This window comes from Thermobia domestica, unplaced genomic scaffold, assembly GCF_964235325.1.
Source record: "Thermobia domestica unplaced genomic scaffold, izTheDome1.hap1.1 HAP1_SCAFFOLD_1107, whole genome shotgun sequence".
Lineage (NCBI taxonomy): Eukaryota > Metazoa > Arthropoda > Insecta > Zygentoma > Lepismatidae > Thermobia > Thermobia domestica.
In genome coordinates this window covers 1-59,323 of record NW_027656817.1, presented here as the reverse complement: position 1 = coordinate 59,323, position 59,323 = coordinate 1, and the positions used below count along the sequence as shown (strand labels likewise).

Sequence of the window (59,323 nt, the reverse complement as noted above, 5' to 3'; positions counted from 1 at the left end):
GATCACAACCAAAATGCATAAACAATGCCTGCAATAACTTGGAATAAGCTTCATTGCTTACCCTTGCACCCGTAGCATGACATTGTGTTATCACTTCCCATGTAAATAAAACTTCGTTTGGATTTTCATATCCACGTGCTTCCTGCGCCGACAACATGGTACAGATGACAGATTGTCCTTCCATTGTGTGATTGACACACTAAATATGTAATTGCAATATGAATTTTTTGTTTTATACAGTAAATATTTTATACAATGATGTACAGAGAACTTTGATAATTGTTTTCACAGTTTTTTTAAATGATAGGGTTTCGTAAGTAGACTTTTATGATATGATTCACAATGTGTTGACCAAAGATACACTTTTTAAGAATTTTTACACTTACCAATAAGTATAATAATAAAACTTTCCCGAACTTGTTTTGAGTTCACAAAAGATTTAGTTGTAAGTTTACCGACACTACACTTGAAAGTTTGTCGGCAATTGCACTAACACTTGCCGTTAACTACAATGATAAATCTTCCCGTAACTTTTTTCAGTTCAGTATCGATGCACTACCACTTGTCACTCACTAACTATATTTTTAGTTCACCGAAGATATACTTTTAAGTTTATCGGTTAATCCTTTAGCACTTTCCGATAATTGTAATTTACAAAGTGCCGTAATAAAATTGTTTTACACTAATTACAACACGCAAAGTACAAACAGGAAGTGTGTTTACTTTTTATTGATTGTTTATTATCAACACTAATAAATGGAAATTCCAAGAACTCCACACGAAGATTCCCGAAGATTGCCGAAGGTTCCCGAAGTTTTCCGAAGTTTTCCGAACATTGCCGAACCTAACCGAAGATGAACATGAGAGTTTATCCACAAGTCCTGTACATGTTGGTTAATGTACCACACGAATGGTTCCGAAAATTGCCGAACTTAACCGAAGATGGACATAAGAATGTATAAACAATTCGTGTACACGTTTAGTAAATGTAAATTGCAAAAGACTTGTAACTTTAAGATATATTTCAAAGTTTATTATTAGATGTAACTTTATAACAAAATTGGTATTTTAAAATAAATGATTTAACAATAGAGAGTATACCAATGATTGGCTTTACTTTAACAGTAGTAATTCTATAGTGTGCGGCGCGCCTTGCGGCGATGGATTTATAGTTTTAAAATTTAATCTCGTACCCAAACACACTTAGTTTTTGTAATCTCGTACCCAAACGCAGTTAGCTTTGTAATCTCGTACACAGGTGCTTTAACATATTTTAAATTAGTAACAGTAATATTACATAATGTGATATAATTTGTAAATGCACTATTAAAGTTTGCAACACTTCAAATAATTATAGCTACTTGTTTTGTATGCTTTTCCACTGTGTTATTGGCCTTAAAAAAATTCCTTTGTTAGTAGTGCTAAAAATTTGTTTTGTCTACATTGCTACAGGTGTTTAAACTGGTTTAAACCGGTTTAAACTAGTTTATTGTTTTTTTCTTAACAGAACACTCATAGAGTGTGATCGTATTTAAATTGCTGTGCAAGCTCATTATTTATTTAACCTTTCGTAATATTCATTGGATCGTTTGTTACTCAAACTCTATTTATTTAACCTCTCGTAATAAATTACTCGAACACTTCGTGTGAGCATACAAAATATGTTCCGAAAAATACTAAAATGTGTCAGCATACGAAAGATAATTTGAAAATAATTAAAAAAATGAAGTAAACTTAGAATTAATCCCGATAGAAACACAAAGTAACATAGTTACAAATATTTTATTCGTTCGCTTGATTAGCAGCTCAGAGGAATTACATTCCGAAAATATTAAAATTAACAAAACATAAATATAAAAAAGTTATTTTAGCATGACACAAGATGATTAAACTTAAAATTTATTACATGAAGCTCTTTGATTGTTAAATGGAGAAGTAAAATTTAAGTCAGTGTTGCAATTGAATACAGAAACTATCAGTAAAAGTACAAGTTCCCAAAAGTAAAATGTAGAAACAAAACTTAAAACACAATGTTGCAATCTAAATTGGAAAGAAAATTAAAAATACAACTTACAAACAAAATGTAGAAACCGAAAATAAAATTGCAGAAGCAAAATTAATACTACAAGTTTAAAAAAAAATTGAAACTGACATGAAAATACATAAACAAAATTAAAACAACGCTACAATTTAAATTTAAAGTACAAGTTCCCAAAAGTAAAGTGCAGAAACAAAACTTAAAACACAATGTTGCAATCTAAATTGGAAAGAAAATTAAAAATACAACTTACAAACAAAGTGTAGAAACCGAAAATAAAATTGCAGAAGCAAAATTAATACTACAAGTTTAAAAAAAATTGAAACTGACATGAAAATACATAAACAAAATTAAAACAACGCTACAAATTAAATTTAAAGTACAAGTTCCCAAAAGTAAAGTGCAGAAACAAAACTTAAAACACAATGTTGCAATCCAAAATGTAAAAGAAAAAATTAAAAGTACAAGTTTAAAAAATTAAAACATGCAAACTAAAAAATAAAAAATAGAGAAACAAAACTTAAAACACAATGTTGCAATCCAAATTGCAAAAGAAAATTAAAAGTATAACTTTAAAACACAATGTTACATTACAAATTCCAAAACAAAATAAAAATTACAACTAAAGAAATCAAAATGTAAACTGAAAAACTAAAAATGCAGGAATAAAAAAATTTTAAAGTACACAATGTTGCAATCTAAATTGCAAAATGAAAATAACAAGGAGGAAACAAATTTTAAAAAATGCAAAACTGAAAACAAAAAATACAAAATAAGATTAAAACAATGTTGCAATCGAAAATACAGAAAGAAAATAAAAATACAAACATAAAACATATACGAATCATTATGTAGTAGTATAGCACGTAGATCTCACCAACTTTGTCCGCAAATCTCACCAAAGCTGGTGCAAACTCATGTTATTAAAATAATGACGTGCTATACTACTACATAATGTTTCGTATATGTTTTATGTTTGTATTTTTATTTTCTTTCTGTATTTTCGATTGCAACATTGTTTTAATCTTATTTTGTATTTTTTGTTTTCAGTTTTGCATTTTTTAAAATTTGTTTCCTCCTTGTTATTTTCATTTTGCAATTTAGATTGCAACATTGTGTACTTTAAAATTTTTTTATTCCTGCATTTTTAGTTTTTCAGTTTACATTTTGATTTCTTTAGTTGTAATTTTTATTTTGTTTTGGAATTTGTAATGTAACATTGTGTTTTAAAGTTATACTTTTAATTTTCTTTTGCAATTTGGATTGCAACATTGTGTTTTAAGTTTTGTTTCTCTATTTTTTATTTTTTAGTTTGCATGTTTTAATTTTTTAAACTTGTACTTTTAATTTTTTCTTTTACATTTTGGATTGCAACATTGTGTTTTAAGTTTTGTTTCTGCACTTTACTTTTGGGAACTTGTACTTTAAATTTAATTTGTAGCGTTGTTTTAATTTTGTTTATGTATTTTCATGTCAGTTTCAATTTTTTTTAAACTTGTAGTATTAATTTTGCTTCTGCAATTTTATTTTCGGTTTCTACACTTTGTTTGTAAGTTGTATTTTTAATTTTCTTTCCAATTTAGATTGCAACATTGTGTTTTAAGTTTTGTTTCTGCACTTTACTTTTGGGAACTTGTACTTTAAATTTAAATTGTAGCGTTGTTTTAATTTTGTTTATGTATTTTCATGTCAGTTTCAATTTTTTTTTAAAACTTGTAGTATTAATTTTGCTTCTGCAATTTTATTTTCGGTTTCTACATTTTGTTTGTAAGTTGTATTTTTAATTTTCTTTGCAATTTAGATTACAACATTGTGTTTTAAGTTTTGTTTCTACATTTTACTTTTGGGAACTTGTACTTTTACTGATAGTTTCTGTATTCAATTGCAACACTGACTTAAATTTTACTTCTCCATTTAACAATCAAAGAGCTTCATGTAATAAATTTTAAGTTTAATCATCTTGTGTCATGCTAAAATAACTTTTTTATATTTATGTTTTGTTAATTTTAATATTTTCGGAATGTAATTCCTCTGAGCTGCTAATCAAGCGAACGAATAAAATATTTGTAACTATGTTACTTTGTGTTTCTATCGGGATTAATTCTAAGTTTACTTCATTTTTTTAATTATTTTCAAATTATCTTTCGTATGCTGACACATTTTAGTATTTTTCGGAACATATTTTGTATGCTCACACGAAGTGTTCGAGTAATTTATTACGAGAGGTTAAATAAATAAAGAGTTTGAGTAACAAACGATCCAATGAATATTACGAAAGGTTAAATAAATAATGAGCTTGCACAGCAATTTAAATACGATCACACTCTATGAGTGTTCTGTTAAGAAAAAAACAATAAACTAGTTTAAACCGGTTTAAACCAGTTTAAACACCTGTAGCAATGTAGACAAAACAAATTTTTAGCACTACTAACAAAGGAATTTTTTTAAGGCCAATAACACAGTGGAAAAGCATACAAAACAAGTAGCTATAATTATTTGAAGTGTTGCAAACTTTAATAGTGCATTTACAAATTATATCACATTATGTAATATTACTGTTACTAATTTAAAATATGTTAAAGCACCTGTGTACGAGATTACAAAGCTAACTGCGTTTGGGTACGAGATTACAAAAACTAAGTGTGTTTGGGTACGAGATTAAATTTTAAAACTATAAATCCATCGCCGCAAGGCGCGCCGCACACTATAGAATTACTACTGTTAAAGTAAAGCCAATCATTGGTATACTCTCTATTGTTAAATCATTTATTTTAAAATACCAATTTTGTTATAAAGTTACATCTAATAATAAACTTTGAAATATATCTTAAAGTTACAAGTCTTTTGCAATTTACATTTACTAAACGTGTACACGAATTGTTTATACATTCTTATGTCCATCTTCGGTTAAGTTCGGCAATTTTCGGAACCATTCGTGTGGTACATTAACCAACATGTACAGGACTTGTGGATAAACTCTCATGTTCATCTTCGGTTAGGTTCGGCAATGTTCGGAAAACTTCGGAAAACTTCGGGAACCTTCGGCAATCTTCGGGAATCTTCGTGTGGAGTTCTTGGAATTTCCATTTATTAGTGTTGATAATAAACAATCAATAAAAAGTAAACACACTTCCTGTTTGTACTTTGCGTGTTGTAATTAGTGTAAAACAATTTTATTACGGCACTTTGTAAATTACAATTATCGGAAAGTGCTAAAGGATTAACCGATAAACTTAAAAGTATATCTTCGGTGAACTAAAAATATAGTTAGTGAGTGACAAGTGGTAGTGCATCGATACTGAACTGAAAAAAGTTACGGGAAGATTTATCATTGTAGTTAACGGCAAGTGTTAGTGCAATTGCCGACAAACTTTCAAGTGTAGTGTCGGTAAACTTACAACTAAATCTTTTGTGAACTCAAAACAAGTTCGGGAAAGTTTTATTATTATACTTATTGGTAAGTGTAAAAATTCTTAAAAAGTGTATCTTTGGTCAACACATTGTGAATCATATCATAAAAGTCTACTTACGAAACCCTATCATTTAAAAAAACTGTGAAAACAATTATCAAAGTTCTCTGTACATCATTGTATAAAATATTTACTGTATAAAACAAAAAATTCATATTGCAATTACATATTTAGTGTGTCAATCACACAATGGAAGGACAATCTGTCATCTGTACCATGTTGTCGGCGCAGGAAGCACGTGGATATGAAAATCCAAACGAAGTTTTATTTACATGGGAAGTGATAACACAATGTCATGCTACGGGTGCAAGGGTAAGCAATGAAGCTTATTCCAAGTTATTGCAGGCATTGTTTATGCATTTTGGTTGTGATCCTCATGTTGTTTTGAAAAAATGTAAGTCTGCAAAAGATATTATTGATTTATATCATATAGGCTTCTTTCGTCAAGATAATATAAAGAATTTAGCTCGTGAAAAGTTTATGGAACTTGTGTCTGAAGGAAAAGCTAATAGTTTAACTACAAATGATTTTAGCGTTTTCATGGAAAATTTTATAAACTTTCCAAGTCCTAATACTAATAATGTATCACAACCTACCATGTATGGGAGTGGTAAAACAAATGAATATTTTCGCATTGTTAATAGTACAACCAAACATTATACTTATTTTGGACTTACGGGAAAGGAAGTTACAATCGAACGTATGCACACTAGTGGTATAGATGATCCTGAAAAATATATTCAGTTGTTATTTGAATTTGTAAAGGATCATGTTTTAAATGATGCCGATGATGATATGTATGTTGGTATAACAATAGAAAGTTCTGCTTCCACAATTAATAAACCAATATACATTTCGTGGCGTCAAAAGTCAAATTTAAGCTCCGACATTTTATTTCGTAAAATTGAAAATGTTTTAAATAGTAATGAAAATTATTTATTAGGTGATAAAGTAAATTTCAATATTCATATTGTTGATTCACGTAAAGGTCGGGGACGAACAATGGGTTCAGCAAAATATGTTGATCTTGTAACACACATGCATCAATGTACTATTCCTGTACAAAAGGATGTATATTGTCTTCCTAAAAGTATTGTCCTTGGAATGGGTAGGGCTGATCATCGTTATAACTATGTATATCAATTGAAAAATCATCCCGAACGATTGATGAAACAAGCAAAGGATTTGTGTGTCAGTGCTAAAGTTGACATTGAAATCCATGATGGATGTACTATTAATGATGTAAAAAAGTTTCAAAATAAGCTAGCACCTCATTATCAAATTGTTGTTTACGAAAAAAATCGTTTAACTCGAAACTACAATGTAATTTATCCTGGAATACATGCATCCAAGAAAATTTTAATTTTGTATACTGAGGGACACTATGAATTAATTACTAGTATTACAACGTTATTAAACAAGAAAAATTATTGTCATTATTGTTTGGAAGCTTATCATCGTACCGAAAATCATAAGTGTAACTTCAAATGTCCAATGTGCGAAAAGTATCACAATGTTTGTAATAATGATAATAATATTAAACACGAGTGCGTTGATTGTCATAGACTGTTTTCTTCAGAAGAATGTTTTCACAATCATAAAATGATAAATGTTTCCGGAAAGAGTTTATGCGAAACAAAGAAAATTTGTGTCCATTGTGGTACTATGATTGACATGCGTTCACGCAAGTCTGAACATAAATGTGGTGAACGTTATTGTAAAACATGTTACACATATGTAAGCGATGACCATATTTGTTTTGTTCAAACGGCTATAATGCAACATGTAGATACCTTTTTGTACATTATCTTTGATGTAGAAACAATGTTACTTCCTAAAAATGAACAAGGAGAACAAGAACATCACGTAAATTTCGTAAATTGTATTCATGCTTGTTACAAGTGTAAGGACATGAAACTTGATGATACATGCTTTGTATGTGGTGATAAAAATGGATTCCGTTCGTTTGATTTCAATAACATTGAAGAATTTGTTAATCATGTATTAATAACTCGACCAATGTTTAAAAAAATCATTGTGCTTTCCCATAATGGCAGTAATTATGATATGCAATTCTGTGCTAAAACTTTGATCATAAACCATCATTTTACACCTGAAGTAATAATGTCAGGGCAAAAAATTATTGAAATGCGTTTAGGACAAAAGATTTACTTCCGTGACACATATTTGTATATGGGAGTTAAATTATCTAAATTACCTAAGACGTTAGGTCTTTCTGCAAATTTACGAAAGGGAGATTTCCCGTACTTGTTTAATACATTAGAAAACCAGAATTATATAGGCAAAATTCCTGATCTAAAATATTTTGATCCTGATTCAAGGAGCACTGAAGATCGAGAGCAACTTATTATATGGCACAAAGAACGTGCTGCAAGTAATGAGGAATATAATCTCCAAAAGGAAATGATTGAATATTGTCGGAATGATGTTAAAATTTTAGCAGAGGCTGTCATTAAATTTTCAAACTTAATTGAAGACAAAACAAATGGTATCCAATGTTTTATTGTTGCGTCAACTATTGCTAGTTTGGCAATACTAACATATCGTACCTTATATTTACCCAAAGAAATTATTCCCATCATTCCACCTTATGGGTTTGACCATCGTGATCGTCAAAGTCTGAAGGCAATGTATTGGCTGCGATACTTAGAACGTACTACTGGTAATAAAATTCTTCATTCTGGAAATGGCTTGGAAAAACAATTTGGGAGGTATAAGGTTGATGGATTTGAAACTAAAACAAATACAGTTTACGAATTTCATGGATGTTACTATCACGGATGTTTAAACTGTTATCCTACACTACGACACGTGTCCCTAGAATCATCCTCTAAGCAAGGCACATCACTACAAGATCGGTATGAAAACACCACCACAAAAATAGCATTTCTTAAAAAATTAAATCTTAATGTCATTGAAATGTGGGAATGTGAATGGGATCATATGGTAAAAAATGATAAAAAATTACAACAGTTTATTCAAACACAGTGTCATGATCTTGTCAACCATCTGGTACCTAAAGATAGTTTTCATGGTGGGCGTACAGAATGTTTTAATGCCTTATATGAATGTACCAGCGAAGAGTTTGTGGCATATTATGATATTACCAGTCTTTATCCGTGGGTAATGGCACGTAAGCCGTTGCCTATAGGAAAACCTATAATATACAAGGGGCCTGACTTTCCACAAGTGCAAAGTATTCATGGATTAGTGAAATGTAGTATCTTACCTCCCAAAGACTTATATTTTCCAATTTTACCATATACATGTAATGATCGCCTTTTGTTTGGGTTATGTCGTACGTGTATGGAACAAAGTGACAACAATTGTATGCATAATGATTCCGAGCGTGTCCTTACTGGTACATACTGTACTCCTGAACTTCATGTAGCTTTAGATCTCGGATACAAAATTCTACAAATTATTGAAATTTGGGAATTCAAATTATCCGATTCAGAAAATAATCTGTTTAAAGATTATGTCAATTCCTTCTTAAAAATGAAGCAGGAGTCTTCAGGATTTCCTAGCTGGTGCAAAACTAAACAAGATCAAGAAAAATATATTACAAACTATTATGAACATGAATGCATTCAGTTAACGGAAAATAACATTGAATCAAATCCTGGTCTAAGATATATTTCCAAAATATTTCTCAATTCCTTGTATGGAAAATGGGGACAAAGAACAGATTTATCTCAATCTGTAATTGTAGATACTCCAGAAAAATTTTTAAGTTATCTATGGGCACCACAATATGAGGTACAAACTGTATTGCCTATTGGAGAGCGCCATCTCATTGTATCATATAAAAACATTGAAAACAAAAACAAGCCATGGAAATTTTCCAATGTTGTCCTTGCAGCCTTCATCACGTCTTGGGCACGTCTAAAACTTTATGAATTATTGACAGCTATACATCCTGAGCGTGTATTGTACTGCGATACTGATAGTATTATGTTTGTGCAGCAACGTAATGAAAAGCCTCCACTTTCTTTGGGTTCCTATTTAGGTCAGTTAACTAATGAAGTTCCTGATGGTTGGGAAATTGATGCCTTTATAGGCTTAGGGCCAAAAAATTATGCCTATAGAATGAAAGAAGTTCAAACAGGGAAAGTAGATTATGTATTTAAAATTAGAGGAATTACTTTAAATCATCGTACACGACAAGAAATTAACTTTGATCATTTTTATCAACTAGTTCGAGATAAAGCTGACAAAAAACAGTTACACAATCCAGGAAGAATTGTTCGTAAGCCTGGGTTTGTCATCGTATCCAAGTCTGAAACTAAAACACATCAAAAAGTTCAAAATAAAAGACGGCGATTAAATCATAACAGTATTACTGACTATAGAACATTGCCATATGGTTATCAAAGTATTAAGTGCGTGAAATGAATGGTATTCTGTATATATGTAAATAGTAGACTGTCTAAAGGTACTATAATGTCATAACATGGTCATAATATCATCAAATATGTTCATAAGTTTTCCTATCAGTTGGTACTTGTACGTATATATAATGTAAATATGTCAATAAGTTATTAAAAATATTCTAAGTATAGTAAATATCTTATTTAAATATATATGTATATCAATACGCCAATATTGGAAAATAGAATATTGTAGACTATATAAATAGAATAAAGCGTTACAATTTATAATATTATGTTTTATTTCTCCAAACAAATATTGATATCATACGAAGTATCTGTATTCTATATAAGATAAAGAAAGAATACGTATGCTTCATATAAGGTTATTTATACGTGTTTTATGTTCCTACAATAAATGACTCTAAGTTGGAAACCATAATGTTGGCATAATGTCTACTATACAATGAACAAGCATCTTAGAAGTAAGTAAAGGTATCAATATAAGACATTAGAATACTGTAGTCAAAAAAAAATATCTATAAGTAAATGGGTTATAACACAGTGATATCCTTTGTGCTTCAAATACCACTAGAACATCTTTGGCATGCTCACACATTTTAGTATTTTTCGGAACACAGTTCCTCGGAGCTTGCTTAGCAAGTGTTCGAGTAATTTATTACGAGAGGATATATACATTCTAACATGGTATTCAAGGTAATCTATATACATAAGCAATCAAATTATAAGGCTACAATATAATCAGTTCATGTGTTTGCATTCACATAGCATATCATCACAACAACATATACAGCTCTACAATACGATAAAATAAGGCTACCTCAATAAAAAGTCCCAATATATAAACCTACAATAGAAACACTTTAGATGTTTGCATCCATCCTAGTATAGCCCCTAAAGCTACGCAACCAACAACACATGCTTAAAACACTTACATGAAAACAACACATAATATGTCTACAATATGATACATATATTCATGTCTCGATATCAAAAACCGATATACATACATACATATATCTGCCCACTTACAAACTATTCATATATACATACAATTTGTCATTCGTCTAAGCTTCGTACACCATTAGACCCATACAGTATCCAAAAGATGATATTCTATATTAAAATCACATATCAGCTACACATACATGTACCCCACTTACAAAGTAATCACATATACATGCAATTTGTCATTCCTCTAAGCTTCGTACACCCTTAGATCCATACAGTATCCAAAAGATGATATTCTATGCTAAAATCACATATCAGCTACTGAAAATACAATATCAGTACATAAAATACCCCCTCATTAATATTCATTACCATCTCATTAATATTCATTATCATTTCATTAATATTCATAAATAATTAATTCATTACTCTAGTTTTTAAAAGGATAAAATCATTTATGTGAAAATACCTAAAGAAATCTTGTTTGAACACTTCTTCCAAAAAGCACAATAGTGAAAGTTGTCTTGAGTACACAATTCATTCAGTCTTTTTCCTCTTTGCAAGTCAGGTAGGAAGGGCCACCCTTTCTCTCCCCCTCTACGTATGTGGCAAGGTCTTAACAAAATGCGTAACAATTCCCACGCCATTTTAAACTGGTCCTTTGCACACAAAATAAGAGCACACTTCGCCCCTCCAATCTTATGTGCGGTCTCTGAGTATGGGGAAGCAATACATTAACTTTTAAAAAGTGACATTTAACTATCTCATTCTTCAATTCTCTGTCGTTAGAATAATGATTCCTATTTCTTTCTTTTTCACATATTTTTCAGTTTCCATACAGTAGAAATCACAGTCCCCCCAATTAAGCAATGTCCAGAGCACAGTTCGCTCCCCCCAACTCCAGCATTCTGGAACACACACATACAAGCAGGTGTCTATGTTACGTTCGTTACTCTTCACCCATCAAAGGGCTCTCTCACTCCCACCCGCCATTCTAACCTATACCTAACATATAGCTGTGCTTTTAACATTTGTTGTTTATCCAGAGTTTCCCATGTTTCTAAATACATGAAACTAACTTATTTGACATGTCTTTCTCACCTCCCATGGTTAAAGCATTGTGCAACATCCATATCTCACATTAAATTGACACTTTCTTATTTCCTTAATTGACACAATGATGAAATTACGAGACAGCTCCAAAAGAAACATCTGCTACGATTACAATGGTGTTTGTCGGCAATCCAATGAACAAAGACCTCACACGTTGGATAGATCCAGCCCCTTGACTACTTTTTTATCCTTTTGTTTTCTGCCTTTCTCCTTTAGTTACGTCACCTTAGAACATCCCATTCTTTTATTATAGGTGCCTTCTTTCTTTAGAATTAGTTTCTTGAATACCAAGACCAACTGCGTTCAAGATTAACAAAAAAGACTTGTGTGGACATGCTTTGAAGCTTCTTCAGTTATTTCTGGGCACTTGAGGGATGAATAAGCAAGGAAGAAACAAGTTTCTTAAAGGCTTGGGGAAAAACGGTAAGTAATCAGCATAAATTGTATAAATTAATATAAAATTGTATTAAAATATATGATAAAACATTCAAGAGGAAATTTGCATCCATTTTCGTGAGATTTTGGGAACATGGGTAAATTTTTTGGTACAAAATGGCGGATTTTACCCTCATTTTCGTGAGATTTTGGGAACATGGATAAATTTTGGTAGAAAATGGCGGATTTTAGGGCGTTTTTCGTGAGATTTTGGGAACATGGGTAAATTTTGGTACAAAATGGCGGATTTTAGGGCGTTTTTCGTGAGATTTTCGGAACAAGTTCGTGAGAAGTACGTGCTATACTACTGTACACTACCAAGACTACTAATAAAAGTAATGCCATTTTTATAATTACTACTACCCCTACTACTACTACAAGCATTCTATAATACTACTACAGGAAATAAAAACAACAACAAAAATAACAATTACTAGTACTATAAAAACTACTGCTACACTGGGCAATTGTTTTTAGAGGACTTGAGTTTTGAGGAGGGAAGAGATTATTAGTTTTGGGGGGAGTGCGCCATCAGCTTTGGGGGGGATGGGCACCCCTGCTTACTTTTGTGTATGCACACGTATACATGTACGTAACTGGCAAGCCGACTGCTCGCAGGGATTCATACACACATGAATGAAGACGATAGTATTTCCTTAGATGTATTCCTATTTATTAAACATGCATATATGTGGATACGGAGTGAAATGAGATATATATATATATTAACAACACACACAATTTTCACTTTGCAGAGCTTAAACTTTTGAACAGAAAAAGTTGCGCTGACGCAATTAAATAAACGAAATGGTGAAAATTAAAACATTCAGCATTGTATAGTAAACGTAGATATGCGCACACTGTATAAGAACACTAGAAACGTAGCCCTTCAATTTGGTATCACTTGCACTATAAACTTATGATTCGCACTGAGATGAGACTTTCACTGCGTAATTATAACAAGGGGAATGGGGAGATGCTGGAAGCACTAATTGTGATGAAGTTTCTTGACTTCAAAGAAATGCTACATTCTCGAAAGAGGATTCATCACTTTTTAGCTTCACACAAGGTAAAATTCTTTTTACATATTTAAGTACTCCTGATTATTCGTTCCTTCTTCCTACGACGACTTCGGCTCACTCTCGCTTCTACTAACGCTTGGGAACAATCCCTTCGCTATACCTAGGGTTGGCAGTGCGTTGTACAAAATAATACAGAAATGCCAAAATTTTCTGCATTAATACACAATGCAAATATGACGACGGTATATTGGAGAACACTCGCAACATTTGTTTCGGTCCCGCGGGAGCGAAACTTGGAAGTGATAGTAAAAAAAAGTGTTGCAGTCTGAACTAGTAGATTCTTTCCATGACTATTAGATTTTTATACACTATTATTATACATAAAACGGTTCAGTGGAAAGGAGCGAACGTTGGTAATTGTGTGAATGAGTCATTTCACCTACGACTCCTACAAGCCATGAACACTGTTCTCACGGTAGGAAGGATGACGTAATATGAGTACATGGGAACATGACAAACGACGAAAATTCGTTCACACACAATATCAACTTCAGGTCCAAAAGTATTCCCAATCTTAATAAATGTTGTTATGAAGAAAATATATATGGAACAGTCATGGTAACGAAAACTATAAGTTGGTAACTATTTTTAGGGGAAGAAAAAATGAGTCTGCTGCTACGGAGGACTTTGTCCAGACGATAAGCGTTGTATTGAAAAACAACAAGTTCTTTGTTCCATCGTGAGAAATGATAAGAGCGACTGAAGAACTCCTGCAGACAAAGAAAGAGTTGAAGTTCTTACCAAAAGAAAAATAGCTTTTCTTTCCTATGAGTAAAATAATGATTTCGTTGCATGAATAGAAGTTAAAAAAAAAGAAATGCACTGTTTGTCTAAAAACGTAATTTTGTGGCCGGGCTGACGGTCACAACTTGGCGAGCCGTAAGGGAACAACACATTGCGAGTAAGCGAAGTAATGCGTTGAGAATCCTGGATAAGCACATATGGGAAAACAAGTTTGGAGGTTAATAGCTTCTTTTTAAAATATGGAGTTGGCAACACTATTCTTGATTCACTGGGTGTGGGGGATTATGGGGAAAACACTGGTAAGACTGTTTTCGGTGAACACTATTCGCAGTGAATAATTAAAATAATATAGCTTTCTCACTATGAATCACTAAGGCTATTTATTTTGTTTAGAACACTGTTGATCTAGATGGATGACTATCAGCTGATTCCAGGTTCCATGAGTTGTTTCTGAAAATTCCATATCCAGATGTCTTCTTTCTTCTCTCTTCTGCGATGAGAGTTCCAATTGGTAAAATCCAATTTTCTTGACGATTGGGGTTATGGGATGTGAAGACAATTGTAGCACATAAGTGAAAGCCTCTTTTTTCACTTAGAATAAATATTCTCACTTCACTGTGAACATTTACTTTAAAACATGCTTTGGTATATTCACTATTTGTTTGTGATGCGTATAACACTTTGGGCTAAACTGATTACGTGACAACGAATACGTGGTTTCACCTATGTGCGTGAAAATGTTTATAGGGCTATATAGTTTCGTTTCTATTTATTTGTTTTTATTTTTATTCTTAGTTCTTTAGTTCTTTTTTCTTTCAAAATATTCATGATTGAGTGGATAAAATGTTTAAATGAAAATTGACAAATATAGATAAAATGTAGTGATACAAAACACTAAATATTTTCAAAATACTGGAGTATATCGAGTGAATATATTAACTTCAAAGAGAATTTTAAAAAATCGATTTATTAATCTGATTATGAATAATCGTAAAAAATATAGGTTAATTCACCTGTAAACGGATGTTAATTCGTAACAATTCTGAGGGTTTAGACGAATGAACATTCGTGAGATTAATTTTGTGTGAACTTTAAGAACGCAAAATCTTGCATGCTGATAAACAAAAATTTAAATTCTCAAATATGGGTAAGATACACATATATAATTTCAACAAAGAAGAATTCTTTTGAAAAACCTTTACGAGTTATCCCTTCATCCAAGTGTATCCGAAACACTCCACGAATTCGCATGCCAGTACACATATATCTTGTTGAATCATTTTAAGTGATCTCACCCATTAGCTGACGAAGAGGTCAGGTTTAATCTAAACAGTTTTTTGGTCCTATTAAAGTAAAGCTAGTTAATCATTATCGAAGAATGCATGTAAAAGAATATTCATTAGTCTTTATGAGGTAGTGAGATATTACACAAGACGCCTGTAGAACATAATCATGTTCAAAACAAAATATAAGAATGTAAAGGAATACTGATCTTGAGTACTTCCAAGGAAATTCTTGAAGTCTAACTCCTAATGCTTATAATAGGATAGTAAAGTTTCGTTAATACAAAATCAACAATGCATGACAACAATATATAGGCATATTTATAAATGCAATCATCTCTCATGACGCAAAATTCTATCGTAAACAAACGCCTAGCCTTGGCGTAATGGATGCTCATCGGCACTTCCATAATGTCCACAAAGTCTGCAATAGTATATATCAACATGTTCATTAACGACACATGTATATTTATCGTAACATTCACATATTCGCCATCTCGAACTGTGACTTCACTAACGTATGCCTGAAATAATATCCTACTAGCAATTCATTGCATAGAAGTGTAATAACAAGTAATTCCTTAGGATATCAAGATAAAGACGCAAGATGTAAACATTCCTGAAATATTCATTATCGATGAAAATAGGACGTCGTAAGTCGAAACATTGAAATAATATAAAGACTTTAATAATATTTCTCGAATGAACTTTTTAACTCTTCAGGTGTAAATTCAAACAAATGGTTAACAACAAGAATATTCGTAAATATTATTTCACCTTGACAGATTTTAAAATTTGGCATCGACAAAGATTAATGGGAATTAGTTGGCATGGTATGAGTAATTAGTTCTTAAAATTATACGTTCTTGTTTCACTAAATAGACAAAAGTTACAATTACTGAAATACAAGAAAAGAAATATTTGGAATATGTCACAATACATACTAACATAGTCTTAAAATACATGAGACAAAATATCAATACACAAATATTTCACAAGATCAAAATATCAGTTATACAGAAATGTTTCAGATCCTTCGCGGAAATCTGTTGAAATGTGAAAATATCATTAATACGTATTACAAATTCACAAATATTGAAATGTTCATCAAGCATAAAATGCATTATAATAGTAATACAATGAAACATCATTAAATTTTAATATTCAATATCACAGAACCGTATGTCTAAAAAACAGGATATGAATACACAGGTTACAACGAAATTTCAATGTCCAAGTATTTCATGGTTCACCACGCCATGTCTACCTAGAATGTAGCTTGGAAAATAAATTTAATCATCCCTTATTAATATACTCTAAGATTCCTTCCCGAAGAATCGCTCGCATCTAGATACTAAAGAAGCAAAAAGAAAATGTTAATGAGAAGCCCAGAGAGTTTGGATAGATTCCAAAACAAATGTTTAGCTACGGTAATTACCGCAATCGAAGGATACGACCGCATGTCTTGAATACATGTCTTCTTATGTTTCCTATGACAAGGAAACAACTACATAAAATCTTAATGTAAAATATCTTGAGACTTAACAAATCTCGATATAGCATATCAATGTATCATGTCAAACACACTTGCACCATATTCTGCAAACATACTTAATCATATTAAAAGTCGAAACTTTAATAATAAGTCTGCTGAATCTGGCTTTTTCCTCAAAATAGGCCTCTTCTCAGTAGAAGTCCTCCAGTTAACTTCGGAACAATTAGTTTGACAAATGAAGGTTGCCAGTAAGAAGTGTTGAAATAATATTTCAACAAAAGATCTCCTAAATATAAAGATAACAAACGGGTAGATGTTAAACTAATGGTTTGGACTTGGTTTACCTGGGAATCACCTTTCAGATTACCATTTACACTTTCCTCTTCTGCTTCCTCATTGGGTTTCGATAAGTGAAGGAGTAAGGGAAGTAAGATTATTTGAAGTGTCAGGTGTTACTAAATTAAAATCTTGTAAAATGTGTTCTGGGAGTTGCCTTTGTGCCAAGGTTAACCAAATTTTGTGGATTTCAGGCGTTGGATTCCAACATTTTGGTCCTGTCCATGGAGTGCAAACCTATATATTCACCTGTCGTGCGATCGATAAGTATTAATATAAAGTTTAAAAGTCTACAAATACACTAAATTATACCTAAGTAACTTAAAAGCGAAAACTGGACACTAAATCTAGTTTTCCTGAAAGTCGGAGTCTTGTTCGTGACGATAATTTGACCTTTCATAATTTCCTTCGTCGTTCCGGTGATTTTTGTCATTATCACGATCACAAAATTGTCTATTGTTTTCATTTCTTCGGTGATCATTCCTTAGAATTACCATCACGTGGTTTTGGTCGTTTGTTGTAATTGTCAGGGTCACGATTCCGATCTTGCTCGTGGTTAGTGTTCTGATTACGAGAACATGGTTGTAGATCGTTGTTGTCACGATCATTTACATGTCTCCTGTTCCAATTACCGCCTCTATGAGCCTTGGTATTATTAACTTTCTGATTGTAATACCTATTCTGATTATTATTACCATAACCGAAAGATCTCTGATAATTTTGAGAAGTTTGATTCTGTCTATTGTTAGAATTGTTGCCCTGTGGATGTTTTTCCTCTCTAGTTTTCTGGAAATACAATGTTTCTAATTTCTGAATAGACGCCAAAAATTCTCTAATATTAGTACAAGAATGTAAATAAAGTTCTGTACGAAATCTCTGAGGTAACATATGTATGATGTCTGTTAATATTAAATTCTTAGGTGATTGCGGTGTCAGTTCTCTAAGTTTATTAAACTGATCTAAAGCAAAAGCATGCACTGAGTCGTGAGTCTTAGGATTGAATCGAGTTGCTTTACAAGCTGATAGCCTGTGCTGTATCGTCGCGTCTCCAGCGAAAGATTCGACTAGCGCTTTTTAAACCTCTTCTAAAGTCTTAAATTCCTCGTTACGTGTGTAGTACCAGCTTAAGGCTACACCCTCCATACATGAGGTATGGCTTGTACTAAACCTTGTTCTGACAATTTAGCAACTCCCGCAGCTAATGCTAACTTGCGCAGATATATATGTACTGACTCAGTAGCAGGATCACCTTTAAACTTAGGTAAATACGCAATAATTTTCGATGTAAGGTGGTCTTTTAATCTAGTTGTTCCTACTTTCCTATGTCTCGTTTCACGATTATTACGTCTAAAATTTCTATTGGTAATAATCTTAACATGAGTTTCGTCGCTACTGCTAACTTTACTATGTTCGGTGTAAGCTGAGTCACTGTTGGATTTGTATCCAGTCCTGACGTGAATGTCACTATCAGTATTGGGTTCCGATTTCCGTGATTTGTTTTCGATTCTTTCTACTTTTTGATATACTAACGCCAAATCGTGCCTAATTTCTCCTATTTCCCGCTGTGCTACTTTAATTTCAGCGTTGTTCTCGAAAGTCTGTTCATTTTTAACTTTAACGTGATAATCTAACTGTCTAATCTCTTCATAGCACATCTGAAGTGACCCTTCATTCTTTCGAACCTGTTCTTTTAGATCTACAACTTCGTCGTGTATTTCGTCTAAGTGACTTTCAGTTTCTCTGTGCGCTACGAGACAACGTTCTTTATTAGCATTACAGATGGTATGATTAGCCTCTACCTGTCCTTGTGTCAATTCTAATCTTTCGGATATACTCATCGAATGATTTGTGTTTTTATTTACTTTCATTCCCATTGAACGTACATCGCGAGCTATGAGCTCTATGTTATCTCTGTTCTGCTGAATAGCTACTGTATTACGTTCGATTCTCCTCTGAACTCTTTCAATATTTTGATCTACTTTACTCTCTAACGTTTGTATTCTATCAGCTATTTTTGTGGTTCCTTCATCGCATTTGATTTCAACTGCTTCTATTTGTGCCCGTAATTTGGCAAGATTCTCTTCCTGACTATCTAATTTTTCTCTTACTTCTGCAAAATTTTCCCTATTCTCATTCTGTGCCTGTTCCTGCCTATCTAATTTTTCTCTTACTTCTGCAAAATGTTCCTTATTTTCTATCTGTGCCTGTCCATTTTTCTTAAAATGTTCTCTGTTTTCAGCTTGCATTTGTTCAAGTATCTTAAGTATGTCAACTTGTTGGTGAGCCATAATGAAAATACAATTGCTAATCGCAAATAATAGCTGTAAATAAAATTCAAATAAAATACATATACTACAGAACACTATATGAGTACGAAAATACTAAGTTTTAATATTATCGTTTGTATTGGGACAACCTGTAAAAAGAAAAATATGATTAATAAAATTTCCTATCTTAATATTATTAGTACTTATTCATATATAACTACTGTCTCCATGCACAAATCACTGACGGTCTTGGCTCGTGTCCCTGTTCGGGTGCCATTAAAATTGCTACCTACCGTTTCCCTCGGGTGCTGGCTTCCGGAGAACTCCCTAAGAAAACAGCTGATAACAATTCTGGTTCAGGCTCATACCCTGTTCAGGCGCAGATTGATAATATTGAAATATAACAAGTGATTTGACATGAGCAACGTTGGTGCTTTTGAGACTCAGGTTGTATTATACTTACTTTTGTGTATGCACACGTATACATGTACGTAACTGGCAAGCCGACTGCTCGCAGGGATTCATACACACATGAATGAAGACGATAGTATTTCCTTAGATGTATTCCTATTTATTAAACATGCATATATGTGGATACGGAGTGAAATGATATATATATATATATATATATATATATATATATATATATATATATATATATATATATATATATATATATATATATATATATATATATATTAACAACACACACAATTTTCACTTTGCAGAGCTTAAACTTTTGAACAGAAAAAGTTGCGCTGACGCAATTAAATAAACGAAATGGTGAAAATTAAAACATTCAGCATTGTATAGTAAACGTAGATATGCGCACACTGTATAAGAACACTAGAAACGTAGCCCTTCAATTTGGTATCACTTGCACTATAAACTTATGATTCGCACTGAGATGAGACTTTCACTGCGTAATTATAACAAGGGGAATGGGGAGATGCTGGAAGCACTAATTGTGATGAAGTTTCTTGACTTCAAAGAAATGCTACATTCTCGAAAGAGGATTCATCACTTTTTAGCTTCACACAAGGTAAAATTCTTCTTACATATTTAAGTACTCCTGATTATTCGTTCCTTCTTCCTACGACGACTTCGGCTCACTCTCGCTTCTACTAACGCTTGGGAACAACCCGTTCGCTATACCTAGGGTTGGCAGTGCGTTGTACAAAATAATACAGAAATGCCAAAATTTTCTGCATTAATACACAATGCAAATATGACGACGGTATATTGGAGAACACTCGCAACATTTGTTTCGGTCCCGCGGGAGCGAAACTTGGAAGTGATAGTAAAAAAAAAGTGTTGCAGTCTGAACTAGTAGATTCTTTCCATGACTATTAGATTTTTATACACTACTATTATACATAAAACGGTTCAGTGGAAAGGAGCGAACGTTGGTAATTGTGTGAATGAGTCATTTCACCTACGACTCCTACAAGCCATGAACACTGTTCTCACGGTAGGAAGGATGACGTAATATGAGTACATGGGAACATGACAAACGACGAAAATTCGTTCACACACAATATCAACTTCAGGTCCAAAAGTATTCCCAATCTTAATAAATGTTGTTATGAAGAAAATATATATGGAACAGTCATGGTAACGAAAACTATAAGTTGGTAACTATTTTTAGGGGAAGAAAAAATGAGTCTGCTGCTACGGAGGACTTTGTCCAGACGATAAGCGTTGTATTGAAAAACAACAAGTTCTTTGTTCCATCGTGAGAAATGATAAGAGCGACTGAAAAACTCCTGCAGACAAAGAAAGAGTTGAAGTTCTTACCAAAAGAAAAATAGCTTTTCTTTCCTATGAGTGAAATAATGATTTCGTTGCATGAATAGAAGTTAAAAAAAAGAAATGCACTGTTCGTCCAAAAACTAATTTTGTGGCCGGGCTGACGGTCACAATCTTTCGATGCTAAATTAATGCGGTGGGCAGCACACCAAAGGAGGTGGGCGGATAAGGACCATTTTTCGCCCATCAGACAACGGAAAAATGAAGTGTCCGATTCCGACAAGTTTGCAATGTATTTTTATACTAGAAGATATGTTACATATGTAAAGATAATAGATACGTGATAAAGAAAATAGTAAGTCATAGAAATGAGTGCCCAAAAAGAGTTCGTATCAGCATTTTGCGACCTTTTGGTACTGTTTGCTGTCTTTGATGGAGGCTTATAGGAAGAAGGAGTCGATGAACCAAAATAAATCTGACTCGTCATAATATAACGCTGTGTAACCTTTGATATGAGTACTAATTGATTTTGGTTCAGTGTGTCCTTCTACCTATTAGAGAACAAAATGTATTGCGCGAGAGTATAGAGCGATGACTACCGTTTATACGCTGTAATGTACGAGTTCAACTGGAGACTCAATCTCTGATGTTATTTACCGATTGTGATTGAAAATACATGCTCAGTATGTCAATAAAATATATAAAAAATGTATTGTTTGCGCGGATGTGTGTGTAGGGCAGAAAAATAGAGACAGCATGTTATGGAGTATTGAGAAAGCGTGTCATTTCTAAAAGTGGTATGAGTAAAAGTGCGAGCAGGAAAACCAGTCGCAGAATGGCATGAAATTCTGCAATATATATATATATATATATATATATATATATATATATATATATATATATATAAGAATCATACAAACCACGCGATGAGAATTCATTGATACGTTATATTGCAATACTGAGGGAAAGATGAAAAACAACGACCAACAATAGCTACCAGATGCATCCGATCCAAGCTAATACATACCCATACCCACAAACACCCCCACCCCACCCCCACATATATATATATATATATATATATATATATATATATATATATATATATATATATATATATATATATATATATATATAAAGAACTCCTATGCCTTAGTCTTTTGTTCAAAGAGATCGTTCGTCTACGAGTACTGCCGTCGACAATACCTATTCCAAAGCTGTACGCCCTGTAACTGAGAAGACAACAATGTCTGCAAAAGATATTGAAAGCCTGATAAACGATATCAGAAAGGTAGCACAGAAGAAAGGTATCGATTTCGACTCACCGGGACGACTTTCCGACTCCGATTATTATACTCTCATGGATATATCAAGGTCTGATTTTAACTGTATTTATGACCTAGTAAAGTCCAAAATGCGTTCCTCAACACAGAGATCCTCTCGTACTTGTTTGGCAGTGTTACTTGTAAAGCTTCGAACGGGTCTCTCGAATGGTGTTCTGTCCACATTATTCAATGTCAGAAAACGAAGAATATCATCTTCTGTGCACGCTGCAGAACTTTGTTCCACTATATCTTGGAACGGAACACATCACCAGAACACAGGTTATTGAAAACCATACGAGGCCTTTAGCACGACGATTATTCATTCCCGACGACGACAATGATACTGTAATACCTGTTGCTGATGGCACGTACATTTATATCCAGAAGAGTTCCCACTATTTCTTTCAGCGACGATCATTCTCGTTATACAAAGGAAGACCTTTGGTGAAGCCTATGATGTTGGTCACGATGACAGGTTACATTTTGGATGTCTTTGGACCTTACTTCGCGGATTCAAAGAACAATGACGCTAACATACTCACTCATATCTTTTAAAAAAAGATGCACACAATATCAGAGAGTGGCTGCAGCCAAAGGATGTTCTGATTGTTGATAGAGGCTTCCGTGATTGTTTGGCACTTCTGAAAGAAATGGGTCTCGTACCTGAAATGCGTAGATTACTCAATAAGCAGCCACAGTTTACAACAGCGGATGCTAACGAGCCGCTTCTTGTGACGAAAGTTCGATGGGTTGTCGAAGCCGTTAATGGACAGTTGAAAAGCTGGCGCACATTTGATAAAGTGGTACCCAATACGCAGATACCTTATATTGGTGACTATGTGCGAATTATATGTGCTCTTCTCAATGCTTTCTATCCTACAAGGATTCACAACACCAAAGATGATGAAATAATCACTCAGTGGATGCTGGCTTTAGTTAAAAAACCTAATTACTTAAAACAGATGGTCGACCAACAAGGCTGGGCGCGAAAAAAGGCAATTTGGGCTAAGTTAACCGAGACAGATCTTCAAGATTTTCCACGGCTAACTTGGGATGAGGTACGGCAATCAACTCTTGCCATATATCAACTTAAACAAAGCCAATCTTACACTCACGAGCACTTAAGTGACGAAGGTATGTACTCTCTGTACATACATCATGACGGTGCTTCTGTTCTCCGAGTTCAGTTACGATCACGTCACATAAGATCCAAAACCTGTAATATTTGGATCAAAACAGAGCAAAGCAACATCGCACACATACAGTGGTACTGTCAATGTAAAGTAGGCGCACGGGTCGTCGGATGTTGCTTCCGTACTATGGTTTCTGGCTTACTGGCGCCACAATTCCACCGCAGTTAAGAAACCAAGTCTAGAATCATCTACTCATACACTACAAGATGCCGCCGCTGCAGGATGGTCCAGTGGCGATTCGGATGACGACAGCAAGCATGATGCCTAATCTGCAAACTAGCTACAAGTGTCTCCAGCTGTCTGATTATTATCTATGCTTGATTATTTCCCATGTAATATATTGATCTCATAGTCGTAGTAGACTTCATTCTTCTTATTCTTGCTGTTAGTGTTCTATTTACTATTACTTTCTCGGATTCCAACTCATGACAGTAGTGTTTACGTTCTTTCATTAGCACACGACTTACGTCTTTGTTTATTTTTTTTTACCTCTCACTTATAGCGCTTTCCGTCAAAATATATTTGTTTTCTTATTTTTATGAGGTATACTATTGAAAACCATGCATTTCACATCTCGGGCCTGATGGGCGAAAAATGGCCCTTATCAGCCCACCTCCTTTTCAACAGAGGCAACGTTTCACCTGAAGCAACTCTTTCATCAGTTAACGATTTCCACATTCCTTTGTGTTCTCCTGTATTCATGTTTTCACTATCAGTAACTATCGAAGTCACTCTGGGAAACATTAATCTTTCTACTGATTTTCGTAACGCTGTGCTTCGGCTAAATTTTTGGCGGTTATGGATGTATGTTATCTCTGGTAGTACATATTTCTATAACGGGTTCAAAGGATCGTGTAATTTTTATCTACAAAACAACACATTTCATTATATCGGAAAAGTGTAATGTCCTATTGAAACAACAGATAAACGTGCAGTTAGTTGCATATTTTAAAACTATATGAATGCAACCGAAAACGTTTGAAAACTAAATATAGTTAAAAAGTTCCTTCACTTCAAAATTGGCAATGGTTTTCCCTGCCATCTAGGAGACACCTATACGTATTAACTCTGGCTTAATGTCATATACTGGCAGTTATATGGAATTGAGTAACCCCCCATTACTTAATGAATGTATTGAATCAGTAAGACTTAGTTTGACACACTAAACGCTTTTAAATGCATAATCCGAGAAAAGTAAGGTACTCACATTAATACCACTCCACACTTTGAGAATTATAGTTCCACACTCCTTTCCTACAGTTCCACAAAGTGTGGAGTACTCCACTCAATTTTAGGCCCTGGGACCAGTCCCACAAACTCCTGATATATCTCTGATTACTAAACATCAGATAATGGGATGATACAGTCTGAGGCCTATTCCACCATTGAACTTAGCAACTTTTCACTTTGCACTTTGTTTTGAAATGAAATTCTAAAATGAAATTTCGTGACCTTTAATTTTCCAAACAATAAAATTTAGTAAGAACATTCTCAAGAGCGAATTTGGGTGAGAATTGAGCAGAATTTTCATGCATGCGATAGAACCGTGTTTTGCTTGCGATTTGTTAACGTCTAAAGCCGACCATAGACACTTTTGGTGGTGAATTTTGACGTTTTATAAAACAAAATTTTCCAATCTATACTTATATTTGTATAGATAAAAAAAAAATCTTGACCCAAATCTAAATTTCTTGACTTTCATGACTTTCGTGACCGATAGACAGCCTGTCTTGTGATTTTTTTTTTTCACGAAAGATGACTTACGAGGGATGATCACTGAAAAATTTTGAGCCTTCAGAAGAGAGGTACAAATTTGATAATGACTTCTTTTTTCAATGTAATCTCTTTGTACATCAACATACTTGCTCCAGCTGTACTAAAAGTCCTTAACTTAGTAATAATAATAATAATAATAATTATAATAAAAAGAACTAAGTTGTAATCACAAGAACCCCTTCCCGACTGTAATGACGTTAGTATCACTTGCGAAACATCGTCCAGCTAGAGCCTTGGAAACAAATGGAAGTCTGAGTGGGACAAATCTGGTGAATAGGGTGGATAAGAAACAAGTTCAAATCCTTTTTCATGAATAGTCATAAAAACTACTGAAGTGTGGCATGGGAGAATATCATGGTGGTTCAGAATCCTTTGATCATTTATGGCTTTCTTTCTTGAATTTAAGCTATGAGTCCTTTCAGAAGGACATTATAATATTGTCTTGTGATGATGTGACCCTTTCAAAGATAATCGATCAATATTACACCTTGGGAATTCCAAAAAATTGATGCCATTCCCTTGCCAGTGCAATATGTAACTTTTGTCTTGATGGTATGGCATGATCACGGATGTGCCCGCCGCGGGGGGATGAGGGGGACGTGTCCCCTAGATATTTTCCAGGAGGGGATTGTCCCCCCTCAGAAAACTGGATAGCGGGATTCTTCCTCAAATATTTCGGCAAAAATGACAAAATACTGAAATGGAAACGTTGGTTGTCAATTAATGATTTATGGAATGGGTAAAGAATTAAAATTTCTTTGAAAAAAATTCAGCAACAATTATCACAATATATAATTGAAGTGCAGAACGTAGCGAGACTGTAGTAGATACATCGAAAATTACCATAAAGCGTGCACACGTTCAGTTGCAGCAAAAAAGGTTTTGAAATATACCCTTATAAAAATGGTATATTCTAATTGAAAGTACGTACGCAATTCTTAGTGTGTCTTTTTATATTGTACAGTTACCGATTTGTGCAAAATTTACAACTTGCTTCCAAAGCAAAAATATGTCGAATCCTTGCCTAAAGAGACGTTTTTCTTTGTGTGCGGATGTGTAGATTCTTTCCGTGTTCCAGGCACATAGCCAGGATTTCGTAATGGTGGGGGTCCATCACATGAAATACTTTGGATATCACACCAAGGGCTCGATTATTTTAAACTATTTTACTGGCAACATATAGTGGTTCGTTTTGCCAGGATTTCGTAATGGGGGGGGGGGACGTGACATGAAATACTGTGGTTATCACACTAGGGGCTCGATCAATCTAAACTATTTTACTGCCAAACTTTTTCTCGTTTCTTTTTGTTTTATCCTTCCTTAATTTTTTTCATTTCTGGTTTCGAAGGGGGGTCCAGACCCCCAGATACCCCTTAGCTACGTGCCTGCGTGTACTTTCTAACTTTGTCAACTGGACTGTGCGCGCGTCCGGTACTGTTTTCGAGAGGACTTATTTTGCAGCGTGTTTTCCTCAACAGTAACGTGTTTAGGTAGCTGTGACCATGGGTGTGATTGTGAATATAACGTTGATCTGAATTTTTTCTTATGTTGCTTGTGTTTAGTGTTGTTTTACTGTTTTAAATGGATACATTTGTCATAAGAAAAAAGATAGCACTGTGGGCCAAGGCATTGCCATTATTGAAGAAAAGAGGAGAAAAATTAATTCAAATGACAGTTCAGGTGACGGATCACAACCTGAAACTAACAATGGAATTTCGAATCTCCGTAACAGGTCACCATCACCATTAGTGTCTATAGAAGAAACCCCTCAATCGCTATGTTTAGCAAGTGGTTCAGATTTTCTCCACCCTTTAAACTTTTAGAAACCCAATAAGCCTTTAGTGTTACCTACAAATTTTCCACAATAGTCTCTGAAAGGTTTAACATTGAAATTTGTGCCAACCTGATTTCAGACATTTTCCTGGCTACACGTCAATCCAAACAAAAGAAACGGCTTTTCTGTTTTCACTGTATGGACTTCTTGAAAAACAATAAATAACAAGTTCATACTAGAAGCATGGAAGACGTTTTCACGACTGTGGGCTTTTGCAACTGGAAGAAGGCTAAAGAGAAATTCCGTATACACAAAACTTCAGAATTCGCTACGCTACACGCAGAGAAAAAAAGTCCAATAGAAAACCAATTAAACAGACAAATTTTTAGATAATCAACTGAAAGCTAGGAAATGTGTCGAAAAAATAATTTCAAGTATACGCTATCTTGCGAGCCAAGGACTTGCATTTAGAGGACATGACTCCAGATCCGGGAATTTCTTTCAGCTGATGAGCCTTAGCTCTGAAGATTTTCCATAGTTGAAGAGCTGGATAGAGCTAAACATGAAGAGATGTAATTTCATAAATGATAAAATCCGGAACAAAATTCTGGAAATCATGGACCAATAAATTCTTTTTTACATGTGTAACAAAATCAAATCACAAAACCTTCGTCTGTTCTCTATCATGTGTGATGGTTCCCTGATGTGAGTGGTGAAGAACAATTAAGTATTTGGGGCAGATGAGTTGATGAAAATCTCTGTCTTCATGAAAGATTTCTTGGGTTCTACAGTATATCAAAAGCCACTGATGAGTTTATAGCTTCAGTTATTCGAAATGCGATGGTGAGAGTCCAGCTTCCCATTGCTCAACTCAGAGGACAAGCTTACGATGGTGTTCGAAATATGAGTTGTGCGAACATTGGTGTTCAATCTATCATATGTAAACAGCAATCCCTTTCCTTGTATGCACATTGTGAAGCAGGCCGGTAGCTAGCTAGTTAGGGGGGGAGGGGCGATAGAAGTTAGGGAATGCCCGATCCAACCATACTATAGTTCATCACCATATTATAGTTCATTTGCAAGCCTACCGTGAAAATTTTTTGGGAGCCGGTAAAAGTTAGAGGGCCCAGACCCCTCTTGGATACGGGCCTGTTGTGGAGCTCACTATGCTAATTTTGTGATTAAGGATACATGTTGTGCGTCAGAAATACAATACTGAGAAACACTTTGCAATGGGTGCATGAGCTAGGAGTATTGCTTTTGCAATCACTTCCAGTGAGGTCATGATTTTCTGCTCTGATCGAGCCTAATGCGGGTGATTTCGTCTCAAACATTGTAAACATTGAACCTTTGTGTTCTACGAGGTGAACTTGTAGACTGAGTCAAATAACGGGAGTTGTTGAACATTATAAAGAAATTCTCTCTACGTTGGAAGAGATGAAGATTGAAGGAAATGCCAACACATCTTCAGGATCAGCAGCTGGGCTTTTGCGGTTTTTGAAGAAAGATCTACGTTCCTTGGACTCATAATGACTAAAAATATTATCAGTAGATTGGAGCTTCTTAACAGGACACTTTAAGGCGCACTTTCAGTGTCAAAATGGGGAACAATGTATCCCATAAATGAAGTCATGCCATGAACATGACTAATATGCTCAGTCACTGACCTTAAATTCAATGTGCTGTCTCGAAACATACAAGTCAATATCATCGCCCTGAAAACCCAATTAATTTTAATAAATTTTGTCAACACTACCATAGATAGGATTTTTCGTGCCACTGAAATAGAACTTGTTACAAATTATTGATAGGATTTATCCCAAATTGCAGCACTTTAATTTATGTCATGTGACATTTTCAAAATTTGGGGAGAAGTGCAGTGCCATCAGCCTTTCTTTAACATTTAGACTGCCGTGTTAGCCACACCGTGGGCTACCCCTGTATTAGGCCTATACCAGGGCGTCGGACAGCCCATTATGTGGGTACATATAGATGTTATTGCTCAAGCCGAGCTGCCCACGGTGTGTGCACACAGATCACAGATCACTATAGTTGCTTATGGCAACTTCATTTAGTCGGCCTGGTACATATAATTTTGGTCACGAGAGTAATATATATTGATCATGCAACTATTGATACATACAACATTGCCCATGGCCTGAGAGGATCCATTTTTTTTATACCGACAGTCTGTGTTAAATTCGGCTCACAATGTTGAAAGGTACTGTCCCCCCCAGAAAATTTTTGGTGTGCACGCCTATGGCATGATGAGTGTTTCTACTGTTTTAGATTGTTGTTTGGTTCCAAGCTGGTAGTGATAAATACAGAATCCATCTATAGTGAGGAATCACGACAGAAAATTGTGCACGTCACATTTCAAACTGTTCAGTAATGTGGTATACCGAGTGCGCTTTTGAAGACGTGGGACCCATCACACTGAAAGGTTTGACAAACCGAGTTCACTTTTTCAGATTGCGATCTGCTCGTTTCTTAATCTGGGACGTTAACCTAAATAAATAAATAAATAAAACCATTTCTATCAAGTAGGCTATGAGGGCAAATTTCCCTACGTGATAGCAGTCAACCTCGATTCATCTTCAACACTCCTCCTGTGATGTTTGAATTCTTGCGCCCATCCTTTGATGATAGCGTACGAAGGGACAGAATCACCTAAGGTACTGACCATATCTTGGTAAATAACGGACGCCGACTTCTCTACTCTTTTTTCTTCATTTTCCCCACTTCTGGCTATATTTTCAAATATAATAAAGTGTTTGAAAGTGACATTTTATATCAATATCTTACATTTATTTTTTATATTTAAATATCAAATTTGTATTTTGATAGAATATCCCATTCTCTTAACTAAAGGGGAGCTTGAGCCTGGTGCGGGTCAACCCCTTGGCTACATTACTGCTCCTGATCCAAGGAAGAAAATGTTAATGAAATGCATGTAATTGTTTCGAACTATTGATTTTGTCATTATTTACTCTTTATTCGTTAATTTTAAAAATTGAATGGTAGAAATGTACGAGATCAAAATTATTGTTTAAAGTTCGAGATACTAATTCCCACTGGCGCAATTCCTATTGAGGAATTAGAGGGGCATGTCCCCTTGGAACTGAGGGGGACTGTCCCCCAATAATCCGATTTGAAATGCCATTTTAATCTACTTTGTAGATGAGGATCGTTGTCGATGCCTAGTAGAAGCATACCAATTATAAATATGCAATTATTTAGATTTCATAACATGTTCACAGCACTGATTTGTAAAACTATTATATACCACTGCTTCATCTACATCGCCTGATATATAATATACAGCAGGTTCACCTCAGAAATCACATTCATCTACCGTAGTATGAGTCTCATCCTTTCCCCGGAATAAGTCTCAAATTTGCGCGTTTCTAAATGTTGAAGATAGAGCTCTGCTCCCTTGTTCCTCCACAACATTGTTTTTTAACATCATAAATATTTTGAACATCGCTAAAAAAGAAAAAAAACTGTGGGTCTTATCCCCCCTCCAATGTTAAAGACAGATTTGCGCCCCTGTTGATTCCATACCACTTTTCGCAAATTTTGCAGACCGCAATGCAATATAGAATTGGGAGCAAACAACTTTAACAACAAACAAGTGTTATACCGAGAGAGAAAAAACTCGAATATTTTGGGTTGCGTCTACTCATCTCAAACCCATGCGGAATAGGGCCTGCGATGTTATTAAGATTCTGTAGTTGATAGGGGCTACGTGGAAATATAACACAACTTAAGAATGATTATATGTGAAATTGAACCTCCAAAGTACATCACTCAATCAACTTTATTATAATAAAGATATATTAGCATATTTTGTTATTATTTAATGATATTTATTCACTCTAAATATGCTTTCGAATTATCTCCATATGAAATTGTTAAATAGAAGAGATACATAACAAAACCATATAGTTTTAAAATAACCGCAGATTCTGTTAGGCTACATTGATTTCACTGTTACGAAAACATGACATACACGCAAATAAACGCGTCGTTTTCAGTGTATGAATATTTACAAAAGGTTCAAATCCTTTCTCGCTTCGTCGCACAACGGCCAACACCTCTATTAGCAAGTGGAATTCCTCAGTTTATCTAATACAGGAGAAATAACGCTAAATTTAGGTTGACTATTTACAGAGTGCATATACTAGAAAATAATTAAATTCGTTGCTGCTTTTTCAACAACAGAACAAGTACAATCCATACAAGTATGAAGTGTTCGAATTGACTAACAAACGTAAAACATTTTTTTTTTCTCTCTCTCTCTCTGTTTTTCACCAATATTGGTCTTTGTTATTGATCTGAGTCTGCAACACTTGGAAGGAATTCTGAATGCGGGTGGTGGCCATGTTAAGTTCGGTGCAAGGATAAATAGTAATTTTTACTATGAGTGTTTATTGCAATAATTTGTTACTTTTGCTCTGTTAATTGTTCTAAATAATGCGTTTCTGAGCTAAGAGTTGGTACATCATGAAGCGAAACGCGAAAATGGATCAGCTTCTGTTCTTATGTACAATAAGTGTGTTAATTTGTGTTGTGGGTGTGTATAGTCAATTTGAGTGGCAGACCCGAGACGCTTTCGATGATGTAAAACTCCAAATGGATAAAGTTACGAAAGATAACTGCCCAATCCAACATTTGGGCGATCTGTTCCTACCAGATGATTCAGTTTCACATCTTCCCGATATTAAAGACATAAATATCAACCCTGTGTTTCCTAACAGGACAGCCTTGTTACATCTTCATAATATGGCTCTGAGCAGAGCATTTTATTGGAGTTATATTCTTCAGGCACGATTTATTAGACCAGCAATCAATGATACATATGATCCAGGAATGATGTACTACTTTTTGTCAACAGTTGCTGACGTATCGGCAAATCCGTATATAAACGCTAGTGCAATCTACTTTTCGAAGAATTCTTCGTACACTTCTTCATACAGAGGATTTTTCAACAAAACAATGCCCCTATTTGCACCAAGAACTTTTAGGTATTTAATTTATTTAATTTGAGCCTACGTATGCTTCACATTCTTCAAAACTTGTATAGACACACAGGAATTTATAGCATGAGCACTTGTCCAGTTTTCATTGTTACTCCCTTATGTGTTTTCTTTGTATTTAATTCTACAATTTCCAGTTGATTTCGAAAATTGCTGTCTAGGAAAGTTAGGTAATGAATATGCCCATATTGTTTACAAAGATGCTACTTAAGATCAGTTTTGTATGTTTTCCTTATTGCGCGGGAATATGTCCTTAAGGATCAGGCGCGTAGGCGAGGGTGTGAGAACGGGTTTTCGCAGTGATACGAGTTCCTGTCTTGTAGTGGTTTAACAATAACAACGCTCAATTGTAAAATAAAAGTACCGCTTTTGTATATTGTCCAGAAATACTACGCTGTCAAAAAATAATATCTAATACAATCCTTTTTCATATGTACTTATTTTGATTGTATAGTACTTGCAATGAGTTTATGGTGTTGGTGTAGTTTTGAAGCACCACATTTTGGAAGATTAAATAGCTAAAATTGAATACTTTGCATAAAAAAATATATTTATAAGGAATAGTTTTCTGCAAGTGACAGAATTAAATACAAAGTAATGCAGCTGTATTTTAGATTTACAAGTGTGGGTTACTAGTGTAAAATCATTACAAGTGCTTTTCGACGGGTAAAATAAGTGAGTACGTATGAAAGATGACTGTTAGGAGCTATTTTCCACTGTATTTCTGCACAGTATGCTACACTGTGTTTACAAGTATGAAATCATGACAAATGCTATTGAAGCTTGTATCATTACCAAAACCCACGTTGTTGCACTACCCTTGCTTATACGTATACGCACCATTACAGACGCGTCTATTCCCTTCGGACGCATCCCTGTACTATCGCGCGGACCCATCAGCTTCGCTCTGCTCTGACTTGGTTCGGTAGCATTTATGCTTTTTAGTGGCCACCTACCACAAGTTGGTTTGTTTTTTCCGAATGCATTGTAGTTTTTATGCCATACATTTGGAATAGTGATGAGCAAAACGATTCGTTTAGGAGAATCGATTCATTTACTTTGATTCACTAAAATGATTCGATCATTTAATTCGTTCATATGAATTGGTCATCCGCGCATTCCTTTTGCGCAAGTGAATTGGTTGGGATGATTTGCTCATTGAATCAGTTTGTTTTCCGCGCACCTCTTTTGCGCAAATGAATTATTCGATCATATGAATTGAGTGGGAATTATTCGATCATATGAATCGCTTGGGCTACCGCACTTTTCTGCGCAATTTCGCAAATTCCTTGTGAGAAAATGCAATCTCGTGTATCATCTTTGCCACGTGATACGGATAGCGTTGCATTTGGGTGAGTGGAGTGGCTCGGGAACTCGTAAGCTTCAGTGCAATTATGAAGTTTCAATAATATGCTGTTGCTCTATTCCCATTGTTGTTACTTTTGCATCCTGCTTTCATATTAGAGATTGAGACAAACACTCTCCATGTTTTTTCTGCCAACTTCAGTTTTTTCGAGGGAATATTTTGTTGAAATATACTCGGTAAGATTTTCACGGGATATGAGCAGTTATAACAATTTATTTCTTCAGTTATAACAATAACTTCTTATTGTCGTACATATTAATATCGGGAAAAATATAGAGCTCTGTATAGGCGACATTCATGCTTTTGGTTTTAAATACAGAAAGCATTGTACAATGAGTCTTTAGTGTTATAATCATTTCTAGTGGGTATTATTTGCCCAGGTCATATAAACTTTGTAAAGTACACGTCATGTTAATGGATTTCTTTTGTTGTTGTAAGTCAGAGTTATACCCTGTAGGGTAAAGAAGATGCAGATGATTAATTAAAGTAAATTGTTATCTCGCAGTCAATTCTATTCTACCCTAGGGGTCACCGTGGCTCACTGATAAAACTCTTGCCTCCTTTGCGAGGGGTCCCTGGTTTGATCCACTGCTAAGTAAGTTCGTGATGTACATCATCATGTCCGTGGGTTTTGTCGGGTACTCCCTTTTCCTTCCACACTCTCATTCCAACTATTCTTCCATCGCCATTTACTTGCCTTAATCATTCGTTTTCCTTAGGCTAATGAATATAAACATGGAACGTTAAACTGCAAGATTTCTATTTTATTCTATATTATATTCTAAAATATGTTCTATTTTATTCTTGACTGGAAAAGATACTGATCTTCGAGATAGAGAAAAAGAGGGAGTTTACACATGAACATATATTTAATACTATTGTGATAATTTTAAAAGATTTAGCTCGGGGAGACTGTGAATAAACGCGAAATGAAATAGAATTTTAAAGTTTTACGTTCCATGATTATCATTGTGTAGACTAAAGGAAACGATAAGGATGAGAATGAATGAAATGGTGAAATGAAGGAAGTGAGCGAAAACAAGAGAACCCCGAGAAAGTCCACACATATGGTGTTTGTCCACCACAACTACCATTTGGCGCAAATAGAAAACTAGGAACCCCATCCACTAGAAGTGAACGCTTTACCACTGAGCCACTACTACTTCAATAAGCAAGAGATAAACATATATTTGCGAAAATACTGGTAACCCCAATTGAACCCAATCTGGGAAATGCCCCGGGAGAAGCTTCTTGGCCTGGCGAATTTTCTCCCCGGCCACCCCTGTTCTCATCAGTGTTTGTCTACATTTCTAAGAGAAAACTGTTAGTTAGTTAAATTTCAGTTGAGTTGATTTTCAGTTTAACGTCCGTTTCAGCAGCGAGGCTATATGAGGCGTGGACCTGCTGATTAACATGAAATCTGAATCACATGAGCTTCCGCCGGGAATCGATCCCGGGTCTCCCACATCTTCTCGTTTACATGGAAGCTCAGAAAACCATGTGTGTCTTCATGTATGTTTCAATAGAAGTAAAGCGAAAAGTAGGTACCACTAAGCTTCGTTCCATGTGGACAAGTGTTTTTACTGAAAAATGCAATACACTGTCTTCCCAGAAAGAATCTTTATTCGTCTATCTACATATACATTTTTAAAGTCAGTTTTGTGCAGTACAAATAATTTACAGTGCACTTTTTCTGTGGAAGTACTGTATTTACGTTGAATATAGTATAGTACTTTGAGTTGATTATAAAACATTAAAATTGACCAATTTGGCTACTGCAGTTTATTCTGAAAGTAATCTAACAACGCGGCTTCCCTTTCTTCCTAGGAAACAACCCTACCACGCAGAAAGAAAAAAACGCACGCATCTACAAAAGCAGGAAGAAAAGGCGTGCGTATGGCTTTCTTTCTTTTTCACTCCCCGTGAACTGCAAGCGCATTTGCAGAAGCAACCTCACCAATTGTCTCAACAAGCTGGCAGTTTCATTTCGATCACGGCAAACAATTCAGTGAGAAGTAGAAATGATTCATTAGAAGAATCGATTCGTTTGTGAAAGGAATCATAATTCATTTGATTCACGTCATGATTCGTTCATAATGGTCGAATCGTTCATGATCGACACAACACTAATTTGAAAGCCTATTTATACATTAATCGTAAAAGAATTGTAAGTTTTTAACAAATATTTCTGATGGTTCCCTTGAATTTTAAATCTTTTAGGGAACAATAAGAAGGAAATTAGCGAAATAATTATGTTTTTTCAACAGTTATTTCGGTGTGCCAAAAGTAAACCTAAACGGAGTTTACACTAGTAACTCTACACTTGGAAACATAAAATACAGTTTTATTAATTACTGTTTAATTCAGTCGCCTACGGAAATTTGTTCCTTTTAAACATGTCTTTCTATGCAGTGTGTTGAATTTTACCCGTAAATTTAGCAAAATGTGGTGTAGTTAACTTGCACGATAATTATACTTGCCAGTTCATGTGTGTTTTAATACAGGATATTTTGTTGACATACAATATTTCTTATTTATAGGAAGCAAACATATTTGCTAAAGGAAGCTTACCTAATAAGACGACATCCAGATAATGTAACCTATTCTATATATAACCCTATAAGTTGATAAGGATCTAGAGCCCTAACCCTATAAGTTGATAGCGATCTAGGGCCCTATAAGTTGATAACGATCTAAAACAAAAATCCGAGGGAACTCGAACTTCAGTATGTTTATTAATAGAAAACAACGAACTAGTGCAAGTCCCATTGAGGATAGGGAACTGGAACCTTTAGAGGTCGCAAGTCCAGTGAGGCTAATGAGCGCAAGCGAGTGTGGTTCTGAGCTCTTGCGAGCCCGATTCAGGTTAATGTGCACAAACTTCGTTGGAGTCAGTGAGCCAGAGTCGAAGTGAGCGCCGATTACAAAATGGACGACTCTGGTGTAGAGTAAGCCTCAAACAATTAACTTTACAGAATGTTCTTACAACCCAGATATCTGCAAGCGTATGCTGTTGCATAACCGTAAGGACTTATTAAAGTATGTAGGAAGTTTCCTACCTTTCTTAATTGTGGTATTCTTATTATCTTTGCGCTGTTTATATTAAAACAGAAAGTCTTTAAGTAGTTGAATAAATCGAAATAGTTTAGAGATGCACCTGTAGTTACTCTAGTGACGATAAGTTTAACTCTTTAATTTTTCATCGATATTGCATAATATATTAATGCCCTTCATCAGGATCTTTTCTAAGCTAAATTTTGAAGATCTTGAACTGATCACGGAGGCCGCAGTGGTAGAGCGTTCACCTCTGGTGCTCGGGGTCCCGGGACCGGTCCCAGCCCCCGCCAAGTGAACTTTGTGGTGGGCAAACACCGTGTGCGTGGGTTTTCTCGGGGTTCTCCCGTTTCCTCCCACTTTATTCATTCCACCATTTCATCCATTACTCATCATCACCGTCTCCTTTAGCCCAACCGGCATAAGCGTAGGACGTAAAACTCAATTTTTTTTTTTTTTTTTTTTTTTTTTTTTTAACTGATCATATTGTAGAGTATAGCATTCAGTAGCAATAACCAATCTGTAAGGACGAGTGTTTTCCAGTGTTGCACTAAATGACGAAAACACTGTATTTAGGTTTTTATATCAAATTCCTTTTTTATATATGACTTAAAAGTGTACTTTTTAACCCTATATAAACTATCGACAGTGGCTAGAAGATTGGTAAAGATTCTTTCCCAGGTTATTTTTACCCGTCTTTTGGCTACTATTGATAGTTTATATAGGCTTAAAAAGTGCATTTTTAAGTCATACATAAAAATAGAAAGTAGATATAAAAATCTGTATAGAGTGTTTTATAAAAACCTTTATGAAATACTACACTTTAAAAACATGTATAAAAATAACTAAATATAAAAACTTTTTGTGTTTTCGTCTTTTGATGAAATATTGGAATACATTGGCCCTTACATTCTAGTTCCTGATACTGAAGTACTGTACCTTAGAGTATGATCAGCCTAACATCGTCACAATTTAGTTTAGAAAACATTCTGAGGAAGGACATTCGTGTATTATGCCGGAAACATCGACGGGAAGTTAAGGAGTTAAATTGATCATCACAACAGGAATGCAAACAAAGTTAGTACTGTGTACATTTTAAAATATGTTTTATATGTTCAATAAGTTAATATAGATTAGAAATTATTGTACGTTTTCTCTCTATATATTTTTTAAAATTTTGATTTTTATCTTCAGAGCTGATGACTTCAATGACGCAATTCATCTTGAACGTATTTCAACGCTAAACACCTTTACCGTACAGGATCTGGGAGCGATTTCAAATGAAAGCTTGAGCCTGGATTATACATCTGATTATTACAGAATCAATGAGTGGTAAGTGAAAACTTTATTCTTCTTTTTATTTTATTTTATTTTATTTATTTATTTATTTATTTATTTTAAATGAAGGGTTCGAGAGTGTATTAATCCGGGTCCAGCATTACTCGAAATTTCCTCTAATTGTAATACAATATCTTCTAAAAAAAAAGTTTCATTGGCTTCAATGATTTTTTTCTTTTATTTATTTATTTTTTATTTTGGTTGTTTGCACAGCTAATACCTGTATATTAAATAACACTGATACTTAACGGTATTTCCGTTTTCAGTATTACTTTACTTTTTGTATTCTTGTTTACACTCAGTTGTTTCGGTGTCCTTTGGTCTCGAAGTCGAAGAGTCTGTTCCCAATATTCACCGTTTTTTTTTTTTTTTTTCATAACTAACGCACCTTTTTTTGGATTTATATTCGTATGCGTGTTTCGCTGTATTTGAAACATAGAAATGTGTATGCTTTGCTTCAGTCGTTTCCCAATAGATCGCTCTAGTGGTAAGTGGGTCTGGAAATATATGTAGAAGTCATACAATAAGCTTGGGCATTTGTCAGCATAGCCCCATCGAAACATTAGTCGATTTGTGTCCGCATCGTAAAGTTATTCTTTATTGAAAATGTCAGTTTACGATCAAATTCTCGTCATTTGCGCGACATATGAATTTTCTGCTTTAGTATGAAGAAATCTTCGGTACAGGCTCATCGAATGTTCTCAAATACTTACAGCGAGACCACTATTAGTGAAAGAACGTGTCGTGAGTGGTTTCAATGCTTCAAGAATGGTGATTTTGACATCGAAGACGGTATGGCGGTGGAAGAGAGAAGGTTTTCAAAAATGTAGAATTGGATTGATTGAAGCCATACGAGTTGAAGCCGAGAGATGTTGAACGGCTTTTGTTTGCTTGTGAACAGCTGCTTGAAAGATGAAGACGAAAGAGATTTCTGCATCGCATTGTGACTGGGGACGAAAAATGGGTTCATTACGGTAACCCAAAGCGCAGAAAATCATGGGAAATTCCTGGCCCATGCCTCCACGTCGGCGGAAAACCGAATATTCACAGTTCCAAGGTGATGCGCTGTATTTGGTGGGTCCAGCTCGTCGGTAGTGTGTTATGAGCTGCTAAAACCGACTGAAACAGTAACAGGCAATCTGTATCGAAAGCAATTAATGCCTTTAAGCCGAGCATTGAAAGACAAACGTCCGCAATACAACGAGAGACAAGATAAAGTGTTGTGCAGCATGACAGTGCTCGACCCCATGTCGCAAAGTCGGTCAAAACATACTTAAAAAGGTTGAAATAAGAAGTCCTGACCCACCTACCGTATTCTCCAGATATTTGCTTCCTCTATCACTTGTTTCAATCAATGACACACGGTCTGGCTGACCAGCACTTATGAAGAAGTCAAAAATTGGATCGATACGTGAATCGTCTCAAAGGATGAGCAGTTTTTTCGACACGGGATTCGTACGCTGCCTGAGAGATGAAAAAAGTAGTGGCCAGTGATAAACAATATTTTGAATCGTAAATGTATAACCAGTTTTTTTTCTTCAATAAAGCCTCGAATGTCGGAAAAAAAAAAAGTCGGAAGAAAAGTTGTACACCTAATATATCGTCGATCTGAGATAAGTAACATTTCACCTATTTTACATGAGAGACCCTAAACTGTTTAAAAACTAGCTTCAGCCTCAATATACGCAGTATTACTTCGAGGGGAAAACAGCCATTTGTCGTAATATAGGTGACTACTTAATCGGATTGTGCGCAATCCTATACTGATTTTAATGGTATCAGAAACTCAAATTTGCCAAAGTTGGAGATACGCGGTGTTGAATCTCAGACGACGATATTTAACTATGTTTGCCTGTAATCTCAGAACAGCTCTAACATTACTGAGTAATTCGTACAAGTGTAAGTTTTCCACTTGCGCGAAAAAAATCCACTTTAGTTATTTTTAACAAATCTTTAACAACATGATTTTTTTCGAAAACTTCACTAAGTCCAGACCCCAAATTTGATGCCCTACAACTCGGGTAGTGAAAATCGGCCCACCACAATACTTCGCATGTTTGTATAGCAGGTCAAGGTCTAGTAGCATGCAAAGTTTGATGCCGATGGGATGAGTTCCGTTTAACTTGTATGATCGGGTCCCAAATTTGATGTCCTAAATTGCCTGCGCACTGTAATATTTTTATTTGCTTAGTAAGTTTAAGATTTACCTCCATGCCAGGTTTGGCTAAGATCGGATGCGTTTTATCGATTGCGCAGAGAAGTTATTTTACGAAACAATTTACGAAGTCCAGGCTGAGCATCTCGTGACAACCCTCAACTCAAAAGCCAAAGGTCTGAACACCATAATATTTCGTACGCTTGCCTACCGCCATGTTAAGTGTCATTCACATCGGTTAAGTTCAATTGAACTGGTGATATATATATATATATATAGTGTCCTTGCCGAAACGGACGAAAATGCGTACAATAACATACTAGAAGCTCATACTTACCTTCACAATTTGACTGATATGTGACAAATTTATGCGCGCAGATAAATTACAGAGGTGTCCTACTTAGTAAGTTCTAATAATGTTTAGTTGTAAAATGAAATGTATGTAAGGTAGAACGTACGTTAAGTTGGCTGTTTGTAGTTCTACAGACAACTGAACATTTTACAGACTACAGTAACCTCACTTATAACATTTCTGTTGTCTTTGAATTAAAGCTACTCAACGAGTTCTTGAAACTGTCGTTTCTCACCTCCAAAGTAGGCGTCTATTTCTTATTCATTTTTGGCAACCAGTAAATTGAATCTTAACTATTGCCCCACAACTTCATTTTTTAAAATTTATTTCTTTTTCTTGCACGTAATAGTAATAGAAGCAGATAAAGAAATATATGTGGCAACGTTTTCCTTTTTCAAAAAGAAAACTACTTACCGTCGCGTCCAGTTCATTTATGTTTGAACGACTGTTTCGGTGTCACACTGATACTTTTGTCAGATCCGTGTAGATGCAAATTCCAAGTTGAAATCTTAATGATGCTTCCTCCTCCGTTTAATTATCGTGAACCTGTTAAAACCGGTGTGTTGCAACATACGTTAGTCCTTGGCTGAAACTGAAGTTACTGAAAAGTTTTGATAAGTAGCTAATGATATAAATGAAACTTTTGAAGTATATACAGAACACTTGTTAATTGTCACAAATATTTACCAGATCTCTTTTCAGTTGTCACTACATTCGTTGACGACTATATGGGTGCATATTTAGCGTTACCTTTTTAAAAAAAAATCAGAGTTACCTAATTATGTGTGTCCATAATACATTAAAGTTTGGTGATTTTGTAGTTGTGAAACTTTATGTACTTTTCGGAATTACCCTAATAGTGTATACAGTAGTGAACATATTCCTTACCACTTTATTGAAATAAATAAATAAAGCTCGTCGATTAGAAATGTCTTGAGCTCGGTTGGTTGCAATACTAATAACTTTTGCCTTCACGATTTCGTGGGTATGTATCCAAATCAAGTAATGACCAATTTAGCAGGGTTTACTAAATAATGTAACGTGTTTAAGTTTGCAAAATAGGTTGCCTAGAAAGCTGAGCAATTGGTCGACAAGAATCTGACTAATTTACTAAAAGGAACCAAATTACAGAATAGTAATAGCATACTCCTTCACAGTTATGCATTATGACTTGTGACAATCCATCTCCAGTACGCGAGCGGAACGTACTTCATAATTTCAATTTCAGGATTAACAGTATACGAGCCGTCACACGTGAATAAACAACAAACATATTGAGTGTCTCGTAATCTTTAGCTGCAGACAGATCCATAGGGTAGCAAGTACTTTGAATAATTGAGACAATTAAGCTAATTAGGTTCATTTTAAAACGAAGTTTGAAGAAGTAAAGTTACAGGTGAAGTCCCTCGGTGAATTTAGAAATACAAATGCCGAAAAAGAGATTGACCGACGGATTCCCGAGGTATATAGTTCGATAAGCGTCTGCGAAGTTACATCAGTTTTGAAGACACATCACATTTATAGTAAATGCAAAAAAACGTGACAAGTTTCTGCAACTTACGTCAGATCTTATGACTATTTTGTACTTTGGTCACCATTGTTAACTTTCCATATACACCCTTTTGTGCACCCAACACTATAGCTGCGTGCGCACATAGACTCTTAAGTATTTTCCCTTTTCGTACACATTTTTTTATTATATTTTAAAAAATTGACACATTGATATTCATCCGTCCTCATCCGTGTAAGGCCTGATTACCAGTTCCTAACAAACATCTCCAATAATCTCTTTCATATCTTGTTCTGAATTACCCCTTTGACTTTGTCTCACCCTTGAAGTCTCTTCTACGTTATTCAATGTTAATAGGAATTTTTCATTGAGAATATTCTATCATTGGGATTTAAGAACACACAAAACACACATGTTAAATAGACGAAATAAACGAAATATAAACAATTGGTAACGTCTCAATTAAAAAGGGGAGATCGGCCGTCCTTTTAACATCGCATAGCATAATTAAATATAATCAACCAACCAAATTAATTACATAATATTCAATAAAAGAAAATAAAGAAAAATACAATAATAAGATGTACGGCTGTTACACCCTGGAAAGTGTTTGCAGATGCGGTGAAGAAGAGCTTGTTGTATGTCAATCGATTTTCCATAATATTATTTATACGCTTGCCAAGCGTAGGATTCAAGTCTCGACGTGGTTCGGAGCTCATGTTAAAAGGTTCAATTCTTTAAAATCTTGATATTGCATAAGGACATAAATAAATATGACAGTTAACCACTGATATATGGTCAAAATTAACTATAGCTGTGACGTAATCAAGTTACGAACGTAATCAAATCTAGATTTAATGGGTTCTGTTGTACATATATTATTTTTAGCATTCCTGCGAAAACTTAGAATTGATACGATAAATATGGTAATGAGATTTATCGTTTTGAGGGAAAACAAAATTTTAGGAGCTAAGTTTTGAAACTAGATTTGTAAGTGAATTTATTGAGTTCTTTGTTTCTTTTATATTTCTTATTCTGAGCTTAAAACAAGAGTTAGGTATATATATTTATTTATTTATGTGCTCAAATATATTTACTTTTTTTTATTAGGTTTAGGATGTGGTTACCAGACACTGTTCAGAATCGACATGATACAAAAACAACGTATCAGGTGGAAATCCGCTACGCAAATAATACCAACGAAACTTTTACATTTCACGGTCCGCCAGGTGAGTTTGTTTTTCTTTGTTTCAGTGGTTAGTTTTAACTCCTACTAAGTTGAATATAATACAAAAAAGAGAAACAAATAAGTGCTGGTGTGGAAAAGAAATAGGAAACATCAACCATCTAATATTCCAATGTGAACTGTTACAACAAAAAAGAAATATCTTCAATAAACATCTTCTTAATTTCTTTCATACTTTTCCAGTATCCACAAATATGATTATATACACTAGAAATTGGGAATTAATTAAAAAATTATTACACGGGAGACCCGGGTTCGATTCCCGGCGGGAGCTCATGTGGTTCGGATTCCACGTTAATCAGTAGGTCCACGTCTCATATAGCCTCGCTGCTGAAAGGGACGCTAAACTGAAATTCAATTCAATTCAAAAAATTATTACAATTCATCCAAGACAACAATTAAATTTATATATATATATATATAAACCAGGGTACATCATCAAGAACTTTAATTAATAAACCACCTAAAAAAAAAAAAACTGGGAAATTACTATTTACACTAAATCAAATTTATTGTTTCAATTTAGTACTCTTAACAATTTTATTTAATACAATTTGTCAGATCTACAGAACCTAACCCATTGATTCCCGGCAATTCTAAAGTACAAAGGTCCATGTGAAGCTTTAAACCTAATTCTGTCATTTTTACAGTTATTTTTATCACATAATTAGGAAGAAGGCAACTGGACCTAAACGGTCGTGCCTATGAAGAAGGTATCCAATTGGAAGCCGAAATGAAATGAAATGAAATTACTGTGTTTTTAGTAGTTTGGTTCAAGAGGAAAGAGCATGAATATTTCGTATTAATTTCAATAGTCTGGAATCCGTGAGGATTCCGTAACTGCATCGTCGGATTGAGTATAGCCCGCTCCCCCCAGTGATTTTTAACGAATCATAGTGATTCTAACGGTTTATATTAGTTCAGAATGAATCGGAATCACATGTTATAAAGATTTAAGATGTAAATCTTGTGGTAAGGAGGCTTTAGTATAAGTAGTAGTAGCGGTAGTAGTAGTAGTAGTAGTAGTAGCAGTAGTAGTAGTAAAAGTAGTAGTGGTGGTAGTTAGTAGCAATACTACTACTAGTAGTAGTAGGAACGGGTTAGAAGCCCCGCAGGGGTTGGTTGGGTTCTGTTCTCGATATAAGTAGTAGTAGTAGTCGGAGTAGTAAAATTAGTAGTAGCAGTAGTAGTAGTAGTAATAGTAGTAGTAGTAGTAGTAGTAGTAGTAGCAATGGTAGTAGTAGTAGTAGTAACAATAGCAGTAGTAGTAATAGTAGTAGTAGTGACTCTTCCAGTTCCGGTGACAAAGAACTGGGGGGAGCGGGCTATACACAAGCCGCATCGTCTTCTCTTCTTTTATACAATGTAGATAATATCTTTCACATCAGGAAAATTAAGACATCTTACTAAACTTATCACATAAACAATTTGGATGCCTGTACATATATGACAGCGTACTCATTTAATGCATTATTGTGTTTGCTATGTTAAATTATTCATTTAGCTTTCTATGATGAAATGATCATCCTTCTGCTATATGCGATTAAGTCAGTATAAAAGTAATATAAATGTGTATTGATATATATGAAATACGGCGATTTAAAGGATTAAATATGCATTGGAATACGATGACGTAACTAAAAATGTTCATTATGTGTATTGGTGAATGAGTCATCTATGACAAGAATACTGTTATAACTTAGATGTTAATGTGAATAAATTTGGAGATATGTATGATGTGTATAACATTATAATCGCACTGGGATAACCGAGTTAATTGTTGCCGATGTGATGAGACGACAACAGTTTTTCTGATATATACAGTAACGATAATAAAAACAGCTCAGTATTCTATAGTTGTATTTGATTTCCATTATCATCTTACGGAACGCATTGCGTACTTATTCCTGATGTTTTATTCAATTTCTATGTTCTGTTTTCCTTCCTTGTTAAGCCTGCCCTACGTTGGCAACGAACCAGCTCTCGCAAGTCCGATGTTCTAATGTTAACCGAGCGATATTTCTAGCTGATCTTATGATAAGCAATACATATTGTGGGATTGCCTGCGCCGTACCAGAACGGCGGAAGAAAGGGCATTACAATATTTATTAATGCCGAAATTTTCAATAGAATCCCCGCTCCTTCGTCAGCGACTTTAACTGCTGTTTCACACATTCCTTATTTTAAATCTAATAATTGTAGTTATACGTCAGTTTAATTCCTTCAGTAGTTTCAGAGTGGAGCGTTAGCTAATTGTGACTTTATTGTGAGAATAAGAGCAAAGGAACTTTGTCATGAGATGATATGTATAATCAGAGGATATAGAAGTATCTAAGAATTGCAGCAGCTAATTAAATGAAATTTGACTGTTCTTGAGTGATTAGGCTTAAGTAGAAGCTACTTCTGTTCCACATTGAGATTAAAACATTTCGTTTAAACGAATTAAGAAGAGGTTTTAGATTTAATTGCAACAGTTACTGCAATTCGGGGGAAGAATCAGGTTCCTATAAATCACATATACAAGATGTCAAATGTATCAGTTTGTGAGATGTTTGATGTTGGTGAAATTCAGTTTTACATTGAACAGCTTGTTCCGCTATATTTAGCATGAAATATTTATGAAGAACGGAAAGTTCCTACTTTTTTAATGATATCGATCCTAAAGCGTACAACAAATTACAGAATGTTAGTTGGTCAACATTACTACAAGAGAAAAAGTTAGATACTTAAAACAGCTATCGTTGGATCAACATTGGTCTAAAAGAAATGAAATAGCCCAAAAATACATGTTCCATAAACTGGAACAATTAGAGCATCAAAATATACAGCTCGATGCTATTTCATACCATTCTGATAATAATTAATTTAAGGAAGGTTATGTTAGTGGACCTGTGGGACATTAGAATTTTTTTTTTTAGCAAAGGAATTCAATTGAGGAGTTGTAAAAAAGAGCACGGACGATAGACATTTGAATGAAAGAGTCGTTTTCAGAGAGATCCATAGCAGAGAGTGGATCAAAAGAATTCCATGGACTACAAAGATCTTGTTCATGGCTATTATTAACAGAGAGTAGATCGGAGAAAATGTATGAGGGAAGAGAAGATTTCGCACAAAATTGGAAAAAAAAAAAAAAAAAAAAAAAAAAAAAAGAAGATCGTGGAAACAATGGAGGAAATGTAATGGTACCAGAGATGTTTTAATGAAGAAAGTTAGAAGTAAAGGGAAGATATTGAGAAGGACCTACAGATGAGCGGTAAGAGTACCTAAGAAAAAATGATACGAGATGAGAAGGATTTATACTGACAGAATTAAAGAAGAGAGGATCTTAAAGTTGAGTGATGTACTGTTTATTAGTAAAAGGGAACTGAAATTGTTAAGACATAAGTTGTGTAACAAGATGAAGAGGAAGAAGAAACAAGAACGATGTAAAGCTTCCTTTTGGATTTAAAAAAAAAAAAAAAAAAAAAAAAAAAAAAAAAAAAAAAAAAAAACCAGAATTGTTACGAGTATTTGTTGTGGCAGTAGGTAGTTGGTTGTAGTTGCTGTAAGAAGTAATGTTGAGTATGCAGTTGTAGTTTGGAGTAATATAGAATGGAGTAAATTGTAGAGCGGAAACTTCCTTAATGCTGCAGTAGCTGCATCATCATCATCATCACTATTATTATTATTATTATTATTATTATTATTATTATTATTATTATTATTATTGGAAATAAGAGCGAAGGATCTCGTTATGAGATGAAAAAAAATGAAATCTCGTTATGAGATGAAAAAAAGTTTTACGTCCTACAGTTATGCCGGTTAGGCTAAAGGAGACGGTGATGATGAGAAATGAGTGAAATGGTGGAATGAAGAAAGGGAGGAAACGGGAGAACCCCGAGAAAACTCACGAGCACGGTGTTTGTCCACACGGCGCGAGCTGGGATCGAACCAGGGACCCCAAGCACCGGAGGTGAACGCTCTACCACTGAGCCACCGCGCCCCCCTGTTATGAGATGATATTTATAGACAGAAGATACAAAGATATCAAACAGTTGTATTAGTCACCTAATAATGAAGATGATTTAAAGATATTTATTCTCGAGTGATTAGCTTTAGTAATCTACGACTTTTGCATGTTGTGTTTGGAACGTTTAATTAGAAAAACTTAAGAGAAGGTTTTAATTTGTAACACATGGATCAGTAGAAAGTAGTATTCCAGCTTGAGCTTAATAATGTTAATTACTAATTGGAGTTTTCAATGTAAATGATAAATTGTCACCTTCCTCGGGACCCGAAGGTTCATATAATAATGTGACTGCATTAGAATTAGACCGTAGAAGGTTCTGTAGGTTCCATTATTCTACAAAGTTAAAAGCGAGACGGAATTTTGTGAGTTAGGAAGTTCTGATTTCTATTCAAAAGCAACTATTTCCGTAGATGTATCTCAGGACTTATTAATTCCATGAACTCCCTTATTGTAAACACGGTGTTGGGTTCGATTCTTGGTGAAGTCACAATCTTAAAGGAATGTTTTTCATTCATATGTCTTAGAACTTAAAAATTTTCGTGTGGTATGAAATAAGCAAAATTATACGCTCTTAATTGTTAAATGTTACAATTATTATTTCTCGTATTTTACTCAGGCGCTGATGAATATCCTGGACCTGTTAAATGGACACGACCTTATTTTGATTGCAACAGAGCAAATAAATGGCTGGTAGCAGCTGTCGTACCAATAGCTGACATATACCCGCGCCATACTGGCTACAGACACATCGAATATCCTACGTAAGTGAAATGCCTTGTACATTATGGAAAACACAGTGATTACTCTATTACATCTCTAGTGCTTAAGATTGGTGCATGTGTCAGTTTTAAGCTCTAACGTTGAACTAGCAGCGATATTATCAATGTTCTGAGTTAGTTGCTTATTCCTCAACTAGCTAGATTCTGTTTTTCAGCTAGGTAGACTTTGTATGTTGGTATGTAAATTAGAAGGGCTGGGGGATCACGGTCTGTTTTCGAGAGTAAGTGTATTTTATTTGTCTTTATCTCTATTCAAGTTTAAGGTAAAATGTAATCATTTTTTGTGTATATTTTATCCTGCTTTGTTATATTCGTTCAGATAAATGGAAATCGTATTTGAATGTTGCAGTAAATGTTTTATTAATTTATATCGGTTCCCACCAGTTCTATACGCAGTTATAAAGAGGAAATCGAAACTGTTCATGTACATACCATTGATTGTGAACTAGTTGCTACAAGATCTATTTTAAGCATTACTTTCAATATAAACGAGATCAGATACAAATTAAAAATACGTCTTATAAATAACTATAAATTATTCCTTGCAGGTATACTGCAATTTCAGTTCTTGAGATGGATTTTGAGAGAATTGATATTAATCAGTGTCCCAAAGGAAAAGGAAACGATGGGCCTAATAGGTTTGCTGACACAGCGCGATGCAAGAAGGAGACGACAGAGGTTTGTACATTTTTTTTTAAACGAATGAAATTAAAATTACAGTGAAATGTATCTAAGGTGGCCTTTACTTGTTGTACAGAAAGCTAGCCAATTTATAAAAATGAGATATTTATATAGAGTAGTAATAATATACATACATACATACATGCAAGTCACAGCTCCTTCAAACAGTGGACCCTGAAAACGGGAAAGAGAATGGAGCTGAGAGGGTGGTTTCATATATTATGTTTACTACTTTTTTTTTTTTTTTTTTTTCCCTCGCTGTCTCAGTCACGAATACCGCTGCGGGACTCTCAGGTGGTTAGTGAGGGCGTGTATATAGGATAGCTAGGATATAGTTTAAGTATCTTCGTGAACACGCTGGAGTGGTTTTTCGGTGACCCCACACAGTTTTCCATTTTAAAATGTTCATCACATGATCTTTTTTATGGATAAATCTTCATATATTTTGGTTCCAAATTTTCCATGCAAAAAGTCTAAAACTAAGGAGGAGAAGCCTGCTGATTTAATTCAGCCTGATAAAGACAAGTATCGTAACCTTAAGATAAAAGAGAAGGTAATAGATGGAAGTACCAAGAGGAGCTCTAACTGTCCCAGTAGCATCAAGGGATTGTTCTCCTTTGTAATTAAAGTTGTATACACTACAGGGCAGGTTAAGGATATTAGAAAACTTTGCAATGACACTCTGCTGATAAAAACTGAAAATGGAAAGCAGACTTCGAAATTACTCAAATTAAACACCGTTGATCCATTTTGTGTTATAGCAGAACCTTATCGTGTACTGAATGCCAGTCGCAGTTATCTTCTATTGGAATCTTTCCAATGCCACAAAAAAGATTAAATAAGAGTTGACAAAACATGATAATGTAACTCCGATCAAAAGTAAGGAGTCTGGTGAATTGCTTCCAACTTGAGTCTTACTTTCAATCTGCCTACGCGCTCAAAATTTGTAAAGATACGGCGTTATTTGTTCAGAGTTTGTACTTTTATTGTTTGTGGGTTTTATGAACAATATGAGGCGACCATTGCTCTTTTCGTGATCTGGATAAATAGCTTCTGCGCTATGTCCGCTTTGAACCTCAATCAATCAAACAGTGCACGGTCCCACGAATATAAATCAAATTGACGAAGTTTTAAAGGTAGCAACTTAACAAATCTCGCTGTATTTTTGAAAATAGCCTTGCATTTCTGTCTTTTGTAATATTTCGATCTCTTTGTTGTTGAAACAGAAAGTACACAACTAAATGTTACGTAAAAAACCGAGAGTGAGAGAGTGATTGACTGTTCTGGGAAGCGGACTACGTAGTGGTTAACGCATCGGTACGGTATGCCTGGTTTGACTCCCGGTCCAGTCCGTTACTTTTTCACTCTTTGTGTGATGTTTACAGGTACCTAGTGAAGCATGATAATCAGTATGTTTGATTTCTCATTAAATATAGATACTTTTTCTATTTCCTCTAGTGCGAACCCATTCATGGCTGGGGTTTTCGACGTGGTGGTTATCAGTGCAGGTGTAATCCAGGTTATCGACTACCTTCTGTAGTCCGCAGGCCTTACCTTGGGGAAATTATAGAAAGAGCTACAACAGAACAATATTATGATGGATTTGATTGTATAAAAATCGGATGTAAGTATGTTATGCAAGAAGATATGAATTTTAAAGCATTATAATTTGAGTTTTTTTTTTTTTTTTTTTTTTTTTTTTAATGGGTAAAATTATTTTAACTTTCGAAGAGAGACAGTGCCGGTAATCATGTCCAGTTCAAATGTCCTCCTGATCTAGGATAAGATGTGTAACGTAGTGTTAAAGTATCGGCCTAGTAAGCTAAAGATTCACCTTCCCGGACCAGTTGCACATTTTCCTCTTTGAAAGTTAGTATTGGAAATTTTGTGGTTTATTTTAATTTTTTGTGTCAATATGTAACGTCTTAGTCTCTGTGGTCCTCGAGAAATTGACATTCCTTTTCTTTTCTGCTCAGTTAGTGAAAAAGATTCCAGAAGTTGCCGGATTGACAAGTTTCACAATGGAAACGTTTATGAGTTTCACAGAATTTCAAGCACTGAGAGAATAAAACAACCATCAATAAGGAACTCTTACGAGATATTATGTTAAATAAAGAAAAAAGAAGCAGGTGGTGCAATGAAATAACTTAACGATCTTCCGGTCAACATGTACATCCTATATAGCACGTATTGAGATAATAATTGCTACACACAAATTTTCAGTGTATTATTGAGTAGAAGCAGTCGTATAACAGGAAATAACCCAAGGAACAACATGAATTATGTATAACATGAACAACATGAACAACACTCAAAATAGCTGCATTGGAATAAAAAGGAATTATAACAAAATCACCATAACTCGCCACACACATTAAAGTATTCATCTTATTTCATTAATCGTAGTATAATATTCGCTTTATATCATCATTATTTATCCAGTATACTTTCCATTATTCATCCACTATTTATCCATTCACTTACACGCAAGGTTTAACAATTGTCACACTTCAATTTGCGTGAAGCTCCTGCAATGAATAAAGGACTCAAGAGTAGGACATATGTTTTTGTCGGCCGACGTCGGGGATAAAGGGGATAAACACCTTCCTAAACTGCGAACATAAGCAATACGACACCTTTTAGCCAGGCCGCAACTAGCAATGCACAATGCAGATTTGTTTGAAACTCGTGCAGTGAATAAAGAAATCAAAATTAGGACATACGTGTTTTTGTATATCGACCAACGAGGGGGATGAAGGGGATACACACCTGCCTAAACTGCGACACCTTTTAGCAAGGCATAACTAGCAACGCACAATGCGGATTTGCTTGAAACTCCTGCAGTGAATAAAGGAATCAAAAGTAGGAAATACGTGTTTTTGTATATTTGCCAACGTGAAGGATGAAGGGAGTAAACATCCCCCTAAACTGCGAACAGAGGGCAATACGAGATCTTTTAGCAAGGCTATAACGAATTATGTCTTTTGAGATGCACATTGTTCGCAGTTTAGGCGGGTGTTTACCACCTTCATTCCTCACGTTGGCCGATTAAAAGAAGTCCTACTTTTGATTCCTTTATTTTCTGCAGGAGTTTCAAGCAAATCGAAGTTTGACACTTGGAAAACTTTGCTTGTTAGTACCGTATGATTTAACTTCATTGTCACTCATATTACATTCAGGGGCCGCGGTGGCTCAGTGGTGGAGCGTTCACTTCTGGTACTTGGGGTCCCGGGTTCGATCCCAGCCTCCGCCAAGTGAACTTTGTGGTGGACAAACACCGTGTGCGTGGGTTTCCTCGGGGTTCTCCCGTTTCCTCTCACTTTCTTCATTCCATCATTTCATTCATTACTCATCATCACCGTCTCCTTTAGCCTAACCGGCATAAGCGTGGGACGTAAAACTCAATGATTTCATTTAATTTCATTTCATATTACATTCATAATCTCATCCATATTTCACCGTATCAGCTATAAATGATAACGTTGTTTCTTATATTCTATTCGTTTCCAGTAAGGTACTTACCTGTTGGATTGCAGTGTAGGTAATGTTGGTGTACACAGATAATGGTAGTGTAAATAATAGTTATTTGCGTTACTCTGTAAATTATGCACAGTATAATGGACTTCAACCATATAATTTAAAAGATTTGAGCATTTTTTTTTTATTTCCGTAGCAATTTCATATTTATTTTAGATACAATAAGAGTTGTTTCAGAGGTTACAAGAACGTGCTCAGCATCACAGAGAGAGAAAAAAAATCATAACGTATGTAGCTGTTGCTTAACAAAATTTCACTAATTAAGTAGTACATTGAAAAGGCATGTAATCTTATAAGCTTATTATTACAACAGTCGTTTAGTCCTTTTTTTTTTGGGGGGGGGGGGGGTGTCTTCTACAAGCACGAAGAATTATCGATTTAAAAAAAGCGTCAGATGCCGTTGAAACAATAATCAAAATAATACTCAAAAGTGGGAGCCATCGTGTAGGCCTTTTCACAATAAGACTTAAAGGCATTTCATTTTTACGTTACAAGGGGCACTAAATTAATTATTTACAAATCAGAACTTTTGAGCTTAATAACAAATTGGTTGTTAATTGAGCTCAACGAACACATATTATTAAACACTTATTTAAATTTCCCACATTCATCTTCATATTCCCTGAAGACAGGTATGGTATGTGAACATCTGCAATATTTTTTTTTTTTTTTTTTAAGAAAGTACTCATTTTTCTGACAGTAAAGAATGCAATCTATTTCTTATATATTTGATTATCGAGATTCCTTAAATGTGTTTATCTTCAGTTAAGCGTATACAAAAATTTATAACTTGATAAGTAATTGACGTAACTGAGTCTATAAAATAAACTTACAGTTTTCAATAATCTTCACTAATTCGCATTTTAAATACTTGTTTTTACCTAAATAGCTCATCTTATTTACACTTTAAAAAACAATTTGTAAAACCCTTCGATTAACCATTTTGTAGTATCGTTGTTCGTTGGCTTCTTAAACATTTTATTAAGAATAAAGTTTTCCACTGTAGTTACATTCTGACATATTTTCTGTGTGTACTTCTTAGCTTGTCATAGCTTTCATAATTGGAAAATTTTCATCATTGGTGATTTTTGTCTGTAGTTTTTTTCCCCTTAAATTTTGGGTTATTTTATAACGTTTTCATATTTCGTGTACGCTCTTGTATTATACTGTGCGTTTTTAGTTAATAGTAAATGGTAGATGTAAGTTAACATTACTTTTTATTAATGTAATTAGTGATCATAGCACTCCATTCCCTGTCGAAATTTCTTTTCTCTGTGCTGAGTCCTAGTTTTTGAACAGTAAAGAAAACTTGGACAATGAATGGGATGCTGTGACCACTTACGGAAAGCTTAGTTAAACCTATTAAGAGCCAGTATTCGTTTTTTTTTGTTTTTTTCTCACCATGAAAAATCATGAAAGCATACAGCTTTGTAAATAGTCCTAATACATGAATTTAAGTTTGTTTATTAAGCACATTTTCCTCTTAATTCACTCAGGGATTCACAAAATGCCAGTTCAGTGGGAGCGAGCTTCTCAATATGTGAGAGATCTATACTTGGATAAGTATCATGAGTACAAAAATATGTCCGTCGGACCTGAATCCGTACATACGAGCAAGAAGAACATAGAAGCAATATTGAAATTTATCTTTAGTATAAATCCAAAAACGTGCAAAAAGTAAGTACTAGGTGAATAATTACCTTATTTGGATTCAAATGCATCAAATATTCATGTAACGTCTGTTCTATATGTGTTATAAAGTATGTCATGTGGTGCAAGCAATTTAGTTGAGTTCATAAGTATTTTATTGATTGATTGATTAAAGAGGAGAAATGGGGACGTCAGCATCAGGGCTATGTGGCTTACAGTTATTTTATACAACTTGTATTGATATTAACCTTCTTTTTACCAAGTGGAGTGCAAACACACCCCAGTGTTAATTATTTTGTTGTTACTGTTCGAAGGATATTTCTACAAGGATGAGATTCAACGACTTTAATTATTTATTTGTATCAAATATTTTTGCGAGGAATTGTACTAAATGAATTGTCTTCTAAATATTTACCAATTATTTGAGTGGAGTGCAAGTACACCCCCTTGGTAAATCATGTTACTTTTTAAATATGCATTAATTTCCTCAGCGACCACTAGGTCGTAGTTCATTTTAGCTTGCTTTTCATAGTTAATTGTTCCTATTTCATAGTTAATTCCTTGTGGCTATGGCAACGTAATTTACTTGTGGTTATGGCAACGAATCGAGATTGATTTCGGTTGTTAGGTAATGGTACGGTATCTATGTACTTATTTATTAACATAATGAAGATATAACAGATTCTAACTCCGAACTACAAGGACGTATGTAAGTTTGCTCTCATGTATACGTCAAATATCTATAATATATTGAATATTAAGGCTACTACAGCAGATGAGTATTTATTTATCATGTGAATAGTGTATAGTGGTGCGAAGAATAAGTATTCTAGGATAGAAATAAACAAACTGTGGCAAAATATTTATACACAAAAGGTTGTTATATATATATATATTTGGTGTTTCGCGCCCAGGAACCTTGACATTGGTTAGAAGTCTATGTATAACTGTCTCATACACGTTATAAATATTTTGTAGCCAAAACGGATTATATTTTGCTACGTAATAACAAGAAAGTGTATAGAAGTTCCAAAATGAACCTTCAAGGAGATGGAGATTGTATTAATGCTAAAGTTGAAGATAACAATGCATCAGCATCTGAGTCAACAAACAAATCAATATTAATCAGTACATTTTAAACTACAGTAAAAGCTCTTTATTCGCGGGGTATATGTTCCATAAATATGCCGCGAATACAGAATGGTAATTTATATGGGATTATAGGGGATACGTTCCTAGGTGACAAAATAAAAAAACAAATACATATATAAAAAAATCAATTTACTGTAATTGAAGTTTTTGACCATATGAAGGGTAAGGGGAAAAAAGAAGGAATGTCACAAAATTACATTTTTGAGAAAACGGCATTTTAATATTGAAAACCGCGTACAAAGAATAGGGTTATTAAATCTTTCGCTCCTTTTTACATGGATATTTCTACATCTACGCGTGCATGGCATATACAATCAAATAGTGCCAAGAGTCACCAACAGGTAGGACAAAGCACCCGTAAAGCACATGCATGGACATTCCTTGTTTTTTCCCCTTACCCTTCATATTGATTAATTATTATTTTCAAGCTTAGGCAATGGTTTGAAGAATTTTGTAATTTTTTCTTGCTTGGCAGTTTTAAAAGCTCCTTCAATTCAGACTGATATTCAGCAGTGGCATTAGCAATTTGCCTCTTAAAAATAAGACTTCGTTCCATAGACGGATCAATTTTCATAAAGAAATCACAAAGCTCATTTGCCATTCTTAAACCTTCACTAAGATTTTTCAAATTAAATGTCACGTTCCCAGTGCTTGTTGAAGCCTCTTCTTCAATGGGCTGTGAATTTAACATTTCCTCCAAGTCGGTTTCAGTCAAATCTTCATCTTACGATTCAAGCAATTCCTGAATGTCACTTGATTCTATCTGTTCGAACCCATTTCGTCCTATTTTGGCTGTTTGCAGTCAAAGTTTGAATTTGCACACATTCTTCGTCATTTTCCGCAGTCAGAGCAGGCCACAGTTTTTTCCAGCATGACTTCAATGTGTGTGGCTTCAGTTCTTCCAATGATTCTTTTATGTTTACGATGCATTTTGCTATGTCAAATTTCTTCCAGCATTCCATAACATTCATATCAGGATTACATTCCATATTATCCAATACGATTGTGAAGGTTCGTCTAATGTAATAGAGCTTAAAGGCCTGGATTATTTCTTGGTCCATAGGTTGAAGCAAAGCCGTCGTGTTGGGAGGTAAAAATGTCACTTTTATATTTGGATGCATAGTTTCAAGTTCGCGAGGATGACCTGGTCATTGTCCAAAACTAGAACTGCTTTAAAGTCGAAATTCTGTGTATATATATATATATATATATATATATATATATATATATATATATATATATAATAAGTTTCAACTTCAGAAACAAAACAATTCCGGAACAGGTCACAAAAAAATAGCGCTTGTAACCCACGCTTTCTTATTAGCACGCCAAAACACTGGCAGGTCGTCCTTGTTTTGATTTTTTAAAGCCCGAGGATTTAGGTTTAATGACACAATCTCCAGATGCATTAAAACATAGCAGCAGTGTAACTCTATCCTTTGCTGCCTTAAATCCAGGAGCAGACTTTTCGCTTTTAGAAATGAATATTTTGTTTGGCATTCTCTTCCAAAACAGTGCAGTTTCGTCTGCATTAAATACTTGCTCAGGTTTGTATTCTCCATCAGCTACTAAGTTTGCAAATTCTTCTGGATATCGTTCTGCTGCAACAGTGCAGATGCAGCTTCTCCAACGATTTTAATGTTATGCAATGATTGTCTCACCTTAAGTTTATTGAACCAACCTTCCGATGCTTGAAATCCTTCATCTGTACATTCACCACTACAACTACCATCAGGTTCTTTAAAATGAGCGTAAAGACGCTTTGCGTTCTCCCGGACCATTGGACCACTCAGGGGCACCCTTTGCGGTCTTCGATCCATGATGACAACGCCGCTTCCATTTTTTTCTATTGCTGGATCACGAACAATTTTCGCTGACAGTGAAGTTGAAGCTACAGACTACCTTATTTTATCTTCGGATTTTTTTATCGATCGTACAGTTGATTCGTTGACATTGAATGAGCGTGATATGGATGCAAACAACTCTCCAAGGCATAAACGATCAAGCATTTCTATTTTCACTTTAAGCGGTAACACAGATTTTTTTCGTGTCGAAACTCGTTTCTCATTTTTTTTTAGTTGACATTACTGTATAAATTAGAAAGACAGTGGTAGAGACGTGTTACTCGATCACAATTTTTGTAACGAATGGAAAGACGAAACAATAAAACACGCAAAGCGGCTCTTACCAAAGGACGGAATGTCTAATAATGTGGCGGCATTTAAAAATATACTTTATTCGTTGAGTAATAAGGTTGCTTTCATTCTGTTTGTTTACATTCTGAAAAACATTCTGTTTGTTTACATTCGATCGCGGCGAAGGCGGCTTATGTCAAAGTCCGAACCAATACAGCGGTGATATCATTTAACAACATACTTTAGGCAAAGTTGTAATAAGGTCTATTTTACATTTTATTAGTCCATTTGACGGCGTTTACAAAGGATATTGGGTTGGATACCTATTGGAATCCTTTTTATTATTATGTATGTACGTACTGATTAGATCCGCGAATAAAGAAATCTTTAGCCGCGAATATAGGAATTAGGTTGCATTTTTTTTAATCCGCGAATAGTGAAAACGCGAATGAAGGAAGCGCGAATAAGGAGCTTTTACTGTAACTTCCTTTTCCTTTTTATTTCTCTTCTGGTTAGTGCATCATTTAGAAGCACTTTTTGCCCTAAAGATTATAATACGTAATCACACATAAACGTTATCGTTCTAAAATGAATATTTTAAACAATATTCTTCAATCATTTTTCTCATTGGTAATTTTAAATATGAATAACAAACTAATATCGTATTTTATCCTGTTATCTTCCACATAATTTAGTGTTTGAACGATATATATTGGTGTAGTAGTTTACGAGATACAGGCATTCAAAACAATGTGCGTATCTTTTAGCCGCCATTTTGGATTGCCCAAGGATAACAAGTTAGAAATAGAGGTTACCCCATTCTCTGCGCTTCCACATTCCCCCTCTTTTTCCGTATATTTATGAGATTCCATGTACTTAATTGAAAAAGTAGGTATTAAACTAATTGGCCTTTAATTTTCAGTTTCCGTCCAGAGGATCTCGTTCTTCATGGAGATATTGGATTTGGAATGGAGGAGCAGTTCGCCAACGAAGCCAAAATGGCGGTTAGACTGGCAAACTTTATAAGTGCTTTCCTTCAGGTAATTAAATAGTACTGTAAGAATCAAAACAATAAATTGTAAGCCAATTTTTTTACTTTTTTTTTGCTTCAAAAATGTCTTTTGACTTGGAATCCGTTTCACTAACACGGCCGGTAAAGTTGACGACACAATAAGAAAAAGTTCCGTAAATATCGTCAGGGGTCACCACAAGTAAGTGTTTGCCTTCGTATATACTTAGTGTTGCCAAGTCTTGTCTTCTAGTTGTGTGGATTTTCATTTCATATATATATATATATATATATATATATATATAATCAAGAAGTGCAAATTGTAAATTGCTCATGATTGGATTTAGCAGATATTTTAAGTAATAACAGTGAGGAAAATAAGTTTCTTTACGTTAAATTCACATTAATTTAGCGGAATTTATTATCATTTAGCAGCCAGCATAAGTTTGTATTGGCAGTATTGATATTACATCGTTTTTCCCCACAAATTTTATGTTCATTGTTGGATATGATAGATAGACGAAAAGTTGTTTTATAAAGTGCCAGTTCTAGCTGTTTTATTATGAAGCGTTGTCATTACACCGCCAAAATATATATAAATTTGTTTCGTACGAAAATCATTGTTACTGAGTGAGAGAAAACAGGGAATATGAAGTCTTCACAACAGACATAGAAAGTGAAGCCTTCACAACGTTGTAATTCGCCTTTCCTTTTCCACCCTCAATCGAAATGGTTTGCCTCCTGGCGCGTCTGTTTCTGAATGTAATTGTCTGGTTTTGAAATTATATGCCCTGACGTAATTTCTTTTTTGGGGAGGGGGGTTCTCATAATTTGTACGATAAGGATACTAGCGACCATCATTTTTGGA

The 59,323-nt window shown here is 34.6% G+C and overlaps 1 protein-coding gene across 1 annotated transcript; it reads left to right on the top strand.

Annotated features, from left to right (window-relative positions):
- Positions 1 to 31,783: 31,783 nt before the first annotated feature.
- LOC145677613 (uncharacterized) lies at positions 31,784 to 58,486 on the top strand (the record flags this gene model as incomplete). The annotated part of the gene is given in 8 exon segments (XM_081748064.1): positions 31,784 to 32,470; positions 38,097 to 38,234; positions 43,368 to 43,486; positions 48,129 to 48,273; positions 48,840 to 48,969; positions 50,431 to 50,596; positions 54,006 to 54,186; positions 58,369 to 58,486. Coding segments are annotated over 8 exon segments (1,518 nt in total), but the record flags the coding sequence as incomplete, so codon positions are not given.
- Positions 58,487 to 59,323: the final 837 nt, after the last annotated feature.